Genomic DNA, 70,895 nt, shown 5'->3' on the forward strand with positions numbered 1-70,895 from the left:
CTTTCTCAAAAAATTGAAAATGTTTAAACTACTACATGGAAGCTTTTTAGAAGGAAATGTTGAAAACAAAATGGAAGCTTGAGGATGAAGTGTCAACTTGTTGATGTTGGTGGGAACAATAGGAACAAAGAATTTCTAACTTAAAAACATGTTAATTTTTTTTTCCAGAAAAAAAAAGAGATGAGTTCAAACTTGTATGGAGGAAAGGAGAAGGAAGAATATTAAACAAAAGACACATTTTACCTTTTTAAGTTTCAAGCTAATTGGATCATTGATTCTAAATATTATAAATATTAATACTGTTGATAAAAAAATTTTGAATAAGAAATTACCATATATGCAATAAACCAATATATAACTCGAAAATACGATATTAGTTAAGACACATTATTAATCATCTATGATTATATTATTATATTGGTGTTACATTAATAATAAATTAACTGGAATATAAAGTTACAATTTCTTATATGTATAAATTTACCAACCATGTGAAATATTAATACAATGTACATCGATTAATATTAAAAAAATATATCAATTGATAAAATTATATATATATATATATATATATATATTAATTCATTGTTAACCGTAAATTGGAGTAATAACATCAGTTATCAATACTAAATATTAGAATACACATTCTTAACACTTCTCCATTACTAATATTTATGTAATGTCATTACTAGATTGAGTTTGTTCAATAGACTTTATTAAATCGAAAACCTAAAGAACCGAACCGGAACAAAGCCAAAAAACAAACAATCTGCTAGCATTTTCTATCATTTATCCCCTTGTATTTATTTCGCTAGCTGCAATATATGGTTTTAGATTAAGTTTGAATTGACATGTTGTTGTCTTGTTTCGTATTACAATACTGTAATACACATCTTATATATGACAAACATCATTGTTGTAATCATGTCAAACACCAGATCTTCTAAGAGGAGAATACATTGAAAACAAAATGAAAATAAAGTAACCACCCATATATGATATAATGTTTTGTTTTCACATTATTATCGCTTCTTAAATGATGGTTCATATCATGTCATCGTATATGTGTATGTCTCTTATGTCTTATTCGTCTAAAATTAATGTATATTTAATATTTTTATTACACTTATATTAACATTTAATAATGTGAATGTGTTTAATGCCATAAAATGAATTTAAATGTTATATTGAGATATACTAAGGACATTGCCTCCGTGCAAGCGCAAGGTTCTGGTCAGAGTTTTTGTTTCATCTCAATATTTTGTTAGAGTTATTGTAGCTGTCAATTTTGCGTTTTAGGTTGATCATTGTTTTTCAAGTTTTTTATTGTTATAAGGTTAGATTTGTGATGACGAACTGTGTATGCACTGTTCTCCACTCATGAAGGACTGAACTGTGTTAGTAATGTGATTGATATAGTTTGTGGTGTTGCTTGCTGTGTCACTGAAATTTATTGTTTGTTTGTCTTTTTAATTTGTTACTTGTACTGTTGAGATTACATAAATTATATTAAGGTTGTTGAGAGTACATTTTGTTTCTGGATATTTTTTCTCCAGTTTAGTTGTGTAACTTGTGTGTATTAAGTAATAATTTTTTTTATTCTTATTATGTTGGTTATATGTTTCTTTATTTTTAAACTTGTTGGTTTTACCGGACATTTAAAACAAATACATGAAGATTTGTAGAAATAACTATAAAATGAGTGAATTAATATTTGGGCCTTAATGGGTTTTAAACGAATATATGTATTTCTCATAAGAAGACAATAGCATTGACATGTTGACCTTGAGCATGTAAGCTATTTTCATAAGACAAGAGGAGTGAGCAGGTGGAGATGTTGTTGCCGCCTTTGTGTCTATTGAGATTGTCTCTTGTATCTCCTGGTATGGTTGTTTTTGTTTATCTTTTATTTGATGGGTAATATGTAAACAAAAATCATTATTAGTTGTATTTATCAGAGTTATTAATTTATTTTGCATTTTTGTTTATGTAATTTCATTGATCTTGGTTGTCGTCTTCTTCTTCTTCGTAAGCATCTGCGAAAGTAAGTTTGTAAATTGTTAAATAGCTGGCCGTGTAGTTTGTATTTGTTTAGCTGGCTCAATGTATGTGTTGTTCAGTTTTAGTTGAGTTGATTGGTTTGGTATATCTGTTTTGAAGTTTATTTGTAGGATTAGACAAAAAGAGAAGTGATCATTAATGATTCGTCTGTTTTGGGATTCTACTTTTTGGTGTTTTGATTGTTTGGGCTATTATGGTTTTTTTAAGTTGTAAAATAAAGATTTGTGTAAAATTAGATTGATAAGTAATGGAGATAAATAGACGACCACAAATCTTGGGTAGAAAATAAATTTGATTATTGATGTTAGCACAATATAGACAGTAATATAAAGGGAATTATGTGTTGATTGTTTCTTACAGTTCAATGAGGAGACAGATAACGACTCGAGTTGTTTCTTTGGTGAGGTCAGAGTCCTGTACAGAACAGATTTTTCCCAACCACATATGTGAGTTTAAATATCAGTTATGATATCGAAACATAATATACCTGGGAGTTCTAGGTTTGTGTTCGCAATCACTTGGAGATTGTCGAATAGTCTAATCTTGACTGGAGATTGATCTCAGAAGCACCCGTGATGACTTCATCAATATTGGTTAGTGAGATGAAACGAATGAAGAATGGATGATCAGTTATCTTGTACATGCTTGAGCACATATCAACCTTAAAACGATCTATTTTTACAATGGAATATGCTTTCAAAGATGGCATATAATGATTAGCACATAATGATTAGCACGTCCGATGGGAGTAAACCCATGAATCATGGAATCTGAAAAAAAAAATCAAGAAATCAATTAAAACAATTATGTTAAATACGTGTGATAGATCGAAAATTAACTTACCTTTTCATCAAGGAAGAGAACCATGATTCCCACAAACTCCCTGTCTTTCTTGAAGTTCAGGGAATCCCAGAAGCGGAGTAAGCCAGAGGCTATGCTCTGACTACTACGACCAAGACGGAGAGACTCGAAGGTTGAGTGACGAACGCCAGGACACCTGTTTGAGGAACTGGAGAGGCAGAGAAAAACGTTTTCTAGAAGATGGTTAAAGGTAAGAAGAATCAATGAGTTTTGTGGAGATGCAGATTAGGTTCATCAAAGATGATATTCATATATATAGGGTTTACAGAGGGGATACAAATCAGGAACATTAATGATCTAGCGATTTAAGATGGGGACATGAAGAGTTCACCAGTAAAAAAATATATTACGAACAGATACACGGCGCAATTCTGTAACTCAGACTTGTTTGAGACAATGATGAAATGAATCCAAACTCATGTTAAACGACAACAGTTTACAATATAGAAAAACTATAATTTTTGCAAAATTGATGAATCTCATTTAAAAATGAAACCCATAATACAGTTGTAGGCCCGACCCTCAGAGGAAGCTGAAGAAGCAAGGACTTTCGACCTTCATAATATATATTAGGTTCGGCCATCAATGTACAAAGTATCATTAAGCTTAGTAGTATAAATGTTGATGTTTATATCTCAATAACCTGACTTCGAGCCATGTGCTTAACACTTTTTCACATTTGTTAAAAATGGAGCCCACAAAACGCTAACGTGACGTGCTGAAAAATGAGCAAAAATCTAATTATTATAATATAGATTTATGTTAAATTGGACTATTGGAACAAAACACAATTTAAAGTTTTAAGAAACCATGATTTTTTTTATAATTTTGTACTCGTCGCAAACTAAAAATGTGAGATCTATGTTTAAAATTTTAAATCAAATCAAACATTAATGTTGAAGAAACACAACAAAGAATCAGATTCTCAACTGAAGCACATAGATATAAAAAGTTTAAACTTTTAGATAATCATAGAGAAGAAGGCAATGTTGCTGTAGATGATGGGTATATGATATAGTTCAATTCCATTGGTGGATTTAGTTACCTCTCATCTTAAACTTTTATGTTTTTGGTTTTTGCAGCTAAAAAGGCGACCCGTAGAAGTTTAGTGGGACTACGAAAATGTTAATCTATCGAATGATCTACACTAGGAGTGAACTTAGGATATATTTTGAAGAAGTGTAAACAACATGATTTTTTGGACCTTTCAAAAATCAAACTTACAGTAGATTCTTATATGCCACCAAATCTTAAATATCTTCAGGCCAAGTATTTTGAACTAATTTTTTTATTTTGTGATTTTGGTATGTTATTTTATTGTTTCTCTGTAAAAAAAAAAAGTAAATTGATTTTCATTTGTTTCATGACTTCCTGATCAAAAAATAATCAAATTTCAGATGCTCATACAGAAAGGTTTATAAACTAATCAAATTGTTGTAACTCTCTTTTCTTTAAAAAGTTGACAAAAAAATTAGATACGAAATTTTGACGTGATATCAATGTTTAAACTTCTAAATTAAACCAAACATTAAGATAGAAACAATACAATTAAAAAAAACAGAGTTACAACTGAAACATATAGATTGTAAAAATGAACTTTTTGATATTCACTTGAATATTGAATATAAAAAATGTATGAGAAAATATATATAACAAGATCATGGAGGAATAACTGAAGTTTTCTATTACCAGATTTCAACATTAAACAATAAGAATGTGTTCTATGTGTACAATATATTTGAAATAAATATTAGTGAATAGTAATGGTTTCCTATCACATACATATTTTTAATTATCTTTTCATATATATTAATTAACAATATTATTTAGCAAAAACAAACTTTTGCTCATAATTGTTTTAGTAAATATCGATAACCTTGAACTTTAGCGTTATATGTTAACAATGCGATAACTAAGAAAATAGATTTAATGTGGATACTCTTAATTGTGTACGCCTAATATCTCCTAAACATTATTTGTGAAGTAATTTGCATGTGTGTAATCACCACATTTAGTTTCAACAAAAATGATGACATAACTTTTAGAAAATGATGACATAGCATTAACCTAATTATGACATGTGCAATTTTTTTTATAAAAATTAATATTTTAGGTAAATATTTTAAAATATGGTAATGATTAGTAACTCATATATCACATTAATGTAATTTTTGTATAAATATTTATTTTAGCTAAACTATTTTAATATTTTAATAACTCATATATCACCATGAAATTTATATATATACCACACATTAAAAAATAAACTAAATGTTGCCAAAAAAAAATAAAAATAAATAAACTAAATATAATTACAAATATATTTTTCACATCAACTTATATATCATATATATTTAATCAAAATTAGTTGTAAGTGTGCATCAACAGATACAAACTAAAGCACTAATAAAAAAAAATTTATAGCTAAATTTTAAACTTTTATTTAAATTTATCGGTTCATTATATTAATTAACAAATTGAATTTTACTAGTTTAATATATTCTAACTAAACAAACAAAATTAGAGTTTACATATTTAAATATAGACATATTTAAGACTAGCTGATATTAGACATATTTAAAAAAAATACAATATAATATAATTACAATTTATTTTATAAAATGTAATCTTAATTTTATTGAAAGTTAAATAAAATAAAAGTGAAATAGTTCAAGCAAATCGAAAGAAATAAGACTAAAAAGAATACTTTATGGTTTTATTATTTCCGAACTGATGAAGTTAATATATAAAAATAATAATGTTCAAATGTAAACTAAAAGTTTTTAAAATAATAATAATATTATATTTAAAATTATTATTAATGTGCATAACGTATAAATATTATATTATTAGATTTTATATATCTAAATATGTATATATTTAAAACTAGGTGATAAGAAACATATTAAAAATAAATAAATAAAAACTAAATATATTATACATTTATTTTTATAAAATGTAATCTTTACTCTACTGAGATTTAAACAAAATCAAAGTGAAAATTTAGACCAAATTAAAAAGGAATAAAACTATAAAAATATATTTATGATTTTAATTTTTTCCAAATCTATAAAGTTGAAATAATAATAATAATAATAGTGTTTTAACATAAACTTTAAAAAATTAAAAAAAAAAAATGTTATACTTAGATTTATTATTTTTGCGCGAAGTGGAGGAATATAATCATGATAATTTGAGATTGAGAAATTTCCTAGGATTATATTTTTAAAGTTTTGGTCACAGAAATAGCCTTCAAGAAATAAAATGACCAAAAAAAATTTTATTAAAGGGTAAAAATACATTTTTACCCTATGATTAACTAATCTAGATTTAGGGTTTAGAGTTAATGGTTGGGGTTTTGAGATCGAGTTTCAAATTTTTTTAAAAAAAAAAATTATTAAAATTTTCAAAATAGAAAAGGATTATTTTAGTCATTTTTTTAGAACTATTTTTGTGACAAAAACTTAAAAATGACTATTCGGAAGAGTTGCCCTTTGAGATTTGACAAGAGTTAAAGAAATTAAAAAAAAAAAAAAACAATTTCCTAACGTGAAACCTTTTCATGTACACAGAATCTAAAACTGAGCATCTATGGTTGAGCCAGGCATACTTTTCTTTTACTCTTGGGTGAGGAAAGGTCTTTCTGGTCACGTAGCAGCACCTCTTGTTCCGTCGGATGGATCATACGTTATATATTCATAGATTGATATTAATCACAAATTGACAAGAACTAAGAAAAATCCATCAGTTATTAGAGAGATTAGGCATTCTGACTTTTATAGAACACTGGCATTATTTTGTCAAACAATTTAAAAATCTTGGACAGAAACAGAGAATAACACCCAAATTCTATGAAACCAGATAATAATAGGACAATGAATGTTCCCAATGATAAAGACTTTGAAAGTACAACTAGGACTACAAACACCTTCTTCTGAGGTAAAGTTACAAAGAGACGACAAGAGGCTTAAACCAACCATAATCAAGTCTTAAGATCACGTGAATGCCTTCTCTGATGTGTTTGTGAAGTAGCCTTCATCTCTCACTTCTTTTTCTACCTTGAATATCTCTGGATCATCGAAACCTGTACACACCATTCTTATATTTCAACATCTCGCAAGTCTTACTAAATCAGATTGTGTGAGTAAAATCTTTTTTACCTGATCCCAAGTTATCAGTTTCATCCATCACTGGTACAAGCGACCTCTTAACAGACTCGAGTGACTTCCAGTCCGAGCTTCCATTTTCCTCAACACAAGCTTCGTCTCTCGAAACCCATTCTTTAAGAACATCCATCCTGCTGTGTGATAACGGGTCTAATGTCTCATCTCCGCTTTCAGATTCCCTATAGGTGACAGACAACAGTTAACTCTATTCTTTCTTTCTTTTTTTTTTTTTTAAGTCCATGGAAACAAATGTTTTAGCTGCAAAGGGGAAAAAGATCAAGTGACTTACAGTTGTTTGAGGCGCATGTTGTACTGAACAAACACAAGATCACTGAGCCGTTTTTGCTCAATGGAGTTCTTTGACTGGTATATTTGCTCGACCGGTATCAGGTTTCTCCTGCATCCAACTGATGAGCTACACGTCTGACTGAGAATGCGTATCGCAAAACGTGAGAGGTTCAAGCAGCTTTCTCCATATGTAGACCACCACTCAGCTGAAGAAACCAACCAACCACGTCAAAAAGAGTCAAGTAACAGAAAAGATACACAAGAAGTAAGATTAAACAGTACCAGGAAGCATTGTGTCCCTAGCTCTGATAGCCAAGTTCCTTCCAAAAACTCCAAGAGCATTCTTGTAAGAGTTCAACTCTTTGCTGAACTTATCTTGAATATCCTTATCAGGAACCAACCTCTCGATGCAGTCGACCAGAAACTGAACCATCTCGCCACGCATCTCTTCACTGGCGGTGTAGAAGAACTTGGGGTTGAGAAAGAAACCAGCACCATACAACTGAACATGTTGTTGCTGCTCCCACCACTGATCTATAGTCCTCCAGTACACCATGTAATCCTCCTTGTTAACCAGATCTCTCTTGATCGCTTCCTTCGCTCGGTACAGTGCTGCGTAGACATACCCCATCCCAGGCCTCTTCTCAGAGCAAGCTATTTTCAAAACCCGCAGAAGAGGACCCACCAAATCGTTCACCATAGCTACCGCCTTCCAGAAGGCTTCATCATCGATGGTAGCAGTCATAGCCAATCCGCTTGCTTCTTTCAAATACACGCTTTCATTCCACTCTGGTGAAGTAACCATAGCCTGCAGGTTGGACTTGAGCTCAGCTATTCTACCCAACGTAGCGAAACAAGTGGCGGAAGCACTGAAAAATGGGTCCACTATATCATTGCCGCAAGTGAACTTCAACATCATATTCAAAACATCACTACGGTTGTATATGAATCTTGTGATGGCTCGAGCACGTTCGATAGTTTCGCTTATCCAGCCAAGCTTCCCGAACTCGTCCAGCATGTTATCTAAGCAATGTGCAGCGCAAGGAACCCAATACAGAGATCCATACTCGCCCATCAGCTTCTTCCCAGCAGCAGCGTAGTGATCATCGGACTTTGTAATCACTTGAACGACATGTGTACTGTCAACTTCTTCAACCACGTCCCTTAGCAGCTCAAACAACTTATCAGGACAAGATAATATCTCAGACGCGTCCACGGATCTCAGGAAGACTGTCTTTTCAGGACAGTAAACCAAAAAGTTAAGGACTTTAAGGCCCTTATGATCAGAGCTCAACTCCTCGACCAGAACGGAACAGCCTGTCCTCTTCCACATCGCTTTGCAATCTTCAACTTCTCTAGTTGTTTCCTCTACACAACTCTTCAGTATCCAACCTCGAAGGTCATCGTGCGTTGGTGCAGACACTCCGTATCCTCCAGAGGCAATGGCATCGATCATCGGCTGGAGATTAGCAGAGTTCACCGCATCGAAATCAGCTCCGATACCAAACAGAAACCGTCCAACCGCCATGTGAACGGCGTTCTCCCTATCTTTAGAAGCTGGGTGCACAATGTTCTTCACGCTGCTAATCGCCACGGGGACCAAATTGGTGTCCATGTCTGTACCAATCAAGCCATTGTTGTTGCTCGAACTGCCATTCTCTAAAAAAGCAGCCTTCTTTCTCCTGTAGGGCCTCTGCTTCGTTCTGCCCTCGTTTTGCACGACTACATCAGTACTCTCCGGCGAGGTGAAACCGTTGTTGACATCAGACTGAACCACCATCATCATCGGCTCAGCTTCACAAGGAGGCAAAGCAGGCAAAGGCAAAGACTCAGGCTCAGCTGAGGTGGAATGGCGTCTCTTCCTCTGACGTCTCACGGTTCCTTCGATGCACTGTCGCAAGAAGAGCCTAACATCTTCCGGGACTTGGTCACAGATCACGCCTTGTCCCTTGATGCCAGCGAGATGCTCCTTGACCCTCGTGATACCGCCGCCTTTGAACATTTTGCGACAGTAGAGGCACCTCATCTGGAGCCGGTCGCCGTATTTGTAGATTTCACAGTGCTTCCACGCATTGTCTTGCTTCTGAGGTGTAAGAGCTACAGGTTCCAACTCCGGTTCCATTGGTTAAGCCTGAGTTTCATGGGAAGAAGAAAGCAAAAGGCAGAGACTTTGTTAATGGGTAATGAAAATTAAAGCTTTTTCCGGAATTAAGAAAATAAAAACGTAACGAAGATAACAAAGATCCTATCACAACCCTGATGAATATTTCAAGAACCGCTTTGGAATTTGCACAAATCAAAAGACGAATTCTAAAACCTCCCCATGCAACACCGGCCAGATAACACAATTTGGATTAAGACAAAAACCGATGTAAGAAGAAGAAGGAACAAAACGAACCTTTTTTTTCTTTTTCTGGTTTGCAGGTTGTGGCCGGTTACGGAGAATCGGTTTCGGGAAAAAGAGGCGAGATTCCGGTACAATTACTTCGGTTCTGGAGAATAGGAAGGTGGAATCAGGAGGAGAAGACGAAACCGGAGGAAAGGCGGAGAGAATCGGAGGAGGAGATGCAATGTCTGGGGAAATTTGAGCCGGGCCGTTTAGGGTTCGAAGGGGGAAAATAGGTTTGGCAGCTTTTCTGGTTTATGATGAGACGAGATGTCCTTTATACCATCTACCAAACTCTTTTATTTTTGCTAAAGTTTGTTTTCCGTTTCTTTTTTTTTCTATTAATTCCTAAATTGCGAAAACGCCGTCGTTTTATTTTTAGGGTATTTTTCTTGCTAAACGACATCGTTTGTCTTCTTCTTCGACTTGGATCGGAAACTCGTACTCGTCTTAGTTTTCTCTGATCTCGTTGCTTCTCCAACGTAGAACAGTGTTGAAGATGAGGTTTTTGTGTACTTAGATCTCCAATATACTTTCTGTCGGAGAACTTCTTCTTGCCCTGAAAAAGTAATAAAAATTTGATATACTTAAATCCAATTTCGTCGAACACTTAGACGTCGCTCTCGTTTTTGTCTCCAGGATCGTTATTGTTGCCACAATCGAAGCCTTGAAATGGAAAAGCTTATTGAGAATCATCAGTTTGCGACGCATGCTATCGCCGCATCGGCCTCTGTCTCGCTAGGAACTGCGCTCGCTTACCCTCTAGATACCATCAAAACCATTATCCAGGTTTCTTTCTTCTTCTTCTTAGCCAACTTTTTCATCTATCGCTTTGAACTCTCCGGGGGGGATTGATGTCTGCAATTGAAAATGCAGGTTGGTTCAGGACCCAGTAAGAAACTAAGCCCATCTCAAGTCGTCAACAGAGTTTTCCGCTTCTCTGGCTATTCAGGTTTCGCAAAAGTTATTCTTTTGAATGTTGCTTCAGGCAAAAATGATGTATTGTTTGATTGGTTCCGTCTTTTTGAACACAAATGCAGGTTTGTACAGTGGTCTTGGATGGTTAACTCTTGGAAGAATCTCAGGTGTTGGTGCAAGGTTCGGTGTCTATGAGATTCTCACAGCTTTTTATAAAGGTTTTACGCAGATCCATGTCTCTTTTAATGCTTAATGTGTATGATTCAAGAGTAGGTTTTGCATCTTGAACTTCTGTCAAGAACGCAGTCTGTTAAAGAGAGTATTGCATTTGTTCATAGATTATGTAGCAGTATTCGAATCCGTTCATGGCATTTACAAGTAAAATTTGGTTGCTTTCATTACACTATGAGATTCTTACAGCTTTCTACAAATTACACAGACCCATTTCTCCTTTCTGCCCCCTAATGTGTGAGAATCAAGATTAGGTTTTGCATCTAGCTCTTCTCACTCTTAACCCAAGAACACAGTTGAGTTGAACTTTATTGTCACATAGATTATGTTGAGTATATAGCAGTATTCAAATCCATTCATGGGTTTTACATTCAAAGTTGGTTCCTTACAAAGTTGCTAGTATGAACTTGGTAGTTGAAATTTACCCCATCTTGTTCCAGATGGTCGACGTGATAACTATGTGCAAGTCAGTGAAGCTGTTCTGGCGGGGATGGTGGGAGGTGCAGCAGAAACAGTGATGACTTCTCCATTTGAGCTAATCAAAGTCCGACAACAAGTAACTGCTGCTTCACGGGCTCCAAACGCTGCAGCTGCTGCAGAAACCGCACCGGTGATTTCACCAATGATCAACAAACTGCTAAGAAGATACGCTCTTGATATGAAGTCGTTGACACAAACCGTGAATCTGTTATCCGTGTTGAACCATAAACACCCAAACATGACAGCCGCTTTGCAAGAGTACCCATGGATGATGACTGGAACAGGTAATCCACCATCAGCCATGGATGTTAAGAGACCGATGGATGTTGCATCACTTGAAGGAGTGAGAGCGTTATGGAGAAATCTTCGTTCAGGTCTTATAAGAGATTGTCTTTACGGAGGAGTGTTCTTCGGAACATGGCAGTTTCTTCGCGAGGCAATGATCGGTTGGAAAGCAGTCGGAATGAATCCTCTCCCCAGGTAATTTAAACTACTAGTTTTATCATTTAAGTGTGTAGTGATTGTTTTTAATGATTGTTGAGTTTCAGTTCTGAAGAAGAAGTCGGACCTTTATCTCCGGTAGCTGTTAGCATTGCTGCTGGATTTTCTGGTGCCATTGCAGCTGCAGCATCTCATAGCTCTGACACAGCAAGAACACGTGCACAGTGTGTAATACTGCCAAAGGTTAAAAAAGAAGATCCATCCATAGCTTTTTAAACATTATCTTACAAATGATCTGTATCTCATTTTCTTTTATGTTTGGTTTCTATTCGCTTTTGACAGTATACAGCAAAAGAGAGGAAGTTTCTGAAATGGAATAAACCTGGAAAGAGATTGGAGAGATGGACAGGAATCCATCCTACAGACAGAAACTTATTGTTCCGGGGAATTGGGATTAGGATGGCAAGAAGCTCTGTTGCATCGACCATTATCGTCGGAAGCTATTACTTAGCTGTCGATTTATTGGTCCCAAAGTGATAACAGGTATCATCACACACAATCTACCTATCCATCCATCTTGAATTCGATAAGAAAACCAATACCTGAGTTTTTTTTTTTTCTTTTGTAGTGTAGCCTTCGTTTTGTTATGCAATAAAATGTGGAACATTTGTGTGTTATGCTTCCAGTTATACTCTTTTGAGCTGTGAGCATGTAACATTAACATTCAAGTAACTTCAGAATGAAATGCTTGTGCAGGTTGTCATATAGTTCAGTTTCAAAATGATTTAAAAACTTATAAATCCTATCAGAACTAGTGACTGAACATGTTTTTACGCAAGATCGTGAAAAGAACAAAAAATTAGATAAAATTTCAATTTTACTACAGATTGAAAGACTTTCCTTCAAAAAATTTAAATTTGTTAGGGTTTACCACAAAATGGGAGACTTTGTTAAAGAAATGCAAGATCGATCATTTTCTAGCAGAGATTTTAATCAAAGCTACTTAGAATGGAACTCTTGAATCTTACAAAACTAAGCAAAGCGTAAGGTAGTCATTACTAATACTCAAATTATCACAAAATCCAAAGCAAAATCATTCAATGGAAGCAAAGAGGTAATCAAAATGCCATAGAGAATCAAACTCCAGAACAGAAATTTCCAACAAAAGTCTTTCACAACCCAAAAAAGGATCCACATTGTTCTCCATATGAACCATAGAAACTAACAATAATACGCTGTTTTAAATATTGGATAAGAAAATGAAACAACAAAATAAGCTCAGAATGTTTCTTCCGACAGTGATTCCTTCAGAACCTGAGTTTGGTAAAGAACCATCTGTTCTTCCCGGTCTTGAAACGCTCCTCGAGCTTAGCCTTAGCCTCCTTGAGAGCAGCGACCTTCTTGTCCTTTGAAGACAGAGCCTCGAGGGTCGCGACTTCCTTGAGATCCACATCGAGGGTGTAACGCGTAGGCATCAGATGCTGGTAGTTGACGACCTTGATGAAACACTTAACCCTAGATTTCTTCGCCGTCTTCTTCGCTGAGTCCTTGCGGATGACCTTGCTGGGGTACTTCTTGAGCCCGGCAACGAGGCAGTGCCCGTAAGGACGCTCGCGGTTTCCGTCGTCGAAGGAACGGATGATCACCGCCTTCTTCCCGGCGTATCGGCCTTGGAGGAGGATCACTGCCTTGTTCTGCTTCAAGAACTTCACCATTGTTGCTTCACTTGTGTAGATCCCTCTCCTTCGTCTTGTTTATCGCCGCTGAAAAAAAAAACCAAGTGGCGGATTCAATGAAAATGCTAGGTTTAATAGTTGATAAAGAAACTCAACGAGAATGAAAACAAAACCCTAGCCCAGTAAAAAAGCCTATATTGAGGTTATTAGGCCCATTGGACTCTATATTGATGTTACCCATATAATACACCTTTCGTTTTGTTTCTAGTGCTTTTATCGTCTCACAACGAATCGTATCAATTATAACATTTACGGAATTGTCATCACCTTAATGTTCTTGAATTGATTTCAATTAAGGAATGAGTGTATATCATTTACAAAATTTGCTAATAATCATTTCTGCTTAAAGCATGCATATTTGAGAAATCAAATTGGGGATAATTAACAATATTACTACAACTAAGTGTAAAGTTGTAGTTTGGCCTTCCACACATCCAAAAAGTAGTATGAGTAAGATTAAATCTCCCCCCCTCCCCCCCCCAACCCACACAAAAAAAGAAAACACTAGCAAGAGATTGATCTTCGACAAGAGCCTACATTTTAGGCCTAACTACACCCTGATCAACGCGGATATGAATTTTCAGTTTTTAATTATTTATTTTATTAAATGATGTATTTGTAATATTCGTTCATATTATATTCATTAAGTAAATTTTTTTTTGCATCTTAAACTATCTATTTTTTTTACGAATGTGTGATATCATATAAAAAATATAAAATAAATGAGTATAAGGTTAATTAGATAATTTTAAAAACAGAAATTTTTCTTTCGTGTGCGATATCATATAAATAATGATCCGCCCAGTTAACAAAAATCATGATTATTTTATGTGTAATTTTTTTTTTTTGACAATTTCCTTAAAACTATGTTAAATTTTACATATTTTAATTAGAATATTTTTAATATCTTTACCTTTTTATTTGAAATGCAACTCAATATTTTTTAACAATTATAACCAAATATTTAAAAAATATTTTTAGAATTTGTTTGAAAAATATGAAAATTACATTTTAAATTAAAATTATCCTAAAATATGATAAAATTTGATGTAAACGAAAACTCAAATTATGTCAAAAATAATTATATTCAATGATAATAACAATTTTAACTGATTATTTTTTAAAAAATACATTTACAAAATGTTTGAAAGAAAATTCATTTATCTTTCAAATATAAAATGAAAATATTATAATTAAATAATAAAAAATATAAATAAAAACCATAAATTTAGCAAATGACAACTGAGTTATATTATGCTAAAATTTTCTTTCTAACAATTTATCAAATGACAAATGAGTTATGAGCAAATAATACCATATAATTTTTAAAAACATAGTCATTCTTAAATATTTTTTGAATAAATAATTATTTTTAAATTTAATCAACTAAAAATAATATCCGTACAATTGTGTGAGTCAAATTCTAGTTTTATTGATGCATGCTATATATTAGTGCTGCATGTTTGAGGTAACATTTTAATGATGCACGTTTTTAAAAATCTCCATTATTAAAATTATGCACGTAAGGATAACTCATGAGTTTTTTTGTTTATTAAATGACATTATGTCCAAATTTATTTAAGGATATTTCATTAAGGTAACTGAAAAAGACAAACAATAAAATAGGAAGTTTAAATTCATTTAAGCATATTTCATTACTGAAAAGACAAGTAATAAATTAGACAGTTTTATTCGTTTTAGGATATTTCATAAATGCAACTGAAAAAGACAAAAAAAAAAGAGTTTAATTAAGAGAAAAATACAAAAATAGCACTAAATCAAGTTTTTGTTCACAAACTAGCACTCAAAGTCAAAAGTCACAAAAATAGCACTTAATGTTTTATCAAAAGTCACAAACTTAGGGTTTAGAGTTAAAGGGTGGGGTTTAGGATTTAGGGTTTAGGGTTTAGGGTTTAGAGTTTAGGGTTTAGGGTTTAGGGTTTAGGGTTTAGATTTTAGGGTTTAGGGTTTAGGGTTTAGGGTTTAGAGTTTAGGGTTTAGGGTTTAGAGTTTAGGGTTTAGGGTTTATGGTTTAGGGTTTAGGGTTTAGGGTTTAGAGTTTAGGGTTTAGGGTTTAGAGTTTAGGGTTTAGGGTTTAGAGTTGATAAATGAGGTTTTGGGGATAAGATTTCAAATTTTGAAAAATAAAAAAATTAAAATTTTCAAAGGATAAACTTAGAAATGTGCTATTTTGGTCATTTTAGTTTTTGAGTGCTATTTTTGTGATAGAAACTTATAAAGGTGCTATTTTGGAGATTTGCACTTTAATTAATGAAGTAAAAACATTTTCAAATGGGTACTTCTCTTTTAATAATATAGATGATATTCGATAGCATGGTCATCCCGGATTTGGCATTTCAAACTTGATTCAGAGACATTATATTTGGTAAAAAGAGATTATATTTGGGATTTGGCTCAAGAACATGTGTTGATTTGTCCATGAGACTAACTTGTTACACATATGTGTCTTGCATCTAAAACATCACTTATCACGAGAAATTTGGCTCATAATTTTCTTTTAATGTTTTATGAATTATAATCCATTCACGTCCATTTACTCCTATATTTTCTTTTTAACTTATTCCATTTATACTTCACCCATGTTCACTCAGCATAATTCGGCCAGGTGTAAGGGTGCGGGTGGTAACACCAGATCTTTGAAAACTCTTATGGAATTAAGTATCGAGTATTTTCGTCAAACATCAGATTGGAAACTCTTCCTGTACTTGTAGATGTAATCAAGTATAGTTATTGCTTAAATACGTATTTAGGTTTATAATTTTAAATTGCATGCTTGACTTTGTAGTTACTACAAAACTATAAGCGTGTACTTATGGACTTTGAAATTAATTTCAGATTTAGAAATTCTAATAGAAAAAATGACTGGATAGCAATAAAAAAGTTTTTGTCACAAATATAGCTTTTAAAAATAAAAATGACCAAAATAGCACTTAATGTTTTATCAAAATAGATAAATATACACTTATACCCCAATGATAAATTAATTTAGACATTAGGGTTTAGAGTTAAGGGGTGGGGTTTAGGATTTAGGGTTTACGATTTAAGGTTTAGAGTTTAGGGTTTAGGGTTTAGAGTTTAGGGGTAGGGTTTAGAGTTTAGAGTTAAGGGGTGTGGTTTAGGATTTAGGGTTTAGGGTTTAGGATTTAGGGTTTAGGGTTTATGGTTTAGAGCTTAGGGTTTAGGGTTTAGAGTTGGAGAGTGGGGTTTTGGGATAAGATTTCAAATTTTGAAAAATAAAAAAAAATTAAATTTTTCAAAAGATAAAATGCTATTTTGATCATTTTAGTTTCGAGTGCTATTTTTGTGACATAAACTTAAAAATGTGCTATTTTAGAGATTTGTCCATTATAGTATGACAATTTAAGACTTCACGTGGCCGAGGCCGAGTATATCGTGTCCGCGGCAATATATATGTTTTCAATATTTACGCCATATGAGGTCAAACTGAACCGACCGGATGAAATCCATTCACATGGACCATATAACTTGTCACTGCAGTTATATATTTTAAATTCTGGTCTATATGCATTTAATTTATTGTTCATCTCTATGCATCTGAATTTTTTAATGGTCGAGTTTCAACTGAGGCATGACATAAAGTTAAGTGGGAAAACATTACTGGAATCAAAGATAAAAATGCCATAGAACTATAGAGTTAGTGGTTGTGTTATGTACCTATAAATTACCAAAAACAAAATTCAAAGTTATCCAAAACAGTTACATGAAAGGATAAAATAAACATGAACACATCCACTTGGCTTGTAAGTATACATGGAAAGTGACAAGTAGATAGATATGAATATGATAGCTTTTCGTAATCAATAAATATATTATCATTCTGTGATGATACATGAATATATATATATTGCTGATGGAAATTCAAGAAAGAAAATCGGAAGTAGAATATGATGGAAATTCAAGAAAGAAAATGGAAAGTAGAATATTTTACTTTTGATATTTGTCAACAAAAAAAAATTTAATTTGAGAATGCTGTGATATATTTTTATTTAATATAACGAAAAAGGCAAAAGGGAATTAAAAAGAAAAAAAAAAGAATAAAATATTGCGCTATTTTTAGTTTTAATTTTACGAAAAAAAACTGTTTTATAAAAAAGAAAGGATTTATTCGTCGGGCAAAGGTCATGTGTCAATGTTACGCACAGAACAAATATAAAACACTCATCCTTTCCTCTCTCTTCTTTAGCCTCTTTCTTTCTTCCTCTTCTTCTTCTTCTTCTTCAGGGAGGGATGCTTCCCCCGACTTTCCGATGAAACTCTTTTTACTTTCTTCAATTTCCCCGGAAAATCAGGAACTCTAGAAATCTGAGCCGATTTTCACCTTTATTTTCTTTTGTTTAGCTGTAATCTTGTTAGACAAGCAGTCCTCAACTCTAGAGCTATAGCTGGTTAGAAGAGATTCGCTGGTTTTGTTTAGCGGTCTTTCGTCTGATTTGCAAAGCCTTTTGTGTTATTGTGTGTGGATCATGGAGAGATCTGATTCTAGAGATCTTTACTACAACTTAGCTCGAGCTTCTTCATCTAGTGAGTTCCTTTTTCTTTCTCGCTCTTTGTGCTTTCATTCAGATCGAGAGTACGTACGTGTCTGTTTTCTGATCCAGTTTCTAAGCTTTGTTCGTTCTTCAATGCTTATAAGTTTTGAGGAAATTTTAAATAAAAACAGAGGATTCATGCTTTAAGATGCTCTGTTTTTATTACAGAGCTTTAGTTCTACTCATGTGAATAATAAAACCGGATCTCTTGTTGTCTTGTGTAGGTAATAATAATAGTACACTCTTTGACGCATCTCAATATGAGTTCTTTGGTCAAAGTCTTGAAGAAGTTGAATTGGGAGGTCTTGATGATGATGATGCCGCTTCTGTTCTCGGGCATGCCGATGATGGTGATGGGTATCACCTGTTTGATAAAAGAGAGGTAATTTTGGATTGACTTCTTTTGATATGTATGAGAGTTTAGCGTCCTTTATAGAATGATTTAGTTGTGTTTATAAACATCTACTTGTGGTTTCAGGGTGCAGGTTTGGGATCATTGTCTGAAATGGATGATCTTGCCACAACTTTTGCTAAGGTTAGCTTTTTTGTTCGTTGTCTACAATCATGACGTTAATAGTGACAAGAAAACTAAAGTTAGTTAGTTCATCATAAAGAGATAGCTTTTCTGAGCTTGTTCTTCTTCTTACTTGGTTGTCTACTTTACATATATGTCTTGTTTTGTTTGATGTTTTTGCAGCTGAACAGAGTTGTTTCCGGGCCCAAACACCCTGGAGTAATTGGTGATAGAGGATCAGGTTCTTTTTCAAGGGAAAGTGAGTTTATTACCTAACTCCCTTTACTTCTTCTGCGTTCTGTCCGTATTACATTGCAATTACAAGTTGACATATCTGTGTTAAGTCATGTTTTCCATTTAAATTACTTTTTATCTCCAGGTTCCTCTGCTACAGATTGGACGCAGGATAATGAGTTCACAAGCTGGTTGGACCAGCAGACGCTTGAAGAGCAAGCACACGAACCTAGCTGGTCTTCACAGCCACAACAACCTTCAGCTAACTCAAACTCTTTGCACAGAACATCCTCATATCCTCAGCAGCAAGCACAACTGCAGCATTACAATAGCGAACCGATCATTGTACAAGAGTCTACCTTCACCTCTTTTCCTACGCCTGGAAACAGATCTCAAATATCTTCACCGAGCCATATCCATCGCGCTCCTTCTCTCCCTGGTAGTAGCCAGCTGAACCTCCCTGCACCAAACTCTGCTTTCCATCTCTCAGGATTGTCACACGGACCGCCACACTACAACAGTAACTTGGCTAGATATGCCTCATGTGGTCCTACTCTTGGCAACACGGTGCAACCTCCTCACTGGGTTACTGACCCTGGCCTTCTTCTGCACGGTGATCGCTCCGGATTGTTACACAGTCTAGTTCAACAGCAGCAGCAGCAGCTGCAGCTTCCTCCTCGTAACGGTTTTACATCACAGCAGCTGATCTCGCTTCAGCAGAGACAATCTCTAGCTCATCTCGCCGCGTTACAGTCCCAGCTCTACAGCTCATGCCCCTCCCCATCGCGTCAAGAAGTAAGGGAACACAAACATAAGCCCTCTCATAGGAGCCGCAAAAACAGAAGTGGAGGAGGCCTCTCCCAACAGGCATCTCTCTCCAGCCAGAAAAGCGAAACCGGACTTCAGTTCAGATCAAAGTACATGACGTCAGAAGAGATAGAGAGTATCCTCAAGATGCAGCATTCAAACTCACACAGCAGTGACCCTTACGTCAACGATTATTACCACCAAGCTCGACTAACCAAAACGTCCTCCGGGTCTAGAGCAAAGACTCAGTTCTGCCCTTCTCATCTAAAAGACCACCAATCTCGCTCGTCCCGTAACAGTAGCAGCTCAGATCAGCAACAACCGCAAGTCCACGTGGATGCTCTTGGAAAGATCACTCTTCCTCACGTTTGCAGGCCACGCGCTTTACTAGAGGTTGACTCTCCTCCTGGCTCTCGTCATCATCTGGAGCAGGAGCCTCTTGTTGCAGCTAGAGTCACCATCGAAGATGCTTTTGGAGTTCTGATCGATATAGTTGACCTTGATAGGACTCTCCAGTGCAACCGTCCGCAAGACGGTGGCTCTCAGCTCATGAGAAAGCGTCAGCTCCTCTTAGAAGGCTTAGCGACCTCTCTCCAACTCGTTGATCCCTTCAGCAAAACCGGTCAGAAAACCAAAGACGACATCGTCTTTCTACGCATAGCGACTCTTCCCAAGGGGAAGAAACTGCTCACAAAGTATCTACAGCTTCTTGTCCCCGGCACTGAGATCGCTAGGGTTGTCTGCATGGCTGTGTTTCGCCACCTCAGGTTTTTATTCGGTGCCGCTGCGTCAGAGACGGTAGCTAACCTTGCTAACGCGGTTACTGTCTGTGTCCAAGCGATGGATCTCCGAGCGCTGAGTGGTTGTCTTGCGGCTGTTGTCTGTTCTTCAGAGCAGCCGCCTCTCCGTCCGATAGGAAGCCCTTCTGGGGATGGAGCGTCTGTTGTGTTGGTGTCTCTTCTCGAGAGAGCTGCTGAAGTAGTGAAAAACTCGAATGATGGACTGTGGAGAGCCTCGTTTGATGAGTTCTTCTCGCTTCTTACCAAATATTGTAGGAGTAAGTATGAGACGATACATGGGCAGAAGCAGGAGAATGCAGCAGCTGATGTGTTGGAGGTAGCTATAAAGAGGGAGATGCCTGCTGAGCTTTTACGCGCGAGCCTGCGTCATACGAGTGAAGACCAGCGGAACTTTTTGCTGAACTTTGGTCGGAAAGGTTCTTCACCGCCTGTGAGCGAGTTGAAAACCGGTGCAAGGGGTGGCCAGGTTAGCTCTGAGTCTGTCAGGGCTTAACTTTAACCATACATAGGAAAGAAACTGTGAGAACATGGGCTGGGTGTAGGAATCTTTCACTGGATTCAGGTGATAAATGTTGTTTTCTTTTTTAGATTGTGTGTGTTTAGATCTCTTTGTACTTCTTATGGTTGCGTATGAAAGGAAGAAACATTGAAAGTGGGAGTTGGTAAAACCTAAGTGAAATCCCGGGAGAGCTGTGTTTTTTGGTGCTCTGGTGATGGAGACTTAGGGTTCTAGGTATTTGGAAAGGAGGCTAGTGTTTGTGACTGTACAGACTGATGGTGAATGGTGATGGAGGCAAGAAGATGATGAAGGAATCTGATGATGGGTGATGGTCTGATGTGTGCGGGAGCTAAGATGTCTTTTGTTGTCTTAGCATCTTGTGGGTCTGTGTTGAAGTATGTGCATTGTGTAACAGTGAGGAACGCATAGTCTTTTTTTTCTCAAATGTTGTTTCTGTTGAACTAATGAACCATGTCTCGAAACTCCGGTTGGTACGTCGTATGTATCTGGATAGAGGCTAAGTCGAAATGTATTATGTTTTCGTAAGAAGTTTGAAACTATGAAATGTTTTACGCTTACGCAAACCTTTGTACTTATATCGTACAAAAGCGTAAGCGCATCCTCTAAGCACAAAACCTAGAGATTTCTCTTGTGGGACTTTCACGAGCTGATGATATTTCCTAGTTTTAATCGCGCACATGGTTAAAGGAAGTGGTAGGAATTAAGCCACGTGAAGCATGTCCTTTTCAAGTTTTGCAATTGCTCACATGCCACGTCCGCTTTAGCTGTCTCTTTTTCACTTTCTTATCTTCCTTTAATACAAGAAAAGGACAGAGAACCAAGCCCGGGTGGAGACATGAGAGGTGTCTGCATGATTTATCTATTTTTCTTCTCGAATTTTACCTAACATGACTCTTTGTCCTCTTCTTTGGTCGTACCACTACTCTCATCAATCATTACAATTTCCCAATGTACTCTTTTTTACTCTGTTGGTCGGCTACCAAGCGTACTATTATTGATTTATTATGCAAATAAGGTTTTTATTTTATTTTATTTGCCAGCCATGAAGCATGGGAGCCTGAAACGAATAAAAAACTAAGAGCCATTATTAGGTATCATAATTTATTTTCTAAAGGTATTCTTAAATATAAAAAATATAGACTACTAATCAAACATTATGCATGTTAAATAATAAGATAGCTTAACAGTAAAATAAGTAAAAAGTAAAACACGCTTGTCAAAACATTTAAAAACAATTTGTTTTAAGAAAACATTTATTATTTTACTCTCTCTCTCTCTTCCCCTACACTCTCTCTTTTCCCCTACACTCTCTCTCTCGACCTCAAGCGCGTCTCTGTTTCAACTCCGGCGTCTGGTGGCGCGTCCGCGCGCGTGCCGACGCCGGAGGTACCTCTCTCCTCTTTTTTTTCATCTGCTTTTTGCTCTTCTCCCGGATCCATCGTCTTCAACTGATATGCTCTCCGATCTGCGACAGAGGCTCTCTCCGATGAAGTGCGCCGCTCGCGAGGTCCCCCGACTCCGGCGTGGTCGCTGCTTTGTGGATTCGAGGCGAGGTTCTAGTTGGTGGTTTTGACTACGGTCGGTTCCGTGGAAGGGTCGGCTTTTGGGTTTTGGAGCAGGTCCTTTTTCAGTTTCTAGATCTGCTTCGAGTTTGTCTCCGTGTCGAGAACTGCGGCTTGTCTTCTTCTTTGTCTACGGTGGCTCTGTGCTGGAGTAGGCTTGGTGGTCAATAGACTAAGGGGAGCGGTTTTTGCGGTCCATTGCGGTGTCGTAGCGGGCTCTCTCTTCTGCCACTTAGTCACGTGTGTTCCAGTGATTCGTCTCGCCGGAAGCGGGTCTTGAGCGGTCGTGTGCAGGCGGAGATAGCCGACCTCTCAGTTCAGACTTGCGTGGTTTCGTCGGAGGGTTGTAATCAAGTAGTCGTCCATGGCTCTTGTGGACTTCTCGACGCAAATCCCTCACGTCCGGAGTTCTTCGTCCGTGCTCCTTCTCTGGTTTCTTTAGCAATTGCCGAGGCTTTTGCTCTTGATTGTTTCTTTGGTTTTATGTGTTTATGCCCGCTCTGTCGACACCGGAGTTGGGACCTTGCAGCTTGGTATCGTCCATTTGGTTCTCAGAGGACGCACTTGGCGAGTCGGTTCTCGGGAGTCATTAACCGGCTCTGTGTCTCCTTGTGGTCTTTGCTTGCTGTCCCAAGACCATGCTATTTTTGTTTGAGATAATGTGGTGGCGAGCTTGTCTTCCTTGCAGGTTTTGAGACCCTCTAGATCGGGAGTGGTGGTAAACCCAACCCGCCTTTGTAGTTATGGTGGCGGCAGTGGCGAGTGCTTGCTCGGTTTGGGAGGCGTTTCAAGCGTTGTGTGACGTTGTGTACAATCCCGGCTTGCTCGTGGTAAGTTCTGGAAACACTCCTCTATTGTTCGTCGAGCGCCTCATAGACGGTATCGGTTACATGTTCTGTGGAGTTCATCGGAGGCTAGCTACACCGTAGACGACATGAGAATTCCCGGCATCCGAGGAAACGAGGAGAACCTCACCTTCCCGTGACCATCGTCGAGGGTGAGAACGGCATTCGATTCCTAATGATTCCGAAGACGTCTAGCGGAATGTGTCGGGTTTAGTGGGCGGGCGAAGCTAGTTTGTATTAGGATAAATTGGGTTATTTTGTTCAAAGCGGGTCTGTAACCGAAACTGATTTCCCCGTTAAGCGGGTTAAAAAAAAAACATTTATTATTTTACTTTAATTTTATAAAAAGAAAATATAAAATGTTTGAACTGTAAAAACTAAGAACATTATTTGAAAACTAAAAATTTGAAATTTTTTATATATCTCATCAAATAATAAATAATCAAAATATTCTTATGAAAGAATAAAAATTATCATTTAAATAGTTTTCTAAAATGAAAATCAAAAACCTTGAATTTTTTTTATTTTAAAAACCTTGAAATTTGTAATAATAATTTTGCAAAAATCTAATCAAACCTTGTATCCACGTTAAAAGGTATGTTAATCATAGCTCAATCGAAAAAAACGTTATCCTGTTATGCTATTAAACCTCATATTTCTTGTAGTATATTTTCACTGTGGATCACTGCGTTTTTCTTCTACAGTGTATTTGTGTTGGGTTACTGGCTCGTTTATCCACCATAGGACCCCATGCTCTTTATTTCCAAGACACACTCCCACTTACCAAAGCTAGCCACCATACATCACATCAGCCTTCTCCATCGCCAAGTTGTGTTTGTGCTTACCCTACCTATTTGGACACGGATTGATGCGCAATCCATAATAATTTAGGAACTCTACGATGTGACTGGTAGATATAAATATTCAACCAGATTGAAACGTTCAATGAAGCTGACTTTTGGAAATGTTAAAACGGAAAGTGTTATAAATGAATGCGAACTAATTTGAAGAAATAAAAAAATTAAAAGTAAAAATTAATTAAGGCAAATACTTATTTAGAATTTGTTATTGATTATGTCAATGAAAAAATGTACAATCCTTTATACACGTAGTTATAACAGTTTCAAAATTTGGTTTACTTTTTAATTGTAGAGAAACATCTTTATCTTAGAAAAAAAATAATTATTTTTTGTGCAGAAGAAAAAAATAATTTTCTTAAACATAAAAAGCATTGATGGTATAAAGAGATTTAGTGGAGTTATTAGTACGTAGACAGACTCTAGATGAGTTATATTAAGATCCCATAATCATTGGTTTATGAATTGTTAGCAAAATTCATTGTTATTGGTTTGCGGAATTTTAAATTATATTCAAATATTTTGTTAATCAAAAAGTTTAGTTATCAGTGATTTTGTAATTTCATTAAATTATTTTGTTATTAGGATGTAAATTACTCGTAAGACTAAATTTTGAAAATATCACGTCTGCTTACATATAAAAACTAACCCACATATAAACATCTCTCACTCATGTCTTCTTATTTCTCATTCAGACGTCAATGATGACCTAATTTCCATTTTTCTTACATGGATTCTTTAGTGAATTATAATTTTTTTGGTTATATGATCTAATTTCTTTTTTCTTTCTCAACTTTAAAATTCTAAATTTTTATGTTTATACTCGTCCAAATGGTTTTGGCCCATAAATTTTCGGTTAAAATTGATTTTAGCCCATTTAGACTACCAACCATTTGGGTTTGACCATATCAAAAGGTCATTTGAATTTGGACCCATGGTCATCAGACCCGGTTGACATCTCTAACTGACATCTCTAAGCAGCACATTACGAACTACGAAGCTTGAACGGTGACAAAATAGCATGAACATACGCTATATTTCTGAGTCGCTTCCGAAGCTTTGTTGTTACATGCTATACTGAATCCTGACTTATGCAGCCAAGCCTTTTGTTAATTTTGGAACTGTGTTCATATATGTGCCGTTGATATTCTTCATTTTCCTTTTGGTCCCCCTGTTTGGCATTACTCTGTTTAAGAGATATTGGATTATTAGACTCCCCAATCCGGACCAAACTTGTCTGTTTGAGACTTACGGCATGTCTGTCCGTAAGCGATGCTAGTGCATTGGCGAGGTATATATATCTTTCCAGTAGCTAAGAGATTTAAATTAAATTCCATATAACACAATTAAGCTCTCCATAAACAACGAAAGTTAACATGGATTGGGCCATAATAGATTAACACTAGTTTCAATTTAAATAAGCAGAGTAACAAATTAACGACTATAAGCTTTTGTTTTTTTGAGTTCTTACCACAAAACCTTCACTGCAGAATCGCAGGATTAAAATAAGCATCCAATGCAATCTCACAATCCCAATTCCACCTCCTAAACACATCCTTCTCCTTCCATACAGTACAAATACCACGAGAAAAATGTGTAAACATTAGAAGAAAAGCTGCTTTTTTCTATACCTTTCTTCTAAATCTGGATAATGGCTGCTTTAATGTTGGGGCATAAGGAAGAACAGATGGTGAGGTTTGGCTCAAAAGGTATCTTGATCAATCAGAATGAGTCAAAGCAGCTACTTCTTTCTCTTGCTTCTTCTTCAAGTGTCTCTGTGCAGTTGCTGTCACAATCTTCACGAAGAAGTTGAGGAGCATTAGCCACACTATCCCGTTCCAGATCGACGCAAACGAAAAATCCCATTTTTTCACCTTACCCCACCAACAAAAACAAACCAAACTCAACAAAAGTTTTTGCAAAAGCCTGAAGCTCATGAAAATGCCCAGAGAGTTTTGTCAAGAACGAAAAGGTGTTACCTTGATATGAGATGGAACAGGAGGTGACACGTCAATATACTTTTCTTTCATGGCGTGGAGTTTGGCGATGAGTCCAGGCAATACATCAGCCAAACCAGGTACATGACTTAGTATCCAAATCATCTCGTTCTCCATCCAATCCAGCAGTTGGTTATTACAGACACATATGATAAATATTGTCTATCATAAGAAACAAAGTAAAAAAAAAAAAATAAAATAAAATCATTCAGGTGTCAGAACAGGCCTAAAGAGTAAATATCAAATCTCTGACAAGTTTCCACACCTGTATATGAGTTTTAATGATCGCCTTTCCGATTAAAGTGGCCAGAAAGAATTCCCAAAATGGAATGCCAAACTGTCCACACATTATTCCAGCGAGGTCAAACAGAGGATTTGGGACCTGCACTCAAAACAGAAGTAGTGTGTAGATGGTGAACACTAGTATAAAGTATTGTAGTTGGCTAATGCATAATACTAACCGAAGCAAGAACAAAGACGGTAAAGAAGTTCAAGTGCTGTGAATGTGTTAATAGCCAACGCTTAACGCGGTTCAAGTTAGCCGCCATAAATCCACTATCTTCAGATGATGAAGCTTCTAACTCTTCCATTCCATCCACTGTGCTCCCAGAAAGACTAGCTGGAAACATTTAGAGAGCCAAAACACACAATCAACAACCTAAACATATGCACATGCCGCAAATCAAAGAGAGAAGCAGTATATGAACCTGCCCTTGAGATGAAATATGGAGGAAGCTCCCCAAGAGCTGTCCCAATACCCCATAGAATCGCTTCCAGCTGGACTTGTGGTAATATGCTGGTTAGTGGAACACGAGATCCAGCAGCTGATACTATTAGAGGAGGACCAAATTCTGAACAAGACTTCTCGAGCCACGAGGGAACTCGTTTAAACTGTATGGTATCATATGGTGCATATTTCAGATCAATACGGCCACATTGGGTTGCTTTAAGAGTGAACAACGCAATGTGCGGACCCAAATAGAGAACAAAAGTGTGGAGGCCAGATCCTACAGGAGAAAGGAATTGTAATAAGAACAATGTCTAAGGCGAAAAGACTACTAATTTTTGTGTGTGTGTGACTAACCAAGACCAATAGAAGAGGCGACGCCAAGTGCTATCCACCATAAGCTGTATCGGACATACTCTGATACTTCTTCAACATGCTGTGTAACAACCAATTACACAAACTGTTGGAACCCTTTTTTACTACAATCCAGAAAAGTCTATATATGTCGGAAAGGTGTTTACTTTTCCATGAGGTCCATCAACAGTCACAAGCAAAACTCCAAATGCCACCAACAAAGTGGTCAGAAGCATGAACCAACCTCCATGAGCAAGCAGATACAATACCGATCGCTTGAAGTACAGAACAGTAGCCTCAACAAACAAGCTCAATGTACTCAAAGGTTGTGAGGTCAGTGTTAGATTCTCTACTTCCTTCTCATGCTTCTCACGCAGAGCTACAAGTTTTAACAAAGATTATATTTATTTGTAACAATGTCCATGTGAGTTTCCTAATTCAGCTAAGATATCATCTGAAAAATCTAGAGGCTACTCCATATCTCAATCTAAAATCAATAACTCATCCAAAACCCTTGTTGATGCTAACCAACAAAAAAAAAACATTGAAAGTTCAAGTTTTCAGATCTCGTAAGCCATAACAATTGATCAAAGGTCTGAATAAACGAAAACTTGAAAACATAAAAAGAGAAACTTGCCTGAGATGGCAGCATCAGAAGAAGAAGAACTCGCTACAGCGGCGGATCCCATAATCTCTGTGCGTATGCGTCTCTCTCTGTTTGGGTCACCACCAACTACTATATCTTAAAAGAGGATAAAGAAAGGATTTTAAACATAGATTCGAATGTTCGGAAGGATATCTGAACAATGGGCACGGTCTGATTCACGATGGGCAGGCTGTAAGAAAAAATAAATATATAAGATTGCTTGCAAACAAAAAGAAACGATTTTTTTTCTGATTTGAAAAAACAAAGATGGTTTTGGGTTCTTCTTTGTAACGTGACGTGTGGGTTTAGGTTGAGATCAAAGCAACAGTAGATAGAGATTAGTGAGTCAAAAAAAAAAAGAGAGTTCAAGACTTTGTTGTAGAAAGTCAGATATGGGATCAACCGACTCGGAAGCAGACGCAAGCGTGCGTAAAGTCTCTTCTAGTGGGCATTGATTAGAGGCCCATTCCGGTTTTCATGATGGGACCGATTGAATCGGAGATCCGTTCCAATTTCCACTCAAATTTTGGTATAAACAATGAACCGGATTTATAAATTGGATTGCAAATGACCAAATACAACTTTCAAATATTAGATTGTGAAATCTCTTTAGTGGTTTAAGTAAAGATTCTTCTACTTTTATTCTAGTCAATATGATGGGACCGGTTGAACCGGAGATCTATTTCCATCAAAATTTGGTATACGCGATGAACCGGACTAATTAATCGGACCACATATTAAAAGCACGATGGGTTTTACGTGAATACATCTTTCAAATAATCAAATAATAGATTTTGCAAACTGGAAGCTTGAAATGATTAATTATGTATTTTACTGATTAAAAATATACATAAATTTTTAAATCCTATAAATTTAACTAATAATTTAAAACTTGATTTTTTTTCTCAAATTTATGTCCCCGTACTTCTTACATAAAAAATTTTAGAATCCATTATCATAAATTAATTTATATAATTAAATCTAACAATATTAAAAGAAAGATATACTATGTCACGTCGACAAATTAATTCGGACCAATCAAATTGTTTTAATGTGCCATGTCACTTAAGCAAAAGAAAATCTAACCGAATGATGGTTTCCTTCCTCTCTTTTCGTTGTCTTTCCAGTTTCTCTCCATCTCACTTTTTAGTTGTTCCAAGTTTTTATTCCATTAACTTCATCCATTATTGCCTTCTTCAAAACAGAAATCATAGATCTTTCTTCGACTTCCCAGTTTTCCCTCTATACAACAGATGCAAAATGAAATAATATCTAAGAAACTATGCGTACCACTGAGAATTACAGCAAAAGCTTGGCTTCAATCTACAGAGATGAGGCTTTTGCAAAAATCTTTTTTTATACAGTTTATTTCGACATTTTTGATTGTTAGTGTCTTTTTTATTTCCCTTGGAGTTGTCATCTCAGATTCCATGTTGGGCCCGGCTTCCTAAAATCTCATCTCAGATGCATAGATCGAACCCGACTCTTTCACTTCGTCGTCAGAGTCTCGGTTCTCTGTAATAGCTGTTACAGCGACACCCTCCTTTCTAGCATTATATAAACGCCTACTCCAAATCTTTCCTCACGCACAATCCTCAATCTCCAAACAAGCACAACAGCTGATGACGATGAAATTGGAGTTGAGATCGCCATGAGGGTGGTTAGATTCGCCAAGGGCTTTAGCGCTGTGAGTCTGTGACAATGTTGAGTTTAGTCCAGAAGGTACATATTCTTCTTCTGTTAGTTTTTGAATGATTTTATTTTCCCGCTGTTAATCAAAGCTTTGGTGTTCATATCAGCTTCGTAAGGTATGGATTTTGATATGTGCAGTAAATTTGAAGCTTCTGGTCCGGTTTAAGGTGTGATGGTCCACTTTCTACAATAGAAGAACGTCAAACTTTTTCCTTCTTTTGACCACTCTATTTATAGTTTGACCATTCTAATTATAGTGTTTTCACTTTGTTGTAGAATCTTCAGGTTGATTAAGGATTAGATTCAATATAATCATTGTTTTATTGAGAATAAGATTTACTTGGTATAGAGTATGTTCAAGCTCTGTTTTCTCGCAGCTCTACTATTTCATTGTTTATTCTGCTACAACTGAGATCATGTGAATATGTTATGTTCGCAGGTATTCGCTTTGGGGAAAAATTGCAAGTAGAGATGATGAAGCTTTTGCATATGTTCATAACTTCATCAAAACCAGTGATTGATATTCTGCTGATAACGACAATTGGATTTTATATCGCTCTTGATGGAGTCAATCTTCTTGGTCATGGTGCTCACAAATATTTGAACAACGTTGGTTACTACTTAATATCACTCTTTTTGTTAATAAATCTAATATACCACTCAACTTTAGTTTAGTTTTTTCGGTAAAGACAAAGAAGGTCTACTTAGAGATCCTGAGAATTGCCACAAATATGGAATGGGTTATGTCTCACTCTGCATGGCCGTAAGTGTTCTTCTCACTTCTTCAAGATTTTATCGCTGTATATAATTTTTTTTTAATCAGCCATCACGATTACATATATATGTATATATAAATATATCATATAATTATACAAATATAAAATGAAGAAACAATACCTTCTCAAATCATATATTTTGTTTTAAAAAAGAATTATAACTATCTTAGTTGAAAACTATGTCTTTGTGGAGTGAAATCTAATCAATACTGCAGCTGCACAAGAACAACTTTTGTTATATGACTTTTTTTGTTACCTAAAGAAAATAGTTATCGATTTATTGCAAGTACACAAATGGTTGGTTTGTTTTTGTCTGTTTGGGATACAAAAGAGTTGATTCGACATATATATCATCTTAGGCTTACTATGTTGGAAAAGGAATCGTGAATCGCTTGAGAAACAAGGTAACACAACCATTTTCTATAAATTCCAGACTATGCAACACGCAAAAAGAATCTAAATATTTGTGCTTTTACAGGGATGAATTGCTATAACAAGCTTTTGCTCGTGTGTAGTCATTTGGCTTCTGGTGAGAAAGGTGACAAGATGAGAAGAAACACAGATGTAGCTGAGATTCTATTTTATACACCATTCCCAAAAACACCTAAATCCCTAATTGTTGCGCACCCGAAAGAATTGTTGATCAAGAGTATGTTTCCATGAAAATCATAAGCCTTTCTGTCTATACAAGTAAATAAAAACCGAATAAAAACTCTGTTTGGGAATTTGCAGCCGAGTGCTTTGGCTTGGAGATTTAAATTACAGAGTTCCTTTACCTATGAAGAGACATGGGTATTACTAGAAGACAATGATTTGTGACACACTTCTTGAGAAAGACCAGGTTTTATAGTATAAATGATCTTTTTTTTTTTTTTTTTTTTTTGTCGTCCGTATAAATGATCTTAAAAACTCAAATCTTCAAGTTTCATTTTTTCTTTTTGGTTTTTGCAGTTAACCAAATTTTGTGATCTGTGATAACTTCAGCTCAACATGAAAAGAGGGCCATGAAGAGTCTTCTCTCGATTTCAAGAAGTTAAATCATATTTGCTCCAACCTATAAAAAGTCTCAAAACTCAGATGCTTACGCCGGAGAAGCCACTAAGTCTAAGAAAAGAAAACAACTATGTAGTTGTTATAAATGTGATAAACACAAAGATGATTATCCATTAGACTAGTATTAAATTATTTGATTTCTCTTAGTCGGTAAGTCACAACAGACTTACTCCCCTTATATATATGACCATTGTCATTTGTTGTAAGAGACAATAATAATGATAAGTGAAGTTATGATAACTATCTTTCTCTTTACGTTCCAAATCCAAATCAATATATATCTATAATAAGTATAGTAAATCAGTTCTAGAGATTCTCGTCTAATTTATAACACGTTATCAGCACGAAGCTCTGACCAACTGAGGCTTATCAATCTGAAAGTTCTTAAACCAGCCGAGGTAATGTTTAAATTTATGTATTTCAATATACTTATTTTATTTAAATTTTATTATTATTTCGGAGTGAGAGGCTGGACCTTCTTTGTTTATTTTTCGGGATGATAGGCGCTGTCTTTCCCGACTGATCGTTATAGTAGGCTATACCTTCACGATCAGAGAAACACGTGGTAGGCTTTGCCTCCGTGAATAAAAATAAAAGGTCAAAAATGGTCGGACCTTGAAAAAAGTAAAAGTCAAAATTGTAGACCATGTCTCCTCGGACTTTGAAAAAAAAATGATCAATATGGTAGTCTAAAACTCCTCGGATCATGTGGTAGGCTAAGCCTCCAATTTTATTTATTGCTCTTTAAATTTCTGCAATGTAATTTATGCATTTATTTTATGCTTTTAATTTATGCATTTAAATTTTTGTCTTTATATATATTATTCTATGGATACGGTTATCATGTTAAATTTGACAAAGCTCAAAATAAATGCCCTTGATATTACGAGAAATAATTATAAGACTTGGGCAGTGGGTGCAAGATGCACCTGAAAGAAAATGAGCTTTTAGAAATCATCAATATAAACTATATCGGATGAGAAAATAAATAAAGCCATGGTATTTACACCAATTCAATGATGGTTTATAAGATGAGGTGTATCATGAGAAAAGATCTAAAAGATCTTTGATAAATAAATCCTTGAAAGAAAGGATTCACAAAATAGTCTGAGTTGATATAAATCCTCCGCGAAAACTGAAAAAAAAAAATGAAATCATGATACTAAACCATCAAGTCGGTCCTACTAGAAAAGGACAGAGGAATTGGATGCGGTAGAAACCGCTATCGTGGTCGTGGAAGAGAACGAGGAAGAAGATTCCGTCCCTATGAGAATAATGGAAACTTCCACGAAAAATGAAAGTGGTCGGGTGATAAAAGACAAACAGAAAAGGTTTGATATAGATACGGCCAGAAAGAAAATTGGGTACGTAGTTATCGTACGCCAAATATTTAGCCGATCTATATCGAGAATCAAAAATAAAAAGAGAAATGAAGTATATTGAACTTCGTCTCTTATGAGCCCGAACCATTTTTCATAGCTTGAATACTCATCTTGATGATTCAGATTTTCTGGTTGGTTCAGAAAATGAAAATAAAATATCGATGTGATATGAGAATTATCTTCCTGAATAAGATTTTGAGATTCAGGATGGAGAAAAATATACCTGACAGGTATTGGGTCATCGTCATGACTACTAAAGGTAACAGATATCTTTCATCTTTCAAATTAAATAAGTATAGTATCTAGTAATATAAAAAAAATTATTGGCTCTAGAAGAGCTTATGATAAAAAGACATGCATAAGAAAAAGATGGCAAAATTATAAATGAGTGGTAAACCTGAAGTTTACTGATATATAGCCATCTCCAATAATGTTATCGACATTATTGTGGAATGTTGAAAAACAAGAAGTTTTTCACATATAGCATGTCAAGAAAATAAAGGAAACCATCATGGGTGATGAATCATCAAACAAGTTCACAATATGTGATTTCTTTAAGCATGCCCCAAATTAGGATCTCACTCTAAAGGATTTGAAACATAATTCATCCCAAATGGGAAAACTGGATATGTTATTGGTTCTAGAGTGAGATTCAGTACGAGATTTTAGACATGGAGTGTCATCATCTCGAGGGGGAGAATTAAAGAATCCTAGTGAGTGGAACATTGAGAAATTATGTTCGCACTTGAAAAAGAACTTGATAAAGTAAATTCAAGTAAGATGATCTCCATGATCGGGTGTAATGTAGTTGTGCATGTAATAACGACATATACAATCCAAAGGGATAAAGTATATGGATAATTAGAAATATGCTCGCAAGTTTGCTAGAAGCATATGATAAGCTGATGGAATGAGATATGTGAAATTGATTACAATGAAAAGTAGGATAATCCATTTACAAAATGCCTGCCAGACATTTTGATGAAATAATGAAATCTCATATTCCTACTGAAAATGCTCCAATAAGAAAATAGTGTCCTAAACGGACGATATATGAGTCTATGGCACGCTAGAGACGTGATAGACCACTTTGGTTCCAAAGAGTTCTCGAAAAGGAGCAAAAATATAAATAGAGGATGAATCTCATGATGAGACCGTTGATATGGTTAATATAATAGTCAGGCACCTGGGTAAATCATCGATGATGATAAAGAGATCTCGATTAACCATACCAGTACGAATAAAAAGATGGAACCAAAGAGAAAATAGATTGTCGACGATAAAATGAAAAAGCGCTATATAAATAAGGATTATGAATCTACCTCTATTGTATGAGGTTAGAGTGAATTGATTGGCCATCAATTCGATATAAAGCTCGTTAGAAAAACGAGAGATTTTTGGACCAAAAGTCCAAGGTATATATTTCTCCAGAGAATGAAATGAAAGATGACCTTGAGGTATGAAAAACGGCTTGTTCCAAGGTCACTGGAGAAAATTTAAAATAGATGCAATATATTGAAATGTCTGGCAGGACAAAAATGACTTGAGTTGCATCTTGATATTTAGTAGTCCCTGGAGAGTTAAAGATGCTCTCGGGAATGTATCGAACTCTGAAAGAGTTAGAACAAGCCGTATATAAGGTATCTTGAACCAGTAACTGGTGATATATTTATGGCACAGTTCGCCGATTGCCATTTAATGAGGATGAATTTCCAGCGTTAGGGGGAGGAATTAGAAAAATTCCTAAAGAGATTACATGGTGTACATAGTCGTTGTTACACCTTGATCTCCCTACGAATCAAAGAGAGCTGGAAATTTAAGAAATTGTGCATTTGCATAATTTGGCAAACCAGTTACCATATGTGTTCACAGATACGACATGATATACCCGCTGAAAATGTTCCATCAAGAGTTGATGTTCCTAAAGAACAAAGTGATGGTAACAAAATAAATGAACCTAGGGTTCAGTTAAAGAGGGGGAGACTAGCGGGTTGTAGAGATAAAAATCCCCGAAAGAAATGGGTTGAGAAAAGTTGCAAGGTTCCTGAAGAACCTGATACTGAAAAATATCTGAAAGAAGACATAAGTGGAAAGGTTCAAAGAGAACCTGATACTGAAAGATGTCTGAAAGAAGGCATAAGTGGAAAGATTCCAGAAGAATCTGATACTGAAAAATGTCTGAAAGAAGGCATAAATGAAAAGGGTCAAGATGAACCAGATAAAGATGATCCATATGACGAAAAGGGAACAGAAAAGTATGAGATTTCCATCAACTACACCCTTGATGAAAAGTTATAAGATAAGATGTTGATGGAATGTTCTCCTTTTATTTCCAAAGAGATCGATCATAAAAGTGATGGTCCCGATCCAAGGTCCATTTTGGAATGTTAAAAAGACATGATTGGGAGGAGTGGCAGAAGGCCATTCAAATTGAATTATTCTCCCTAAATAAACGGAATGTCTTTGGACCAATAGTCATAACGCCTGAGAATATAAATCTTGTTGGGTATAAGTGGGTATTCGTGAGAAAAGTAACACGATATAAAACCTGATTAGTTGCCCAAGGTTTTTCTCAGAGACCGGGAATTGATTTTGAGGAAATGTATTCCCCGGTAATGGATGCAATTACGTTTAGATTTTTGATGAGCCTAACAGCGTCTAAAAATCTTGAGATGCATCTCATGGACGTTGTGACTGCATATTTATATGGATCGTTGGATAACGATATATATATGAAACTCTCTGAGGGATTGAAAATGCCTGAAGCATTGAAAGAAAAATCCAGGGAGATTTGTTCGGTCAAGTTACAGCGATCACTTTACGGATTAAAGCAATCCGGACGCATGTGGTACAATCGCTTAAGTGAATATCTTTTGAGTAAAGGATATGTGAATGATGCGATATGTCCATGCGTTTTTATAAAGAAATCGTCATCTGGCTTTGTGATCATTGCTGTATATGTAGATGACCTGAACATAATTGGAACTCAAAAGGAGGTTGATGATGCTCGAACTCATATGAAAGAGAAGTTCGAAATGAAAGATCTCGGAAATACAAAGTTTTGTCTTGGGCTCCAGATAGAGCATCTCCGAGAAAGAATAATTGTGCATCAATCAAATCATACGAAAAGGTTATTGAAACGCTTTTGTATGAATAAAGCGACTCCTTTGAATACTTCAATGATAAATAGATCTCTCGATGTTGAAAGAGATGTTTAAAAGATCTTGGTAAGATCTTACATAAACAAGTACTTTGGAGATGCTAATGGTAATAAAGAATATGTGAGCTTATATATCTTGCGAGTTGTATTTGATTAAATATACTTTTAGACACTAATGTCTTTGCGAGATCCTGCTCATTTCCTATTCATGGAAATTATAACGGCATCGAGAATATCCGTTCTCTCCAAGGTATGTTTTAAATTAGGGTTGATTTATTCTAGAAAACTTGAGTTTGGTATGGTTTTGCAGATACATGCTATTTATAAAGTCGAACACAAACTGGATATGGTTTTACAATTGGTGAAACTGCAATTACATAGCGTTCCGAGAAACGATCCTAGGTTTCAACTTCTTCAAAGCATGTCGAGAATATATGTGGCTTCGATCAATGAGTCACCACATATAAGAATTAAGCAGAATAGTCAACGAGAAAGAGCCGACGAAAACATTTGAAGATAATTGGCTTGTGTCGCTCAACTCAAATAAGGTTACATTAAGAGTGACAGAACGAAGCATATCCCTCCAAGATTCTTCTCGTACATAAGGGAGCTCGAGAAAAATAAAAATGTGGACATCGAATATGTACGGTCATGCGACATTCCGACAGACTTGTTTACAAAGGTTCTTCCTACTACAACATTCCGAAAACACGTGTATGGTATCGGAATGCGGCATTTGCGTGACCTGTGAAGAGAAAGCTATGCCCACTATTCCCAGGGGGAGATTACGGCAGTGTACTCTTTTTCCTTGTCATAGTTTTTGTCTCAATGGGTTTTTCCATGACTAGGTTTTTAACGAGGCACTACGTAATACAAAATGAATAATTAAGGGGGAGTGTTATAAATGTGATAAATACAAAGATGATTATCCATTAGACTAGTATTAAATTATTTGATTTCTCTTAGTCGGTAAGTCACAACCGACTTACACCCCTTATATATATGACCATTGTCATTTGTTGTAAGAGACAATAATAATGATAAGTGAAGTTATGATAACTCTCTTTCTCTTTACGTTCCAAATCCAAATCAATATATATCTATAATAAGTATAGTAAATCAGTTCTAGAGATTCTCGTCTAATTTATAACAATAGTCATGTTTGGTACTATTGTAAACTCTAGAAACACGTTTTGTGGTGTGTTTGGATTCTTAGAAATCTCTATTTTTTTTAATTTGGAATATTTTCAGGTGTGATCTGATTCTATGGAGAGGAGAAGGAATATAACTTTCTTATACTCCAGGGGAGTCACGGTTTTCAGATCACAGACCGGTTTGTGCAATATTTGCAGTAGAAGTTGATGTTAAGAGTCTGAACAAAGATAGATTCAGGAAAGGTTATTCTTGTGCAGCTTCAAGATTGGTTGATGATTCCACTCCACAAAAGCATAGTTTTAACTCAGATTATTACAGTTCTTTTTGAGAACAAAAAATATGATGTAAGTTTTTTTCTTTCTTCACTGTATAGCTATATGCATTTTTTTGGCATCAGCCATCATGATACATATATATATATATATATATATATATATATATATATATTTTAGAGAAAATTACTAGAATGTTATAGAAAAGTTGGTTTATTACTAGAGTGTTATACATTTTTTAAAAATTACTAGAATGTTTGGATACCCCTAGTAAATAACCATAAGAGCCTTTGGTTAGTTTTTTTTAAATTGAAATTATTTTTAAACATTAAATCCACATCACTAATTAAGTATCCACATCAGCAATAGAGAACAATCAACCATCTCTTTAATTACATAACATTGAAAAAAAAAACACAACAACACAGAACAACTTCGTCGAAGAACTAAAGGAACCCTAAACGCCTCTTCCCTGAAATCGTCATTGACATCGTGTTTACTCCCTCTTGCTCGAACTAGCTCTTTGTCTTGTCTTCTCCAATATCGTCTTCTCCGAAATCGTCGTCTCCAATCGTTTCTACAAAATAGTTTTCGTTGCAATCTTTCGAAATCATCTTCTCTGCTGCATTTTTCGACTTTCTGGCTGAGTTTTAACTTATGTTGTGGCTGAGTTACTTTTCTTTTACAGATGGTTTATATATGCAGTTGTGGCTGAGTTACTTTCCGCCAATCTCCGAAAACCTAGCTATAAGAAGTGTGCATTCCGAGTAGAAAAGACAAATACATTTCAAAAAACACCCAGATCGGCAATTGTGGGATGTATTTAATTAAGTTTGTTTGTGATTTCATACCTATATTTGGATAATCTATTTTTTTTTCAGATCTGAGTGAAAGAGAAAATTGAACAAAAAGAGAATGAAGGAGACGAAAAGAAGTGACGGATTCAGCAGAGACGACACAGAAGAGTTCATTGAAGCTTGGATACATGGACGAGTTATCACCGGAATGGTGCAGAAAACTTGTATTTTTGGTTTTCTATGAAAAAAAATAACTCACCCATGTATTTTGTGTTTGATTTATGCTATGTTTACACTACTCAGCCGTGTCGTTTACGTAACTCAGTCATACCTCAAACATAACCTAAAATCAGAAAATGTTTAGATAACTCAGCCGTATCGTTTAGATAACTCAGCCATATCATTTATATAAATCAGCAATACCTCAAACATACCCTAAAATCAGAAAAACTGAATTCAAGTATTTTAAGAAGTTATATTGAAGATCATCTTATCAATATCAAGTGAATATAAATCAACTGAACGTGTATAGTTTCTTGAAGTTGATACTTTAACTTGATCTTGAGATATATGTTCTCTTATAATCACTTATACAATTCATAGTTACAAGACTCTAACTTTAATATTTTCTTAAATCTAAAACTCAAATCCTAAACTATAGAATTATAAAGTTATAAAAATTATAAAGTTTATCTTTAAACACTAAATCCGATATATTTTTATTATTTAAAGTTTAAGGTTTAGGTTTATAGTTTAGAGTTAAACTCAAATTTTAATCATTTTTTTAAAAAAATAATCTTTAATTTAAAGTTCCATTTTAAATTTTGATTTAAACCTGTAACTATATTCTTTAAATTTAAGAATTTTTTTTTAAAAAATTGAAAATAACTAAAATTAAAATTTATATTGTTTTTTTCATGACCTTTGATTGATTTTAGTCTAAGGGTTCAATATTTTCAATATAAAATTATAATATTTTATAATATTTTAAAATTTAAACTACTAAATATAAAATTATTAATTTAATTATTTTAAAAATATAATCTCAAACCATATCTATTTCGAACGTTTAACCCTAAACCCTAAACCACATGCTTTGACCTATACCAAAAAACATTAAACTTCAAACTTTAAACAAAATTTAATTAATCATATACCATAAATTCTAACTACAAATGTTAAAACTCTAATATTTTTGTTATTTAAAAATATAATCTTAAATGTTAAATCGAAACTCAAAACACTATATACAAAACCCTAAACTCACTCAATTATATACCCTAAACTTAAAACTTCATATTTAAACCACACATCAAAAAATCAACATAATAAAATCCAAGTTTTAACATTTAAAACTTTATCAAAAATACAGTTTTGTATAAAATATAATTTTAACCATCAAAATTAAAACATTAACCATTGATTGTTTTAATCTAAGGGCTACAAATCCATCTTGGGGTTGTCTTCTAACTTCTTTCTCATTGGTTAGTTTTTTTAGTACAAGGATTACAATTCTTGACCATTGATTAGTTTTGATCTAATGGTCTAAAATGATTTTTTTTCTTCACTTTCTCTCTTCTACTTGACGTCTCCTTCTCCTCTTTTCTTTCCTACATGAGTTCTTCACAATCCCAGATCTTTTTCATCTCTCTCACTTTCTGTCTTGTAAACAAGAGAGATTCATACATCATATTTCATTTCTTATGCCTTAGTATATTTGGTTTGTAAATCTCAGAAGTGAGAGAAGAAGAAACGTCAAAGAAGAAAAGAAGATTGCTGGAGAAGAAGAAAAAAGTTCGAAGAAGACTGGTCTTCGCTGTCGTCACGGATACTAAGCTCGTCGTCGTCACCATCTATACTCGCTGACGTCATCATTGTTGCCGTTTCTCTGATCCATCTTCGCCGGTCTCCGTCTTCACCGTAGTCACCACCACCACCGCTTGTCACCACACTGGTCACCTCTCTCTCTTTCAATCTCTCTCGCTCTTTCTCTGTGTTTTGAATTTGTTCTTGTTACTGGAAGGTGGACAAGGCAGAGGAGCTTGGTGGTGGAGGAGGTAACAAAACCATTGTGTGACTTGAAGACGTCGGAGCTGTCGTGGTAAGGAGACTGCGGCGGCGAAGGAAGAAGACAATAATGACCTTGCGGCCTCTTGATGTGGAAGAAACACACGGTGATTTAGTTAGGTTTAGATTTTGTTGACGACGGCTGCAAGCTTTTTTGTTTCTAGGTTTTAGATTAGGGTTGGTTTAGAATTAAACTCAGCCGTAATGTATGCATAACTCAGCTGTAAAGTATGCATAATTCAACTGTAATGTATCTGAATGGTATAAGTCAACCGTAACGTTCCTATAAGCCAGCCTTATAAGTCAGCCGTCAAGTGTAATATTTTTTCGCGACGTTTCATATTTTGGGTGGGAACAAATCATTCCTTCAACTCTGAAATCGTCTCCACAAGGGTCTTATCCCAAATCGTCGTATCGTTTATATAACTCAGCCGTGTCGTTTAGATAACTCAGCTGTATCGTTTATATAACTCAGCTGTGTCGTTTAGATAACTCAGCCATATCCCAAACATACCCTAAAATCGAAAAACTGAATTCAAGTACTTTAAGAGAGAGGAAGCAGCAGGATGTCGGATCACCATACATGACACTGGAAGAGAGAAAGCTTCTTCTCTAACCGACCATGATCGAAGACGACAACCACTGCTATAGATCTGTCTCAGATTTTTGAGTTTTTAGATCTATGTTGTTTATGCGACTGATTTGTCTCTTGAATGGTATAAGCCAGCCGTAACGTTCCTATAATTCAGCCGTCGAGTATAATTTGTTTCGCGGCGTTTCGTATTTTGGGCGGGAACATGATATTTTGGGCGGGAACAAACTCATTCCTTCAACTCTGAACACAATACTAAAACTTTAATATTTTCTTAAATTTGAACCTGAATCCCTAAACTATAGAACTATAAGGTTATAAAAATTATAAACTCAGTCGTAACATATGCATAAGTCAGCTGTAATTTGATTATAACGCAGCCGTGACGTATGCATAACTCAGCCGTAAAGTATGCATAAATCAGTCGTAACGTATCTGAATAGTATAAGCCAACCGTAACGTTCTTATAACTCAGCCATCGAGTGTAATTTGTTTCACGACGTTTCATATTTTGGGCGGGAACAAAAAAAATTTGGGCAGGAACAAAATCATTCATTCAACTCTGAACACAATATAAAACTTTAATCTTTTCTTAAATTTGAACCTCAAACCCTAAACTGTAGAACTATAAAGTTATAGAATTATAAAGTTTATCTTTTGAACACAATATTAAAACTTTAATCTTTTCGTAAATTTGAACTTCAAATCTAAACTATAGAACTATAAAGTTATAAAAAAATTATAAACTCAGCCGTAATGTATGCATAACTCAGCCGTAATATATGCATAACTCAGCCATAACGTATGTGTTGGAGACTCACTGTATGAACTAAAGTTATCATATTCAAATAACGCACCATCTGAGTCATCAAACATATAAAATCAGCTTTCAAATTCATCATCTTCTTCGTCTTCTCTCATTTTCTTACTTTTTTGTTCAACTCTCTCCTTTTCTTACAATTTACAGGACTTAGCTTCTTCATCTCTCTCTTTGAGTCTTTCTTTTTCTGCAAGACGACGAATCCAATGAGAGAGGGGGCATTCTTGCAGGATGTCGGACCGCCATACATGACACTGTAGGAGAGGAAACTTCTCTTTAACCGATCATCATCGAAAATGATGACGACTACAGTAGATCTGTCTCAGATTTTCAATTTTTTTTTTAAATCTATGTTTATATACCTAGTTGCGGAAACAATAATTACCAGATCCATAAGATCTCAGAGAAAGATGAAGAATAAGATGAATAAGATAGATAAAAAAGATGAAGAATAAAGAAAACATAGACCCTTATTTTACTATTGTAACATTAGACTAGTGATGACATCGCAAATCCGAGTTGATGACATGGAAAATCGGTTAGTCAGCCGCCAAACGAATATATAACTCAACCTAAATAAATCAGCTATCATGTACAATGTAAGTCAGCCGAAACGTGAATACTATTTCAGTAATTAATCTTTTGCTAAAAAATCAGCCGCAATTAGGATGCAAAATCATAAGTCAGTTGTATCATCAAATAAATCAGCCGTCAAACGACTACTATTCTAGTAATTAATCTTTCGCTAATAAGTCAGCCGTAAATAAGCTGAGTTTACAGTTAATCCATCCAATTATAGCTGATTAAATATAACTCAGCCATAACAACATCCCATAAGTCGGTCATAAATTCAATAACTCAGCCAGTCGATGTTCATTAACTCAGCCGTGGAAACATAACTCAGCCATGTCTTAACTATAACTCAGCCAAATTTCCCAGACATCAAATCGCTGATGTATAAGTCAGCCGTAACGCGTGTACGTAAGTCAGTTGTTATCCCATAAATCAGCCAGATTTCTGTAAATCAGCCGTAACTAACATCTGACTTATGTTCTTAAGTCAACTGTTTTCTCTTAAGTCAGCCGCGTTGCTTAATTCAGCCGCAACGTAGCAATAACTCAGCCGTAACGACGTATATAGCGCTTTACGACTGACTTAATGAAAACACATAACCAAATTCCTACGTGGCGCCAGATTTTTGCTTATGTGACACTAAAAAATAATGACATTCTTGTAAATACGTTTTTTCTCATAACATAAAAAAAGAGCACGTTTGGTATAAAAAAATAGCAGTAATAAAAAAAAGATCTGTATAGTTCTAGTCAATTGTCCTAAAATATGTAATATTTGAGTGAACTTTCCTATACTTTAAAGGTATCAGATGAGATTAGTTTACATGTAGAGTTTATAATCTTATGCGGCTGCTATTGAACTCTCCCATCGACACACAACCTTCCATTGAATCCAACTATGACAGCTGCAAAGTTCCATCGATTTCTTCCAAAGAAGAAGAAAAAGACGACGATGAGGTCTCATCACTTGAACAATAACTATTCGTCCTTATATTAATGGGAATGACCGTATATTATGAATGTGTAACATGTTATGAGGTGGAGAAAGTAAAAAAATGAGTGATTCTACTATCACATAAAGTCAACGATTCTAAATGATATAAATTGGAGTAAAGAAGAGAGGAAAAATAAAAGACAGGAAAGGAGAAAAATAAAACATAAAATTAGAAGTAAAGTTTTCCTTTGTTTTAACTAAGATAATATTATGCTACAATTATTATTTTGGAGTAAATAATTTTCACTTGATTGGTTGAACATAATTAATTTAGCAGAAAAAAATATTCTAAACTATTTATTATAGGCATGCTATCAAAAACACATTCAATATTTTATTTTTCAGTGCAAATTAATTTAATTTTAACAAAAATAAATAAATAAATTTATATTATGTTATCCGCGCGTAGCGCGGACACGGAACTAGTTATACTAAATTTTGATTAATATTTAAAATCACTAGCGGATAGCTTTAAAATATATTATTAATCCAATAACATGAGTTTACTTGAATTTCTAAATTCATTAAAATTCTTAGTGTTAATAGATTAAATCATCAATCAGATTTATCCACACAACTTCTTTAATAAACTCAAAAACAGATAATCAAATAGTAAACAAGGTAAAATCAAATATTTTCTTTTAGTACGTATTTACGCGATTAACGGATCGTTGTCGAAGAAATTAGAAGGTCGAAGAGTGAATCCACCGTGAAGAGTTGGCATTACTGGAAAGTCCTCTTGGTATGGAATGTGATGAAACCCAACATTGTACCACATCACTATGTCTTTGTTCTCTATCTCTCTATTCCTGCTCCCAACCCAGGCAAGCCCACAATTGTTTATTACAATTAAACTTAAATCTATATAACAACTCGAAGTAACATGTTTTTGTTTACCTGCTACTCCATACAGCTAAGCCGTCATCTCCACGGCTCCTATCGCTGTAAAACCCACCCGCCCATTTCTCTGACCGGTTATAAGCCGTTACCCAAACCGGATATTTTGTGTACGACGCTCTAATCTCCGGGTAATCATCGTCCGTTAAAAGCGAAGTTACCGGTAAATGTTCCGGTATCAACCGGTAACCAACTGTATTTCCTATTTTCGTCTTCTTTTGTGGGTTAACTATTAGCAGCTCAACCGCTTCTGAACCCAGCCGAACTCTTCCGTCAGCTTCCGTTTTTGCCGTCTCTTTCACGACCGTCCAATAACTCTTCCTCGGAGAAGAGGTTTTGTTATGAACGTCGGTTACTCTTACCGTTTTTAGTTTGGCTTTCACTAAGGAATTGCCGTTACCGTCAATATCAAGATCTAAGTAGTACGTCAGGTAATGGTCGTGGTTAATGGCAATGGTGTTTTTAGCCACTAGTGTCCCATAAGTGTTCTTCGTTATCTGCTCGTTCGAAGTGTATGATGTTGCTTTGACTTCCAAAACTCCAGTCAAATCCACCTATGGTTAAAATAATTTTATTTATGTAAATAACAAAAATGGAGAAAATTAGGTGAGCAAGTGGATGTTTGAAAACCAGCTTTCAAAAAACAGTTAGTGGACGTCTACTTACCAAAATAACAATGAAAAATAAAATAAAAACTATATTTTCGGATCTTATTTTTAACTTAAATCAGTGATTTCTAGGTAACATATATGTGTAATTAATTAAAAGGATTCTTAACAAAACTAAATACTATTGATCAGGGATCAAAGGATTGGGATGTGGGACTATTAGAGAACTATGTTCATCCTGAAGATATACCATTCATAAGGAGTTTGACCATAAGCTCAACTCATCGTCGTGATACTTTCTGCTGAAATTTTACAAGGAATGGTCAATAGACGGTCAAATCTGGATATTGGGTGGCCCAGAATTTATTAAAGGTAACGGAGGAAAATGAAGTTTTGAAGCCAAGTATTACAAAGCTACAAGCTTTTGCGTGGAAATTGAAGGCTCCTACGAAGATATGTCATCTTATATGGCAGTTGTTAACTGGTCATGTGGCAGTAACGAGGAACTTAGTTAGACATAATATGAGGTGTGACAATTATTGCCCAAGATGTGGAGAAGTGGAGGAGACCGTCACACATGCAATTTTTGAATGCCCACCAGCTCTTCAAATGTGGTCTTTATCATCAACTCCGACATGCCCAAATATTTTCCCGATTTTGAGCGTCTACACAAATATGGATTATCTATTCTGGAGGAAGAATGATATCATTGGGCCAGAGCAAGATAGGAATCCTTATCCCTGGATGATATGGTACATTTGGAAGGCTAGGAATGAAAAACTCTTCAGGGGAATAGATAGATATCCTTTGGAACTAGTTAGACATGCAGAGAGTGAATGTCAAGCCTGGTTTGATGCTAATGAAGTGGCACAAGCAGTGGCACAAGATAATATAAATGAGGAACCCCAAGTCGTAAGCTTGGGAAACATTTGTTTGTTAGATGGATCTTGGACATCTTCTGCTAACTTTAGTGGAAGCGGATGGGCATGATGGATAGTTCTGGGAACACTCAACTTATGGGGACAAGAAACTTTCCCCGACGCGAATCAGCCTTGCATTCGGAAGTAGAAGCACTGCGGTGGGCGATGGAGAATATGCTGCAACATTCGACCTGCCAGAGCTTTGGGACAGACTGTAAGAAACTAATTGCAATGGTAAAGGACCCTCAGGCGTGGCCAAGCTTTTCGACGGAATTGGAGAGGATAGAGACGCTACAGATATGCTTCCCGGAATTCAACATCACTCACGTTCCACGGGCGCACAATCAAATTGCTGATTTTTTGGCTAAGACTGCTAGATCTTTTCATAGGGAGTTACATTTTGTTGGTTGTTCTATTCCGGTTTGGTTACCCAGACACCTCAAGTTTAAGTAATAGAATGGCCTTTTGACGGCAAAAAAAAAAAAAAAAAAAACTAAATACTAAACAGAAATCCTAAATCTATATTCTTTTTTTTTGAAATGTTTCTATATACATATATACTATTCAATAGGGCATAGTAGATCCTGACATAAAAATAACATCTTACTAAAAAAATAATCAATTATCCCTTAACAATTAAATGGACTGTAAAATTGTACAAATTTTAAAAATTTCAAAGCAAAATTATTTTGCGTGTTATAATTTTAATTTATCTAAAACGAAAAGCACCAAGTGTCAATAAAATTAAAATTATTTTAGCTAATTGTAACAAATACGTTAAGTAGACATTACCCCAACTCTGATGGCTCCATTCTTTTTAAATTCCCAATCAACGATGTAATCATAGTTTCCGAGTGTTGCCACCATCCTAACCACTAAACTTATATCAGCTTCGCCACTAGTTATCTGAAAAAATAATAATAATCAAATAACAAACTAATTTAAAAAGGTAAAAGTTAAAAATAATTATATATGAAGGAGCTGGATGTAGAAGTTTACCACTTGTCCTGGAACATTAATCTCGGTGTGTCTAAAAGAAGCACCATAACCATTCTTCTCAAAGACACACATCACATTGCTCATCCTCTGAGCTGCCCCGTCAGGTCCCGCCACGTATCCATCCAAAGACGCCGCGTTTTGCGGGCAGTCGATGAGTGGCTGCAAGTTAACCGCCGATCTCCCGAAACCGAACTCTCCTATGTCCATGAACGTACGGAAGTACCAATCGTATGTTGGGTCCATGTACGGAACAAAAGTTTCTGACAAGTGTCCTCTGTACATCACTCTTCTGAACCTTTTGGTTCTTGTGTCAAGAACCGAAGCCGTCGATATGGTTATCCCCGCTCTAGCGGTAAATCCGACGTGGAATTTCCAGTTAGCCCATTTTATTTTATTGCCTAGAATCTTGAACCCTGTGTCGGAGACGTTGCAAGAGAACGGGAACGGTTTGTGTTTGGTCCGAAAGTCGTTACCTTCTTTATCAGGTATCGGCTTTCTGAATCTGTCGGAGTATTTCACGACTTTCATTGAGTCAACGTCTATTGTTATGGTGATTCCTTCGATGGGTCTTGTGAAGACATTAACCGATCCGTCTCGGTAAAAGCAAGAGGCTTTGACCTCTCGTCTCGTGATGGTTTCTCCGTACCAACCAACGGAGAAGGGGATGCACGAAACCTCTGAGATGTTTAGGGATCGATCAAGAATCGATTTCTTGAAGGAAGGGTACGTTAGAGGAAGCTTGCTTGCTTTGAACAGCTCTATGAATGTGAATGAAGGGAAGCCATGGCCTGTGTAGATGCGTGAGGATGCGATTTTTCCGGAGGTTAGGTCGATGATGAGCTCGTGGGTTTGACCACCGGCTCGAACCACCACGAGTGAGCGACGGCGTGGTGGTTGTGGTGGTTTTTTGGAGGATAACCACTGGAGAACGTGGGTCTTGTTTGGTTCTTCGAGATCGAGGTAGTGAAATGTGAGATCTTTGAGAGTGCCTAGATGAGATTTCTTGACGATGAAGCTTGTTTTGTTGATTTCTTGGGGGGTTAAGGGATCGAGTGGGTGGAAATGTAGGCCAAGGTTGAAAACACATTGTAGGAGAAAAATTAGGGTAAGTATTCGTATCTTCATTAATGGAAAATTTGTTGTCAAATTGAGTTAAGACTTAGAGAAAGTATATTGATGGAGTTGTTAATGAAGAAGACGACAACAATACATTTATATGCATACCTAAATGTTTCGATGTGCGCCTACATAAATATCTTTAAATTGTGTAAGCTCTCTTGGTCTATTGTAGTGGTTGAATAAAAATTCACTAATACATTTCACACAATAGCTTGAAATTCGCATGTGATTTATTACCACTTATAAGGAGATTAATTAAAATAAACTTGCACAAGATCAATACAAATAAAACCGTTTAATATAAAATTTTATATGGTAGAAGAATTGTCCATTGTTATTTTTTTTGAAAAATAGAATTGTCCATTGCGAAATCGTCAATATAACATTACGATTTCATAATTATAATCATAATAATAAATCAATTCTAAAAGAATAAAACTTAAACTTGGAAAGTCGAATGAGACTAATCGATTGATTAGAATGACGAGAAACGTAAAGATGAAAAATAATAATTACGTGACATATTATATAGTCTTCCTTCTCCATTAAGCCAGCAAACTTATTATGCAGCCTCAATGGACTGACAATATATTTAGGTACATATATTCAAGATTACTAATCTCCCACTTGGACATGTGATGATGGTATCGCAATCTTAAGTCCTGCGCTTAAACTTCGTTTACGTTACCGAAATTATACAACGCACAAATGAAAAAATTCATTTCATCTGTCGTTCTTTTTTTCTCCTTCGTTTGACAACAATAGATTACTAGGTTACTTGCGCGGAATCAACATTATATATATAAATTATTTTAAGGCAAATCTCCAAAATAGCACTTTTCTAAGTTTATATCACAAAAATAGCACTCAAAAACTAAAATGACCAAAATAGCACATTTCTAAGTTTATCATTTGAAAATTTTAATTTTTTTATTTTTCAAAATTTGAAATCTTATCCCCAAAACCTCATTTCTCAACTCTAAACCCTAAACCCTAAACTCTAAACCCTAAACCCTAAACTCTAAACTCTAAACCCTAAACCATAAACCCTAAACCCTAAACCATAAACCCTAAACCCTAAACTCTAAACCCTAAACCCTAAACCCTAAAATCTAAACCCTAAACCCTAAACTCTAAACTCTAAACCCTAAACCCTAAATCCTAAATCCCACTCTTTAACTCTAAACCCTAAGTTTGTGGCTTTTGATAAAACATTAAGTGCTATTTTTGTGACTTTTGACATTGAGTGCTAGTTTGGGAACATAAACTTGATTTAGTGCTATTTTTGTCTTTTTCTCTTTATTTTATGTATTAAATATTTTTACATATTATGAAATAATTAATATATATTAAATAATTAAAGCTCAGTAACTATTAAATATATAACTAAATTGGTGCGAACATATAAATTAATTTTATTAATCCAAAAAATATTTTTTTATATTTGATAGGATATGTAATTAAATTTAAATGATACTAACATAGATAATATATTTTAGTATATTTTTAATATTAATGTCTATTAAATGATGATTTCTACTCATATAGTTTTTCAATCATTTATATCTTTTATAGAAAAAAATCTAAATTACTGATAACAAAATTTTCATTGTGGGATTAATAGTTTTAGTAATTTATAATTTAAAAAAAAAGTTGTCAATGATCGTTCAAAACTTTTATCAAAAAAATTGTTCAAAGTAAATTTTGAAACTAAAATATTGTATTTTATATGGTTTATAGTTTAATTTAAAACGATATATATATTAATCTTAATAATTAATTAAATTAGACTTTTTACTTATATAATTTTTGTAATCATTTGTATTTTGTCATACCAAAATTTTTAAACCATGAATCATAAAATTTGAATGTGAGACTCTTAACAGTTTTAGTAATTTTTAGCCGTTTGTAAAAATTCAAATTATAATATATACATAAAAATCTAAATTTTTATTATATGGTTATTGTGTTTGTTTAATTTATTTAATAGTTTAAAATTAAACAAATATGATAGAAGATACACTATATTTTTATCAAATCTTTATTATTCAAAATCATTAATTGTCATATATACTTTAGCCACATTAGGCAATTCCGTAAATTTTATTTAAGGAATTAATAAAGTACATTAATGATGAATTTATTGTTAGTTTAATAAAAAGCTTATTATATAATTTGATGGACTAACATATTTCTCTAATGATTCTAAGAATCATCATAGTGATGACATGTGGCTACAAAAAGAAGTTGTAATGCTTCTCAAATAATATATAGGGGATAGGCGAATTGGGTTTACTAAGACAACTATTTTTTCCCTTTCTGCTGGAGGTGGTGAAAGTGGTGAATATGCCAAACAAGAGAAGAAAATTTTGGTCACGAGTGAGGAAGGGGTTCTAACTTTGAAGTTCTTAAAGAGGCACTTTAATGATGCTTCTCTCAAGTTAACAATCGAGGTGACTGAAGTGAAGGAAGGATTAGGAACACTAACCAAGAGGGTAGAAGCTAGTTCGCCCTAAAAGCTCAAAAGCTCTCAGACACGAGAATCGAGGTACGCTTGCAGCCGCCACATCTCGACGTCGGTGAGCCCTCTGGCCGCCAGCGTCGAGCCTTCTTCCATAGCTCTATTCGTCTTCCGCTCCTCTTATTCTTCATCTCCACCGGGTTCGCGAGTTCGCCGATCTGGTTCTCCGCCTTTGTCAACCTCTCTGCTCACGCCAGTGTATCTCTTCGGAGAAAGCTTGCTGTTGTGAGCCGAAGCTCTCGTCTGTCTCTTTACGGATCTAGTACTACTAGACCGAACATTTTCTGGGGGGTTCCCCAAACCGTTGAATTTCTCGCCGGTTACAGTCGCTGTTCTTCATCAATGTCGCTTTCCTGCTACGTCTATCCATCTCGCGACAAATATCCATCCCGTTCTGGGGTCGACGCCTGTCATCCAAACGGAACTGCGCCTCACCAGCCAGATCCGTCACCATTCCCGCCGCCTGCTTCCCCTGTCCTCTCGCCGAAGCTTCCCTTCCTCCACCATGCTTCCTCCGTCGTACTCGCAATATCCCGACAAGGTCATGTTTCTATTTCTATTGGGCTGGACCTTCATGTATTGAAATTGGGCTTGGTGAGTCCAATGGTGTTTAACTATTATTTGTCCAGCCTAATGATTATTTGCCAAAAGAATTTTGGTGGTGTCACTGAAATCTTTACTGAAGCCGTTCTACATACATCTTATCTCTCTTGTGCGAAGAGTTTATCAGTATCATCTTCATCAACATTCAACTCTTTCTCTTCGGAGAAGATGACCATTTTATCCACTATCTCCTTTTTAAGGAGTGTTTCCCTTCCAAACGTTAAATGGAAGTGTCCACCCATATCTATAACCGTCTTGCTATCTTGCGTAGCGGTCTGTTCGGGACCTGAAGATGCAGCGGACTTCGTTTCGACAATATTCCGAGGTGCGGATTGGGTGTTAACGTCACAATATAAGGTGACTAGTTCTCTGCTGTCCGACCATGTCGTGAAAGCTACATTGACGCATTCAAGTATCGTCTTGAGTTCGCTGTCATCTTCTTCTTTTGAAGACCTATCCATATTATGTTATGCTGTTGCAGTTTATCTTTTTAATCAAAGAGGATGGATAATTCCCTCTATCATTTGTAGGCAAGCAAGTTAAAGTTAATGAAAGAAAGTTGTGTTCAAAAAGAAAAAAAAAACAGAAAGTTGAACAAGGCCTTAATTAGCTGCATCTCTATGAGTGAAAGATGTGAAGTTAAATGTAAGAAAAAACATATCGGTTTAACATCTGTTGAAGAGTTTTCTGTAAGCTGCCAGTGTAAACAAGCAGAATTATGTAATGCAAAAGACTCTCATAAACAGAAATAAAATGAATCTGGGTGCTATTATTTTGCTGCTCACAGCATAGTAAGCACAAGAGCATGGAGAAATTAAACAACTAGTACTGACATATAATAATAGGTCTACCACAAATTGTGGTCCACAATAGCCAATGGGCAAGTTATTAAAAGACTTTTGTATTTCTCATTTGGAGGCATCACAAGGATGGAGATTATGGCTGGTTTGTAATCTTGGGAAGCCACTCTTTGTAGTAGTTTTGACAATCCACATCAACCTGAGAAAGAGCTCCTATCGGCGTCACTGTAATCTGCAGTTCAAACGAGTGTTTACCAACAAGTATTGATAACGTAGTGGGGATGAGTTTGTTTAAGAGACATATAGGGATGCTTACAAATCCTTCTTGTAAGAAGTGAAGATCAGTCCCTTCTTCAACCACCATAGTCCTTAGCTATTTAAGCAAAAGAACCAAAGGAATCAAATTTATGTATATAGTTCAGAGTTGCGTCATAATATCGGAAATAAAGAAAGTAAGATTAGCACACTACTGATGATACCTCTCTCTTGAACAAATGGCTATCTTGTGAATGATGATGAGCAAATGTGGCGTTGTGTTGTCTGAGACTACTCCTGAATCTGTTTCCATTGACATTGTAGACAACATCTTCGCCCCTTGTGCTTCCTTCTCCACTTGTATCCATCCCATTTTAGTCAAGCTTTTGCCTTGTGTGGTTAATTTGTATCCCTTCATTTATAAATAAGAATAAGTTAGACGTAGGGACTTAAGAGAATGTACCTAAAAGCTGCCACGAGACTTACCTTATGGTTAGCAATATCAGTGGGCAAATCGATATTCAGAAAGCATTTTTTGGGTGAGTTTTGTTCTTGATCGCATGGATTATGCCGTTAATAATAGGCAAGCAAGCTTGGGCAACTAGGATAAAATCATTAACATTGATATCTCCACATTTCCTTGAGAGCATTCAAAAGAAAAGACGGTGACACAAACAGAGAAGAAACAGATTATATGGAGGCAGAAGGCACATCATAGATGAACGCTTCACAAGCGCCAGCAATAGACCCTGCGATGTAATCAACATTCCAGAGGTAAGTGTTAAATTTTGATACACGCAAGCAGGGACCATAGAAATGCATAACATGCTCTTGTGTAACAATTTGAACTAGCCAGATCTGTTCTAATCTTGGAAAGAAGATTCAACGATCTCATTAGTTCTTTTGGAGTTTGAATCAAATTTTCAAACAGAGAATAAGGAAGTGTTCACATACATGTTATATCCACAGTTGCTACCCACGTTTATACCACTGAGAACCAAGTCAGGAAGAGAAGGGAAGAGTGCTTCCGATAAGCCCAGTCCAATTCGCAGGGGTTCCTACAGACAAAAGTGCTACATTTCGATATATATATATTTTTTTTTCCCAAATTGAGATTTTATATATTTCAAAAGACTATAACAGTCCAAGTTCACACTACAAGCAAATGCTTCGTACAAGAACACCACCAAAAAATCTGTTAGACAAGCTCCTTTGCTTAAACCCAAACACCCATCTAGAGCACCAAAAAATAATTCCACAACTCTTACCTAAAAGCATTAGATGTTACTCTTTCATTGCTGTACCAAAAAATCAGTTAGACATTTCGATATATATATACAGGTTTTTTTAAAGAATATATTTAATGTAAGAGAATTTAACTTAGGTTACTTAGGTTAGAAGTTATCTTGACCTAGGTCTAGTACTGAAAGTAAAGACACAAACGATTTAACGAGTTCCCGGCCCTCGGCGCGGTACGTCTCGTGGGAGAACTTCTGCTCCCAAAATCCACTAGATCAAAGAGACACTAGAAACACCAAAGTAGTGTTCTAGATAGTTTGTTACACAAGTATCAAATACTCTTCACAAGAGAATACAACAAAACCCTTAGATCAACTAGACTTAGGCCTAAGCTATTGATCTTGTATTGTTGTCTCTTTCCCATTGCACTTCACCTTGATCTGAATACTTGTTGTTGTGTGCTCTGATACAATCTGCTTGTATTGTACGGCTTAACCTAATCAACATACTCACATTGTGATTAGGTGTTTCAGCTGGAGTGGTCCTGCCTGTTCTTGGCCCAAATCACACTAGCATTGCTTCTGGTCCATCTGTCTTGCCGAAGCCCAAGCTATATTCACATTTAACAGTTCATACCAAAAAAAAACAATATACGACAACACAATCCCTGAGCTTTATGGGATAGTGGTAGTGGCTGATATTTTGATTCTATCTGGTTGTTTTGAATTTGTATATTTTAGATGGATCTCTAGAGAAGCAAACTATGCAGACGATCTAGTTGCAAAACAGAGACTTGGTGTAAATGGGCCTTTATGACCTCCACTTAAAATGAACGTGTGTTTCGAAAAAAAAAGAACTGAGTTAGAGCACCTCCAAGATTTTAATCAATATAACAATAATAGTTTATTTAGAATTAAATTAAATAGTAAAATTTGGACATTTAAAAAAAATCTAACAAATAATAGTTGGACAGCTTGACTTTGAGTATTTGGAGAAGTTCTCAAAGCAACTTTGGAGAGAAACTAATTCTACCATCTCTCTTTTTTTTCAATTTTTTTTTTTAAATAGTCTAGATACTCTTTCTGATACTACCATTGGAAATGCTTTTATAACAGAAGAGAAAAGGCAAGAGCCAACATATTTGGCAAAACATCAAATCTAAAAGCTCAAGGCTTTTGTCCATAAACTCAGTAGCAATTGTAGAAAACAAACCACAGACAGCGTAGGCTTCAGCTCCATCAATCTCAACTCTTTGTGCAGTGAGGGGTCTACTCCATATTATACTGTGGCTAACAGCAGATTTCTCCCTGAATATGTCTCCAAACGTTACAAAATCACGTACACAAAACCAAAACCAAAACCAAAACTGTTAAAACAAAAAAGAAGAGAGAGTAAAACGTACGAATCAGGCGCGCAGACGCGAACGTCGTAGAGGTTGGTGGAGACAAGGACGCGAACGAGAGCACGAAGACCATGCGCAATCTATTCCATCGTCGTTGGATACCGTGATGATGGGACGTTCACCGGAGATACGAGCTTCGCCGTTGAGTTCCATCGCTCTGGTCAGAGAAAGAGAGAGTCTAAAGTAAAAATAAATCGTTGCGTCTTCGAGTGGATGTTTTTTTGACCAATCTTCGAATGAATGTTTTCCTATTATTTATACTAAATGGCTAGTTAACTATTCAAAATTTTGTAATTAAATTTATTACCCAATTAGTATACTAACTAGTATATTACTATATGAATTTTTAATTGAACATGAGTGGATTAGGTAAGTAACTAACCAAAAAGTTGAATTTAATATTTTGTTTGCATGGATAATTAATATTTTCCTGATTAGTTTATGTCTTGGTCAACATTTACCTACTCCCTACTGAATAATTTGCAATAACTATATTCTATCACTAATAATAACCGTTTGAATAATATTCTCGGCAACACCTAAATCTTTAATCTTCTGAGGGCAACAAAAAAAGATTTTCCAGCTTCTGAATGTCACATACTCTCTTTTCAGATATGCCATCCAAATAAATCACTATGAAACTGTATTATTCATCTTTCATCTCATTGCGTAGAGACAAAAATCCTAAGGAATCCTTATGTATCCCAACTTGATCATATAGCTAGTAGATCTCTTATACAGTTATAGCATTGTCTTCGTAACTCTTTAAGCCCATACAAAAATTTCTTAAACTTGCACATAGTCTTCTTTCCCAACAATTTGGGAACCCTCTAGCTGAGTCCTATATCTCTTCCTCTAACTCTCCATCAAAAAAAAATGTTTCAAAATCGAGTTGTTCAAGATCCAGATCTTGACATGTCACTACTGCTAGCATTACTCCGATAGAGGTGTGTCTAAACACAGTTGATAAGATATCGTCGTAGTTCATATCTTTTCTTTAATTGAAACCTCTACCAACAATTTAACCTTTATACTTGACTCCTCTACTAGTTATATCCATTTCTTAATCTTAAAGATCAACTTGCAAGTAACACCTTGAATATCGGCTGGTGTTCAACTCAAATCGTATTAGATTGATTCTTGGTAATACTGGTGCAAAGATTTAGAATTTTATGATCTCATATGCAAGACAAATCCAAATCTTTGAGTCTGACTTCTTTTCCATACTTGCCATCTTAGTAGGGTTGCTTTAGTAAACTTTCATCAGCAGCGCCTATAAGACTTGTTCTTTTTCAACACTTGCATCTTAATTTGTCAGAGACGAAAACGTTTCTCCTTATGAACTTATCTGTCTTAATGCTTATACCATACTTTATTTCTCAGGGAAAATGACATTTTTCGACCCAAACAATTCCAGTCGTGCCAAATACGACATGAACAAATGATTAGTATTAAATATAATTCAAAAATACTACCTAAATTTTTTAAAATGTGCCAAAATCTACATTGAACGTAACATAAGTTAGTCAATCGTTAAAAACAAAACAACGTCATTTTGGTTTAATATTTTTTTTTAAAATATGCTCATTTTGAGATTTGAACCCATGCATTGATACACTTTAAAAGAGACACTATAACCAATGGACTAAAGTAAATGTTTGATATATACTTCTTCATCTTCTCCAAATAAAATTTTGGTGATAATTGTTTCTGATTTTCATAAATACATTAACATATCTTTAATATACTTATATTATACTAAATATAAAAAAATTTAAATTTTAAATTATGCAAAATTAATTATAATTAAAATTTTGAAACTATTTAAATTTTTTTATTATATAAATTATTTTAATTTTTAAAACTAATGGTATTTTGCTTTTATTTTTCAAAATTAATATATTGTACTATATATTTTATGTTTTTATGTACTTTAGTTCTTGTTTAATGTGTTTAATATTTTAAAAAAAATATTTCCATGAAAGAAAGGTAAAAGTCCTTTTAACAAAACCAACATTTTGAACAAAATATCACAAATATATTATATTAATTTTTAAAGAAAAAATTACCATTCAAATTTTTAAAATTACAATAATTTATATAAGAAAACTTAATAAATAGTTTCAAAACTTTAAGTATATTTAATTTTGTATCATTTAAAATATTTTATTATTTATATTTTAGCATAATATAAGTTTATTCAGGATATGATAATTAAAAACATGTTAATATATTTATACAAATCAGAAATAATAATCACCAAAGTTTTAATTGGAAAAGATGAAAAAATATAGTAGTATATATAGTTTCAAATTTGTAATTATAAATCAAACATTTACTTTATTCCAGTGGTTAGAATGTCTCTTTTAAAGTGTATATCAATGCATGAGTTTCCATCCCAGAATAAATATATTTTTCAAAAAATATTTTTGAATTATAATTAAATTAATATCGTATTTAACACTGATCATTTGTTCATGTCGTATTTAGCACGACTAAAATTGATTGGGTCGAAAAAGGTTATTTTCCTTTATTTCTCTTGTCGCAAACTTCTCCAATTATTTCACTTCGATACCAGTCTGTTCTAACATGGGTGAAACAAGTAAGATATAAAACTAATGCAAAAGTACAAATTTAATGTGGTTCACTTACAATGGGGTGGCTACCTTTACGAGTAAAAGAAATGCTTTAGCTAACAAATGACTCCACTCCATGTAGAAAAATTTACAACATACAGTCTGTTATTTATATATATATCTTGCACATCCAACGATCTACAACGTAACCTATCTTTAATCGGTTGCGGGATTTACACAATTACACATATGCGCAATCTAATAAATAATTTGCATATCCTCAATCTGTCATATTCAACATCTTCTTCATATAGCAAGTTAAAAGAGAATATATTTTAAGTGCTTATAAATAGTCGTTTCTGTAATCCCTCTTTGAATAAATGTAACATTTATGACTTTTCTTGGAGTTTATATAACATGGGCACCTCCTTAATTGATTGTTAATGGCTTTTGATCATTTCTTACTACCATTATCATCATCTCTATGAATCTGCTCCAGCCGAAGATTGTTTATGTATGTACGATTTGTAATTGATATTTATTCAAGGTTGTGTGCATAGAAATGTTGTGCTTCCTGTAATTAATTAATTATTATTTATCATAAAAATCGACTATTTATGGTGAATGAAAAGTTCTTTAACAAGATCACATTTTCTAAAGGAAGACTCCCAGAATGTTTGGATTAAAATATCGAAAGACTGGATAAACTGGACAACTGTTATCTATAAAAGCAAGTTCCAAGCACACATAAATAAACAATACAAAACTAATGTTGAAAACATGATCAATCACCATCAGGGTTTATTTATGCCCCTCTTAATCTTTAGTATTATATCATCTCTGTATTTCTCACAGGGTACATTTGAGACAACATGTGGAGAGTACCCACCATTTAGTTGTAACAATACGGCTAGTTTCAACAGAGATAGCTTCAACAAGGGTTTCCTTTTTGGTGTCGCTTCAGGCACTTATTTTATTTCAGTCTTCAATACACGACATAATTGTTTCCCTTGCAACCACAAGCAAACAAAAGCCACATCTATTTAGTATATCAAAGTGTCTGTTGATATATATATATATGTGTGTGTGTGTGTAGATTCCATAGTCCATGAGATGTATTGGTTTGACTGATTTAGCATTAGATTTCAGATTGAGGGTGCCCAAGGAAGGCTTAAATATTTGGGATGGGTTTACTCATCGATATCCAAGTAACTTGCTTTTTTTTTGTTTTCTCAAAAAAAACTTGCTATTTCGGTATAAGTTTTAGCTCTCTCTCTCCCTCTCTCTCTCTCTCTCTCTCTCTCTCTCTCTCTCTCTCTCTCTCTCTCTCTCTCTCTCTCTCTCTCTCTCTCTCTCTCTCTCTCTCTCTCTCTCTCTCTCTCTCTCTCTCTCTATGTATATATTAAAACTGCTTGTAACACAAATATATTTGGATTTTCTTGGTGTAAAAACGACTAACAGCTAAGGGAAAAGATAAATCAACCGGAGATATCGCTGCTGGCTCTTACTTGCATTATAAGGTTGGTTATAAATTTTCATGCTATAGGCTTTAATATTTTCCCCATTTAGACAATAATCGATTCAAAATATTTTTCCATATGTGACTATGCATATAAAATACATGTCCCGTATAATGCTTATAGGCAGATATAGACGTGATGAAAGAAATTGGGGTCGATGCCTACAGATTCTCAGTCGCATGGTCCAGAATCATACCAAGTACGTCGTATATAACTTCTGTAGATTGAAACGGCCGGCCTCATTGAAAATTATATAGTATGTATATTTTGATTAGGAGGAAAGGCTAGTTGCGGTGTAAATGAAGAAGGAATTGGTTACTACTATAAATGGACTTGTATCGAAAGGTATATGCAAAGATTAACTAATTAATGTTGGTGGATAAATATTATGTATTTACTTTGCATCTTTCAAACTGGTTGTATTGCAATTTCCAGGCATTAAGCCATTCGTCACACTCTTCCACTGCGACCTTCCTCAAACTTTGCAAGATGAATATGAAGGTTTCTTGGACCATCAGATTATGTACCCTCATCTTCCTTTTCTTTCTTGATATTCACTAATTCTAACTGGTTTTTAACCACTTGATTTTTCTTTTCTCTCTCTTATAAATTGTGTCTAGCGAGGACTTCAAAAGTTACACGGAAATTTGTTTTCAAAGATTTGGTGACAGAGTCAAGAACTGGATTACGATAAATCAACCTTACACTATTCCTACACGAGGCTATGCAACTGGTACAGACGCACCTGGACGATGCTCTGCTTGGCTCAACAAAAACTGTTATGCAGGCGACTCCGCGACTGAGCCTTATATTGTTGCGCATCATGTCCTACTTGCTCATGCAACTGTCGTGAATCTGTACAGACAAAAGTATCAGGTTCTTAGATAAATGCAAAAAAGAACGTTAATTAACTCAAAATGTCTATAACTATCTAACTAAGACAATATACTATTATAACTACAGCTAATTCAAGCAGGGGAAATTGGAATCACAATGATAACGAGATGGTTTCTTCCATACAATAACTCCGACGAAAATCTTAAAGCAGTTGAACGAGCCAAAGAGTTTTTCCACGGATGGTATGTTATATGTTTTTTTGTAACTTGGCATATTTGTTATATGTTCCTTCATTAATTTACGTTTTTAGTACGGGATAGGTTCTTGATCGAAACCTAAACTAATATTTTAAACCTGTATGTTTTTTTTTAAACACTGTATGTAAAACGTAAAATTTAATCAATATTTATAGATGGTGGGACTTGTATCGTGACCTAGACCCACATGGAGTCTCTTCATCCACTCCAACAAAACCACCGAGTCACACGTTAGATTTTTGGGTTGTTTTATATATAGCAATCTAAAGAGGGACACTAATATCAATTATATACAGGTTTATGGATCCGCTAACAAAGGGACACTATCCATTAATCATGAAGCAAATATTGAAAAAGAGACTTCCACGGTTTACAGCAATTGAAGCGTTACTAGTAAAAGGATCATATGATTTTATTGGAGTCAACTATTACATGACACAGTTTGCAAAAGCTGTTCCACCAGCTAATCCTAATAGATTAAGTGTCATGACGGATTCACAAGTTGACCTTTCTTGTAAGTCTATCCTTATTTATGACGACTATTTGGAATGCATTTAATGGAAAGATCATAGTTTCTAGGGTTTTCTTGTAGATGTTAATGAAGACGGTCCCATAAGTCGATGCGTAAGTTTCATGCGTGGTTAACATATATAAATTAATATGCGGTAAAATATATGTTAGTTGATGATTCGTTTTGTTACCATGATAATTAACGAAGCCATTTGGAGATGTCTACTACCGTCCAAGAGGTATATTAGATGTACTAGAGTACTTCAAGACCAACTATGGCAATCCCAAAGTTTATATAACGGAAAACGGTAAGTACGTGATGATTGTTGAAGAATTATTTTAGATGTTTTTACAAAAATTGTTTTCATGTTTTCTATGAATTTTTATAAATTAATAATCAAAGGTTTAAGCTTTATAAAATTTAGTCTATTAAGTCACTATAACTTTGAAAATGAAAATTGATAATAGCAGTAAATGATGTAGTTATAATAAAGGTTAATGTATTCTTTTAATATGTAGGAAAACATAAGAAATCTATTTTAAAATCGAGGGAGTAGTAGTTATTATGAAAATTCTCTTACAATATTCTTTTGTTATGATATGTTTTAAACATATGTAGGCTTTCGAAGTCTTGATAGCAATCGGTTGGCCGATGAAATCAAGAACGATAATGAGAGAATTGGATTTATATGCAGTCATCTTTGTTTTATTCGATCAGCTATCGAGTCAGTCTTCTCTGATCTTTTCTTATTCAGTGCAAATTTTAATTGCTAGGTCTATAGAAAAAAAAAGTATATATATATATATATAAATATATATGTTGCGTGTGCATATATCATCATTTCATAAAAAAATGCTACATATATATATATATATGCTTATTGACACAAAGTTAATATCAGATTTTTAAAGTTTTCAATATACTTGTTTTATGTGGAAGGAAATAATATGTTAATTTACATCCATTTGAAATATATTATTTGTATTAAAGCCTATGTGATGAACATGATGCAAAAATATGTCAACTGCTAAATTAATATTTAAATGATATATAGAATTCAAATTGTATTGTTTTTTTGTTAACAATTAACAGGAATGGCTGTCAAGTGAAGGGATATTTTGTTTGGTCTCTAGGAGATAATTATGAATTCTGTGATGGCTACACAGTCAGATGTGGATTGATGTATATTGACTTTGCTAACATTACACATGATAGAGATCTGAAATCTTCAGGAAAATGGTACCAAGAGTTTTTGAAGCCAAAGCAAAATGTTATCACAAAAGTGCAAGATTATCACTCGCAACGTTTTCTGTATGATTCATATACACATCCCCAATCGAGAGATACACTAGCACACACTGCAAGACATAAATGCCAGTGTCCTGTTGCAACCACGTCAATTTGTACAGAATGTGATGCGGTTTATTCTTAAGACCAAGCTTCTTCACCGTGTCTTTAGCAGATGCCAGAATCGATAAATGAATTTACAAACCTTCCAACTAATAATGCATTGCGAATACATAAATTATTGTGCTGCGGAAATTCATTTTTATTTTACCGTGGAAGAAAATCTAAAGAAGAATAGATATTCTACCATGGACTAAATTCCCTTTGAGTTGAAGCTCTGCTTCTCACGACCAAGGTTACTCTTATGAATGCTGACGTTGGGCCATGGTCTCGGCCGAGAATAAACTATATACTATTATAAGAGCATGTCCAACGTTTAGTTTTCACCACCAATATCTAAGAAAAAATAATATAAAAGAAAAATAGAGGAAAGAAAGAGAATTTGTATCTAAAATCCAGAATTTCCCTTGACATATATTTTTTCTACTGATTATTTTTCCTTTTTTAATTAAAATTTAATTGTTTTCAAAATAAACAATAAAATAATAATATCCAGCATTTAAGAATTTTTTTAAGAACCCCACAAATAAATGAATGTTTTTATCTCCGAGTGGTTTTAAGTCGAAAATACCAAAAACAGGTTCATCATGAATCAAAACAGAGCAATTTAAAAAGATCAGGAGGTGATCAAACCAAGTGGTCGACCAAAACTCGTTTGATCAAAGTCAGTGATAGATCAGCCACTTGACATAATCAATCAATCACTTTAGAAAAATAACAACCCTTCCATTCCACGAATACTATAATTTTAGAGTTTACAATTCAAGGATAAAATTACAGAACTAAAAATAACCATATTTTTAATAAATAATTTAAAATATTATTATATATAGTAATTGTCATAATTAATATGGACAAAATGGATAAAAATGATACAGTATAAAATTACATTGAAACACACAAAATTGTTATCTTTGTGAAATAAATAAAAATCTCAAAACTACTATTTCATGGAACGGAGAGAATACCTTTCGAAAGGAAAACGGACATCAGTTTTTCGTGCTCATGTGGTTTTGTCTTTGTGTGCAGAGGTATCAAAGATCGGTCTTTTTATGGTAGTCTCCGGTTGGTATTAATTATAGAAACATGTTGCATCGCACCAAGATGGATCAAGCCAGTTTTGGGCTCATGTTTGATGCATACTGTAAAGGAGTTATCTTATACGGACCCTACTGGGAACATGTGCTGAGCTACTGGAATGGAAGCTTAGAAGACAAGGAGAATGTTCTGTTTATGATGTATGAAGAGATCATTGAAGAACCTCATCTTCAAGTCAAGAGACTCACTGAGTTCTTAAATTATACATTCACAGAGGAGGAAGAAGCGAGTGGATCGGTGGAGGCAGTGCTGGCTTTGTGGGTGTGCACAAGGTGCAAATGCACCGGGTCTTTTATTAAAATTTCTTCACTGTTTTAGGGTCCTGATTTTAAAATTCTTATAAATAAAAGGTCCAATTTTAAAGTTTTATTCAAACATAGCAGAAAAATGTTTTATGGCACAGGGCTGGGCCTGAGTGGAGGAGATCGTCAACTTGTATAGTTTACGTAATTTGAGAAGTTTGAAAATTTATAAAAACTGGAGTTTAATCCGCACGCCCTTGCGGATGTTCGTTTTAAAATAAATATGTAGACATTTCAAAATACAACAATGTAATATTTGCACTTACACAACAATCTATCATGGCTAGAGATTTAAATTCCTAGAACTTGATTCGCACATCCAAGTTTTATTTTATTTTTATAAATAAATAATTTGTTTTGTATAAATGGTAACGTATTTTTTTTAAAATTTACATGAATTAAATAATTTCTTAATATGATATTATTAAACAAATTAATTTTATAGTTTATACCAAATAATTTTATGTTTTCTTTGAAGGATCAATTATCACCCACATTTCTTATCATGTATTTATTGTATTGGATTTACATTGGATTATTATTTATATGATAATAATCATTAAACAAATATTTAAAAATTAATTTATACTTTATTTAAAAATTATATATATTTACTATTTTCACGTGGCTTTTATTTTTAGTTATTACTAATAAATAATGAGAAATATAACTACATAGCTTTAAAACAGTATTTTGTTCTAAATTTACTAAATAGGTAAAATTTTCAAAATAGCATTTTAAAATGTCAACGAATTTTTATATAGCATATGAGTTTAGGATATATTTCTTGGAGTTTTGTACATGTTATTAGTGATTAAAATCATGTATGATATATATATATTTAAACATTTGTTATTACTTTAAAATAGATTATAAACACAGGTTACTTAATTAAATAGCAAAATAAAATCAAATCTTTGGCATCTAATTATATTTTTTACATATCACAATTTGATTTTTTTTTGCTTCTAAATATGGACAAATCAAATAAATCTTTGGCATCTAATTTTATAGATTTAAAGTCATGTAAATAGTTTAGATGTTTCGTATGTTAAATGTAGGGCTGAGCAAAAAACCCGAACCCGAAGAACCGAACCGAACCTGATCCGAAAAAGTAGCACCGAACCCGAACCAAAATTGATTAAATAACCGAACGGATTCAAAATTTTGGTATCCATAGAACCGAAACCGAACCTGACCCGAACCGAAGTATTTCGGGTATCCGAATGTATCTGAAATAGATTTATATATCTAAATATATTAATTATTTTTAGATTTAATGTATATTAAAAACATCCAAAATATATAAGATACTTTTAAATTATCTAAAATACTTGAAAATATATACAAATAGTCAAAAGTAAATGTCTAAAATAATTAAAATATACTCAAAAAACTAATAATACTTGAAATATCTACTGATTCTCTATCAAAATATTCAAATCAAACCAATTTATATGTTAAGTTTAGGTATTCTGACATATGTTATTCAAATTTATATATAATACAGTATTTTATTTATAGATTTTGGGAAATTTAAACTATATATTGAATTTTAAAATTTTAAAAATTATTTAAATGGGTTATCCGAACTCGAACCGAACCCGCAAATATCCGAACCGAACCCGGCCTAAAATTTAGAAATACCCGAATGGAACTGAAATCTTTAACCCCAAAAACCCGAAACCCGAATAAACGTGAACCGAATCCGAATGGGTGCCCGAATGCCCACCCCTAGTTAAATGGTTTGAAAGGCCAAATGGTTTAATGCTTCGGTTACTTTAAACTACTATTACTAATATGCCAAAATAGTATCCCAAAATGAAATGCTTGAATTGATCAATTGATAATACACGTAAGAATTTTATGCTAACTAATATTTATTATGTTTATTCTCTGTTCATTTATTAAGGTTAGTTACGATTATAGAAAAACATGGAGTGGCATTAGAATTACTAAAACAGTTAATTTAAGGGTTAACTAGGATAAGACATGTGTTTTGTACAGTGTGAGTTTATATAAAAATTATTTAAAAATATTGTATGGAAAACTAAAATTTATGTATTCGATCAAATTAATTTTTTGGTCCATATACAATAATGTTTTTTTCTTACTTTTTTGTTAATTATATAGTTTGTTTAGTGATGCGATGATTCTATATTTTTAAAAAGTTTTGAGCCAAAAGATCATTTATCGTGTACCTAATGTTTGGACCAACAAATTATTTTACCAGCATCGGCTGAATGTTTTCACAGTCGGACTATTTTAACCCTAATCTTTTCCATCACTTTGAATGGTCTCAAATCGGCTACATAATTCTTATTGACCATTATTGTTTCTTTTAATCGTAAAAATTAGAGATGAGATTACTTATACAATATATCGTCGGTATTTTTAGGGACATATGGTTATCAGTTAGATTTGAAAATCTAACGATATTCATTTTATTGTCAGCGGAATAATATTTATGTAAAATATCAATAACTATGTAATTAAATATTTGGAAACTTGATGAATATCACATAATAAGATTTTGTATTATTATATATGCGAATTTATGGTTGAATATGCGAATTTATGGTTGAAATACATACTTGGTGGCGAAATATCTTATTTTCTTAAACTATGCGATAGAACATTTAATATCATCTTACCGTATAGCACATATACGAAATTGTATATCAAGAAAAATTATTCAATAGAAACAATAAACTTGGTGACAAAGTTTCACGAACGGTATGGCAAGTATTAATAAATTGTGTATCTACATTGTTATAAAACGGAGAAACAGTTAAAGTAAACTTACCATATGAGACTGATTCTTCTTTTGTGTATCACGCTAATTTACATATCGCATCTAAGATTTTTATTGTCTTGTAATCGTTATTATACCGACCAAATTGTGTATCTACATTATTGTGTATCCGTCAGTTCAATTGAAATTATGTAGACTATTAACCGACCACAAATAGAGAAAACCCGAAATCTATTATATTAAAATAGCAGTGTGACCCATTGATAAAAGTATGGTCCAACTATTATTTTTTTATCTTTATCATTATTTAGAATATTATTTATTATGCTTTATGCCATTAGACCTATATTTAAATTATCAATTGAAAAAACCTAAAAAGATGTAAAACAAAAAATATATCCGTCATTTATTAAGGGCGGATCAGAATCTAGTCTATTCTATTAAAACACAAGTGTGACCCATTGATAAAAGTATGATCCAACTATTATTTCTTTTATCTTTATCATTATTTAGAATATTATTTATTATGTTTTATGCCATTAAACCTATATTTAAATTACCAATTGAAAAGACCTAAAAAGATGTAAAACAAAAAAATATACCCGCCCAATCTAGTAACTTGTTAATTGTGTAGTTTATAGTTAACTGTCGAGTATAGATTTGAAATGGAAACTTGATAGTATAATAAACACTTGATAGTTCAATAGACTATATTAATCAAAAGATATAGGGATACTCTCATCAAAAAATGTTGTGGACCTACTAACAATGGACCTTTGAAAACATACCTTGATTATTTATGTGTAACAATTGATTATCATCTCCACTTGAAGAACGTTAAAAGTGAAAGATCGAGGTTCATAGTTCTGTTTTTACGCTTTAGGTTTATAAGAAATTTCTTATCTATGAAAAATCTTTTACCAGTGAAAATTTTGTTAATACTCGGTTTGAAAAAGGAACACAACAATAGTACCAAAAACATGATTTTCTATTGTTCTATTCGGTGTAGGTAATTTCTGCTTGAATTATATTTAGTACTTAACATGCGCTCACAATACAATAATTCTAATGGTGAAGAAACTTGTGAATAACAGTCAGAAGGGCCATACGACCAGATCGGTTCTTGCAAGTTATGTTGATTTTTGTATATCATTACGTTTAAATGGTTGAGTTTGGCCAAACCATATATTAAGAAATAGACTTACTTTAATAATAAGGGATAATCCGGTTTATAACAATCTGTTAAAATATAAACGTTAGACAAAGCCTTATTATAAAGGTCGACTATTATAATCGTGGGCTGTTTTATTTAATGTAATGTTAATAAATTTATCTACGGAAAAAAAAATTAGACTAAGGTATGTCCAAAGTCATCCTAAGAGTGTCACGTAAGCATTAAAAAGAAATTTGGAAATAACGTATCAGCACGTTCATTTTGTAATTAATGTAAAATTGAGATTACAACTTTTTAAAAGATTCTCAAATAATATATAAGAGATTCATTTTTGTATTTTAATTTTAATAATATAGATGTTGTGATAAGAGATGGTGTAGATTCTAATGTGTTCTTTAGGAAAGAAGAAATTGGTGATCGGAATAATCACCTGATTACTTAAATGGCGAAAACGATTGACGAGATTGTTGAATGTAGACTACGAGGTTTTCTAGTTTGATATTTCAATAAGGTTGTGTACCGCTCTCTTTATTTACTTAACCACACACTAAATTTCAGCAAATAAAGATATCTGTTTCATAATAAGTGTCATTTTAACTTTGTTTTCTTGTTACACAAAAAATGTCACTTTACGATTCTAATACAAATTATACTTATTTTCAGCTGAAAATTAATTGCAAATTGCATTGGTTTTATAAATAATTTTATTTATCTCAAATACTATTAGTCAGAAAGATGTAATTAATAACAACTTACATATATTTCAACTATTTTTTTAGTCTATGTAAAAATGTCAAAGTGACACTTATTCAGAAATTGAGGAAATATTATGTTATATTCTTAGTTTCATGTCTGGTTAAATCTAAGGGTAGGCAAAAAATCCAAACCGAACCGATCCAAACCAAACCAACCGAAGTTAAACCGATCCAAACCAAACCGTGCTCTTTACATAACTCAATTGGTTCATGTTTTACTCAACCCGAATGGTTTGCTTTGGTTTGGGTTCAAACCGAACCAAACCAATAATCCAATATATTTTTATCTATAAATTTTATGTAAACATATTGTAAATTTTAGTTAAAGTTTTGTTTTCCATTTTTTCTTAACTTCCATATATTTTAAAAAAAATCCAAATATGATTCAAATAATCCTAATACCTAAAGATTGTACTGAAAACAAAACCTAAAAACTATAAGCATCTAAATCGTAGCCATCTCGTTTCGTTCATATTCTCCAATTTTTATTCTCTTAATTATGTAACAGTTATTATAGGATCAATAAAAACAAAAATGTTGATGCAAATAGTCTTTTAGTTAATAGGTTTTTGAATGCTTACAAGTCTTTGTTACGCTAATTAGATTACAAATAGCATGCACTTTGCTTATTATGTATTTCTTCTTTGACGTAGTTAAGAGTTTTGTCATCGAACTTGTTTTTTGTTTCATAGATTTTTAAAAAAACCAAACTAAATCTAAACCAAACCGAACTAAACGGAACCAAACCAAAGCTACTTTGGTTTTAGTTGGGTTGAGTTTTATAAAACTCAAATTAACCAAACCAAACCAAACCGAACTCGATATGCCGACCCCTAGTTAAATCTAAAGGTTATTATTACAAACAAGCAAAGTTAACACTTGGCGTGTCTCCAAGAGCATTTTCTATTGCCAAATTTTCTGCTATCTAAAATAAATAATATTAATATCTTATAATTTAATTTTAATTCCTTAAAATGAAAAATACTTCTATAAATTTTTCATGAATGCGTTTGACTTTCATTTATATTTATATTTTTCTTCTAAATACTTTTTTCTTTTGTCAATTTCGTTATATTGATTTAGGCCTTGGCCTGAAAGTTACAAGTGGTTTTTAAACAAGCCCATTACAACAGATTTTCTCAACTTATGGCGAAGCCCAACTGAATAAAAGATAAGTATAACATGCATAAAGACCACGTCTTCTTTTAGGGCTGCTACGTGTCGAGATCTGGAAACAAAATGAGGCTCCTCTGGAATCTTCATCGAACAGAAGCGCCACCGTACTGTGACGCCGGAGAAACGAACTACTATCCAAGCCATCAGCTTTGTTATCATGAACCACTTGCATTTGACCCGCGTGCATGTTTCACCGGTTCTTCTGCTTCAAACTCCAAGTAACCATCGATCTTTAAGTTCGGGGATATTCCTACCGATCGAAACACATATCATTTGTCAGGACGTTTTCACAGAAAACCCCGACTTTACTTAATCTGGCTCATATCTATGGAAACATCCAACATCTTCGATTCTCAACCAAGTCAGAGAAACTTCCTACTCTATAACTAAAGGAAGAAATAATTACTCTCTGCTTGGAGGAAATCTAGCACTCGGTAGCTACAAAAGATCAAATAGAAGTTCCGGGATTTAGAGATTAAAGCTTGCACGGGGACGGGGATGAAGATCTACACAACAAAAATCGCCAACGCGAATAAGATAATCCGCTAACGGAAAAGGAAAATCTCCTTGCGATGATACTATCGATCGAGAAAAGTAGTTATAATATAATACAAGATAACAAAAAAACAAAAGAAGGGGGTGGCGACCGGTGGCCAATTGCTCACCGGCCACCGAAAGCAGTTTCAATTTCTTTTGTGTTTCTAGAGAGCAGTCGCCTTCTATATACTTTTAACTGTTAAAATATTGATTTAAATTTTACCACATGATGCTTTAAAACATTTATTTAGCTGTCCAAAGCAACAAAACATACATATCTCTATTTTCATAATAAAATAATAACTAAAAAGAAAATTTGGTTTTAGAATGATTTAAATTTCGTTACACCAATAAAAAATAATATTCGTTAGGTTTCATAGTGCATTTTAAGTTTTTTTGGGGTCAACTGTATTTTTAAAATTAAGAACGTAGATTTAGATATAAGTAAAAACAATTCAAAAGGAGAAAATATCATATTTTAAAAGATTTATAAATATAAAATATAAAATGTTGTAAATTATTTATGCACACAGTCATTATACAAAACATTAAATAACATTAAATTATTTTATTTATTTTTTTGCTTTCTTCAAGTTTGATTCATCAACCTCGACCAAAAATATAAAGTTGCAAATGGATTCTTGAAACTTAAGATTCATTTGTGGCCTAGGAGGCAGCCATAGCTGAAACGCAGACAAGCCCCTAAACACGTGTTACCATATCTCTTTTTCTTTTTATGAAGTCCAATCTAGTATAAACATATCTAAACATGTGAGTTTGTGAGACCGGATTTTCCAAAGCATCAAATCAAAAACTCTTTTCTCTTCCTCCTTTTCTATTATCATCTCTTTGTGTACCTAGAGAAAAAGCATCACAATGGAGGCTTCTCAAGAACTTCACCTTCCAAACTACATGAAAGACGATAACATTAGCCAAGAAACCAATAACTTGATATCTTCTCTTCCTGCAGACAAAGATTTCATGGGTTACAGTCTCTACAACTACAAAGGTTGTTGGTACTATCCCAACACACTCCAAGCCGTTCTTGACGTCCAAGACAATTTCCGGCCACAAAAGAACGACATAATCCTCGCTTCTTTACCCAAAGGTGGAACCACTTGGCTTAAATCTCTAGTTTTTGCAGTTGTACATAGAGAAAAGTACCGTGAAAATCCCCAAATAATACATCCTTTGCTCTCACAAAACCCTCATGACCTTGTCCCATTCCTTGAGATTGAGCTATACGCTAGCAGCCAAACTCCAGATCTCGCAAAGTTTCCTTCTTCTATGATC

At 34.2% G+C, this 70,895-nt stretch overlaps 7 protein-coding genes, 1 long non-coding RNA gene and 1 pseudogene across 11 annotated transcripts in view; 5 read left to right on the plus strand and 4 right to left on the minus strand.

Annotated features, from left to right (window-relative positions):
- Positions 1–6,670: 6,670 nt before the first annotated feature.
- LOC106372712 lies at positions 6,671–10,026 on the minus strand. Of its 2 annotated transcripts, none has more exons than XM_013812991.3 (5): positions 9,775–10,026; positions 7,659–9,507; positions 7,378–7,582; positions 7,083–7,267; positions 6,671–7,006 (listed from the first exon to the last, which is right to left on the minus strand). In XM_013812991.3, exons 2-5 carry the CDS (start codon positions 9,496–9,498, stop codon positions 6,918–6,920), a joined length of 2,319 nt encoding a protein of 772 aa, XP_013668445.1. In that variant the 5' UTR covers positions 9,499–9,507; positions 9,775–10,026; the 3' UTR covers positions 6,671–6,917. The 2 variants fall into 2 exon arrangements, with proteins under 2 accessions (XP_013668445.1, XP_013668446.1); XM_013812992.3 differs by lacking the exon at positions 9,775–10,026 and adding an exon at positions 9,632–9,752.
- A 116-nt stretch (positions 10,027–10,142) lies between these two features.
- On the plus strand, positions 10,143–12,597 carry LOC106372714. Of its 3 annotated transcripts, none has more exons than XM_013812994.3 (8): positions 10,143–10,329; positions 10,402–10,551; positions 10,639–10,714; positions 10,803–10,898; positions 11,352–11,871; positions 11,940–12,075; positions 12,175–12,375; positions 12,461–12,597. In XM_013812994.3, exons 2-7 carry the CDS (start codon positions 10,435–10,437, stop codon positions 12,367–12,369), a joined length of 1,140 nt encoding a protein of 379 aa, XP_013668448.1. In that variant the 5' UTR covers positions 10,143–10,329; positions 10,402–10,434; the 3' UTR covers positions 12,370–12,375; positions 12,461–12,597. The 3 variants fall into 3 exon arrangements, with proteins under 3 accessions (XP_013668448.1, XP_013668449.1, XP_013668447.1); XM_013812995.3 differs by having other exon boundaries at positions 12,466–12,597; XM_013812993.3 differs by having other exon boundaries at positions 12,175–12,597.
- A 350-nt stretch (positions 12,598–12,947) lies between these two features.
- On the minus strand, positions 12,948–13,643 carry LOC106372715 (60S ribosomal protein L27-3). Its single transcript, XM_013812996.3, has one exon. It carries the CDS (start codon positions 13,545–13,547, stop codon positions 13,140–13,142), a length of 408 nt encoding a protein of 135 aa, XP_013668450.1. The 5' UTR covers positions 13,548–13,643; the 3' UTR covers positions 12,948–13,139.
- A 4,082-nt stretch (positions 13,644–17,725) lies between these two features.
- Positions 17,726–21,571, plus strand: LOC106372716 (protein PAT1 homolog 2). Its single transcript, XM_013812997.3, has 5 exons — positions 17,726–18,131; positions 18,364–18,521; positions 18,618–18,674; positions 18,837–18,912; positions 19,033–21,571. The coding sequence occupies exons 1-5, from the start codon at positions 18,074–18,076 to the stop codon at positions 20,985–20,987; spliced, it is 2,304 nt and encodes a 767-aa protein (XP_013668451.1). The 5' UTR covers positions 17,726–18,073; the 3' UTR covers positions 20,988–21,571.
- A 4,078-nt stretch (positions 21,572–25,649) lies between these two features.
- Positions 25,650–28,397, minus strand: LOC106372717 (vacuole membrane protein KMS1). Its single transcript, XM_013812998.3, has 8 exons — positions 27,994–28,397; positions 27,524–27,735; positions 27,360–27,438; positions 26,983–27,282; positions 26,737–26,894; positions 26,541–26,657; positions 26,258–26,437; positions 25,650–26,152 (listed from the first exon to the last, which is right to left on the minus strand). The coding sequence occupies exons 1-8, from the start codon at positions 28,043–28,045 to the stop codon at positions 25,997–25,999; spliced, it is 1,254 nt and encodes a 417-aa protein (XP_013668452.1). The 5' UTR covers positions 28,046–28,397; the 3' UTR covers positions 25,650–25,996.
- Positions 28,398–29,015: 618 nt separating this feature from the next.
- LOC106370760 lies at positions 29,016–31,733 on the plus strand. The gene is made up of 6 exons (XR_007318688.1): positions 29,016–29,724; positions 29,833–30,457; positions 30,830–30,874; positions 30,949–31,119; positions 31,203–31,311; positions 31,422–31,733. It is a non-coding gene; the product is annotated as an uncharacterized LOC106370760 (long non-coding RNA).
- A 12,070-nt stretch (positions 31,734–43,803) lies between these two features.
- On the minus strand, positions 43,804–48,466 carry LOC106370761 (primary amine oxidase 1). The gene is made up of 4 exons (XM_048746267.1): positions 46,759–48,466; positions 46,552–46,665; positions 44,232–44,785; positions 43,804–44,143 (listed from the first exon to the last, which is right to left on the minus strand). Exons 1-4 carry the CDS (start codon positions 47,881–47,883, stop codon positions 43,987–43,989), a joined length of 1,950 nt encoding a protein of 649 aa, XP_048602224.1. The 5' UTR covers positions 47,884–48,466; the 3' UTR covers positions 43,804–43,986.
- Positions 48,467–58,087: 9,621 nt separating this feature from the next.
- Positions 58,088–62,002, plus strand: LOC106370038 (annotated as a pseudogene).
- Positions 62,003–70,358: 8,356 nt separating this feature from the next.
- LOC106370763 (cytosolic sulfotransferase 11-like) overlaps positions 70,359–70,895 on the plus strand; it is a 1,208-nt gene continuing 671 nt past the window's right edge. The window contains exon 1 of the mRNA XM_013810761.3: positions 70,359–70,895. This exon is cut by the window's right edge and continues 671 nt beyond it. Coding sequence (XP_013666215.2) covers positions 70,479–70,895 — 417 coding nt within the window. The 5' untranslated portion in view covers positions 70,359–70,478.

The sequence above is a fragment of the Brassica napus genome, chromosome C1, assembly GCF_020379485.1.
Source record: "Brassica napus cultivar Da-Ae chromosome C1, Da-Ae, whole genome shotgun sequence".
In the NCBI taxonomy this organism is placed as follows: domain Eukaryota; kingdom Viridiplantae; phylum Streptophyta; class Magnoliopsida; order Brassicales; family Brassicaceae; genus Brassica; species Brassica napus.

What these genes read in the sequence shown, in the direction of transcription:
- LOC106372712 (XM_013812991.3), bottom strand. Translation starts at nt 9,498, where the DNA reads ATGGAACCGGAGTTGGAACCTGTAGCTCTTACACCTCAGAAGCAAGAC. An exon ending in TAGGGACACAATGCTTCCTG is followed by an intron (nt 7,583 to 7,658) that starts GTACTGTTTAAT and finishes TGGTTTCTTCAG; the next exon opens with CTGAGTGGTGGTCTACATAT. An exon ending in AACATGCGCCTCAAACAACT is followed by an intron (nt 7,268 to 7,377) that starts GTAAGTCACTTG and finishes TGTCACCTATAG; the next exon opens with GGAATCTGAAAGCGGAGATG.
- LOC106370761 (XM_048746267.1), bottom strand. Translation starts at nt 47,883, where the DNA reads ATGAAGATACGAATACTTACCCTAATTTTTCTCCTACAATGTGTTTTC. An exon ending in ATGGAGCCATCAGAGTTGGG is followed by an intron (nt 44,786 to 46,551) that starts GTAATGTCTACT and finishes TTTTAACCATAG; the next exon opens with GTGGATTTGACTGGAGTTTT. An exon ending in TTAGCTGTATGGAGTAGCAG is followed by an intron (nt 44,144 to 44,231) that starts GTAAACAAAAAC and finishes GGTTGGGAGCAG; the next exon opens with GAATAGAGAGATAGAGAACA.
- LOC106372715 (XM_013812996.3), bottom strand. Translation starts at nt 13,547, where the DNA reads ATGGTGAAGTTCTTGAAGCAGAACAAGGCAGTGATCCTCCTCCAAGGC.
- LOC106372717 (XM_013812998.3), bottom strand. Translation starts at nt 28,045, where the DNA reads ATGGGATCCGCCGCTGTAGCGAGTTCTTCTTCTTCTGATGCTGCCATC. An exon ending in CGCCTCTTCTATTGGTCTTG is followed by an intron (nt 27,283 to 27,359) that starts GTTAGTCACACA and finishes TTTCTCCTGTAG; the next exon opens with GATCTGGCCTCCACACTTTT. An exon ending in CTGTTCCATCTCATATCAAG is followed by an intron (nt 26,153 to 26,257) that starts GTAACACCTTTT and finishes TGGTGGGGTAAG; the next exon opens with GTGAAAAAATGGGATTTTTC.
- LOC106372716 (XM_013812997.3), top strand. Translation starts at nt 18,074, where the DNA reads ATGGAGAGATCTGATTCTAGAGATCTTTACTACAACTTAGCTCGAGCT. An exon ending in TTGCCACAACTTTTGCTAAG is followed by an intron (nt 18,675 to 18,836) that starts GTTAGCTTTTTT and finishes ATGTTTTTGCAG; the next exon opens with CTGAACAGAGTTGTTTCCGG. An exon ending in AGGTTCTTTTTCAAGGGAAA is followed by an intron (nt 18,913 to 19,032) that starts GTGAGTTTATTA and finishes TTTTATCTCCAG; the next exon opens with GTTCCTCTGCTACAGATTGG.
- LOC106372714 (XM_013812993.3), top strand. Translation starts at nt 10,435, where the DNA reads ATGGAAAAGCTTATTGAGAATCATCAGTTTGCGACGCATGCTATCGCC. An exon ending in CCATCAAAACCATTATCCAG is followed by an intron (nt 10,552 to 10,638) that starts GTTTCTTTCTTC and finishes TTGAAAATGCAG; the next exon opens with GTTGGTTCAGGACCCAGTAA. An exon ending in CCGCTTCTCTGGCTATTCAG is followed by an intron (nt 10,715 to 10,802) that starts GTTTCGCAAAAG and finishes ACACAAATGCAG; the next exon opens with GTTTGTACAGTGGTCTTGGA.